The 72,089-nt window shown below is 37.1% G+C and overlaps 1 pseudogene; it reads right to left on the bottom strand.

The window, feature by feature from the left end:
* Positions 1-24,199: 24,199 nt before the first annotated feature.
* Positions 24,200-53,497, bottom strand: LOC122748563 (annotated as a pseudogene).
* Positions 53,498-72,089: the final 18,592 nt, after the last annotated feature.

Here is a 72,089-nt window from a genome sequence, read left to right as displayed (position 1 = left end):
TTTTGAGGCAATAAGGTACCTTCCTCATCTTAAGTAAGATGGGGTCAAGGCAAATAGGAAAATTCCCTCAACATAAAATTAGATTTGTGTTGATGATGATGCAGAATTCATGAAATTATAACAATCTTTGAAAATTAGATAGAAGCACTTGAAGGAACATTATAGACTGTTCCTATCCCCCAGTTACTGTTGCTGTTAGGTGTGTGATGATTGGGCAACACCACAGGGACATTAACCTCTGGAGCATTTTTTTTCTGTGCTCTATCTCAACACTGGGGGTGCAAGCACAAGAGAGAACGGCATTCTATGATATCCTACTGTCTAGCTAGCCCATGTAGATGTGACTAGGGAATAACTGGAGTTTCTGTGACTTTCTAAGCTACGTCTATATTAGATGCAAGTAGTCTCCTCCCTTAATCCCTTTGAAAAAGTGGTAGGAAATCTAACAAGAAAACATTTAACTTCAAGGTGAGGTGTAGAGACAGACAGACAGACAGATAGACAGACAGAGACACAGAGAGAGTAAGCGAAACTGAAAGAGATAGAGAGATAAACAGAGACAGAGTGAACAAGAGACAGAGACAGAGACATATAGAGACAGAGAAGAGGGAAGCAAACACACAGATACATAAACACATAAGCAGAGAAACACAGAGAGAGATGTGGAGGGAGATACACAGAGACAGTGAGAGAGGGTCTTTTCATTTGGAAGAAACCGTCTGAGGATTAAATGGAAAATATAGTTTATATTCTATGAAAATAGTGTTCCTGCTTTTATTGTCTTATATCTGTTCTGAATAAACTGATTGCTAAGATAATGAATCTGTTGTTGGGGCAACTGGTTGACAGCTATGGAGGGAAAGTAGTACAGTGGCAGGTGGACAAAAGCATATGTCATGTAGTTTGAATGGGAACACCTATTCTCTAACCTGTTCTCTGAATGCAGCATTACCTGCTCTAGGGGCAGAGCCAGTGAAAAACTAGCCATCTGAGGATCCTGATTGACAGAGACAGAAATCTTGGCTGATACAGTATTCTTGGTTACTACATCTACAATATGAAAAAGGTTTTATTTTATTTACATAAAAGGGAAGACCTGCCACCACTAGGGTCACCCTCCTCCCTTACCTTCTCTTTTCTCCTCTCTTCTAGTTCCTCACAATCCAGGCTACATCTAGGCCTTTTGACTCCTCATAATGCTTAGCTAATATGGGAGTCACCAACATTGGACTTTCCAATATGAAGGATTAATTTCTCCTACCTCTATGCCCTTCAGGCTTCTGGGCACTGTTATTGTATCTACTAGTATAGCATAAGATCCCCTGGGCCTAGCCATTAGCCCTACTATTAAACCTTTGGGACTTTTTGGCCTTTCCATTAACCCTCCGGCTGAACTTCCTTTTTATTTTCTATCTCTCTCAATTAGAGAATAATCTCTTAAAGGCAGTTATGTGGCAGAGGGATAGAGATTTGAGCCTGGGGTCAGGAAGACCTGAGTTCAAATATAACCTCAAACATTTACTAGCTATGTGACCCTGGGCAAGTCATTTAACTTCCATTTGCCTCAGTTTCCTCATCTGTAAAATGGGAATGATATTAGTACCTATCTCAGGATTGTTATGAGAATCAAGTGAGATAATAATGGGAAGGTGTGCCTATTACATATTAAGTGCTATATAAATATTAGGTATTATTATTATTGGAAGCAGGATCTGTCTTACTTTTCCTCTTAGCTTAGTACTTGGCACATAATAATTACTATATAAAAGTTTTTTCATTAGTTCATTCAGTATCAATTCAGTTCAAGCAACCGTTATTCAATGTGGCAACTGGAGCCCCTCCCTCTCACATATGGGGTCTGAGAGTATCTACCTCATATTCAAGCAGGCATATCTACATATACTCAAAACCATAGCTCAAAAGTCCTCATTAATGCATTTGCTTTTTATAACTGCTTACCCAGAAAACACAGAGTTCAAAGCTAAGATGTTTAATGAAATAGAATAGGCTGGGAAAAAAGTTGTAATAGAACATTTCCCCATAAGCCTTGGGGACATACTTTCCTAAAAAATACCCTTACTGTCACTGGGGAGAGTGGTCACACAAAGGGATCATGAATGAAGCAGACAAACATAGGAAATATATGACAAGCAATATTCATAGATGAGGAAACTAAGACTTAAATAAATTGAGTTGCCCAAGATAATGGCAAGTAAGTCCTTCAATTAATAAGATCATAGATTATTTTAAATATATATAAAATACATAGGGATCATGTAGTCAAATTCCTTATTTTAAAGCTAAGGAAACTGAGGCTTCAAGAGTGAGGCATTTGGGACTAGAATCCAGTTCTCATGATTTCTAATATAATACTTGTTACAATTCATTTTAATTCAGTCAATACAATCCAACATATACTTATAGCAAGCCAGTGTGTGGAGTAACATTTAGCTTATTTTCTTTTCTGTGATACTTTTCTTATTTTATTCACCTCAAGTCCTGAGCATTCTATTTATTTTTCTTGAAGTGATCCTGAAAAAAAGATCAGGGACTGTTTTTAGAGATCATAAATTCACCAACTATGGGCTAAAAGCAACACTAGTCTAATCTCCTCATTTTACAGATGAAGAAACCGAGTCCTAGAGATTAGGTGACTTTTTCAGATCCACACAAGTAGTAATCCAGGCAGAGTCAGCATTTGAATCATGGTCTTCTGACTCCAAATGCATCCTTTTTAGGTTAGACTTCCAAAGAGCCCTTGGAGGTTTGTATAGTAATTTGTCAGTGAAATATATTTTGTATATTGTCAGAGGCAGATGTTAGAACAGTAAGGCTTTCTTGATCTCAGTGGCCTACTATTTTAGGCGTTGCCCTGTCCACGTTGTGGAATCATCTTTTTTTTTTTTTTTTGTGGGGCAATGAGGGTTAAGTGACTTGTCCAGGGTCACACAGCTTAGTAAGTATCAAGTGTCTGAGGCCGCATTTGAACTCATGTCCTCCTGAATCCAGGGCCAGTGCTTTATGCACTATACCACCTAGCTGCCCCCAGAATCATCTCCTTTTAACTATTTCAGGTTAAGTAGATCCTTTGTAGTAAAGTTAGAGAACAGCAAAGTGGGTGGACCAAACAGAGTTGCTTCTCCCACAAACACACATCTCTTGCTACTTTAATGGGTTCAAAAAGTCAAGCAGGATTGTCATTTGCTTGTTTGTTCACAGACAGTGATGAAGATCTATATATGCATGGTATGGTAGAAAGAACACTGGGTATGGAGTCAGGAGACATGAGTTTGAGTGCTAGTTCTAATAATTGACAGCTGTATGACTCAGGAAAGTCAACTAAGCTTCACTATCCTCATTCTCTCATTGTCCTCACCTGTAAAGTGTGTGTGTGGGGCAGTAATATTTGCTATTCCTTCTGGGGGGGTGCGAAGTGGGGGTGTTGAATGCTGAACTGTTGAACTGAATTGAATTTAATTGAAATGGAACAGCATAGGTATAAAAATGCTTTACAAGCACAGTACACTAGACAAGACACAGGTAAGCTATTATTATTATTACCTATTATTCTTATCTCCTTTGTCATTTATATAACCTAGATTTGGCAGGAAGGCCTGAGTGTTCAAGGAAATAATATGAATAACAAATAAAAAGAGAAAGGGGAAAAATAACTAAAATATTTCCTTTTGAAATGTTGGTGTGTCTGGGGGTGGAGGAAACATGAGTGCAATGCCCAACAATGATTTCCCTGAGTCTATAATAATAATGGCAGGGTCCTTCGTCATTAGTTCAGCCATTCATCATCAAATTATAAATTGGAGAAAATACAAATATTTTTCTTGGGGCACATTTGACCATTACAGAGCTTCACTGAATCCCAAATAGCTATTCTTCATAATGGAACTAAACAGCGTGAAGGAATACTAGAGCTTGTCATTTTTAATTTTTGGACTTGTGCTTTTGTATCTTGGCAGAGTTTCTACTCACCAGCACACTGGAGTATGCAGTGGGTGTAATCCGTATCAAAGCACCATTGCAAAAATGTCAAACATAATGAAAAAGAGAAAAATCACTACAAAGGAAAACTCACCACAGTGACTCTTGGCAGTTCCTGTCTCAAAGGCCCGGCTGCTTCATCAAAGAGAGAAGCAATGGCAAAGGCCCATGAGGTCACCCTTCCAAGGAAAGAAAATGGATTCAAGCAAGCCTATCTGCTGGCTTCAAACCAAATTCTCTATAGAAGGACACTGCTGCTGTGCCCAGTCATGACACTAGGTTTTATTCAGACAAAAACCCAACAGGTATGTCTATTCACAGTACCTTGATATAAAGTTAGCACTAGAAGGGATTTGAGTCCACCTAGTTCAACCCCCTCATTTTTAAGAGGAGAAAACAGAGGTCTAGAGTGGTTCAGTGGCTGCCCAAAGTGACATAGTTAGGCTAGAACTAGAAATGAGATACCCTGGTTCTTAGTTGAGTGTTATTTCTTATAATAATATTTAAAAATAGAGATGGGTTCATGATATAATCTTTGGCCTAAAAGCATAGAGTCCTAAGGGATCTTGGGGCTCAAAGAATCAGAATCTCAGAAATGGAAAAATCTGTGAAGTAGGATCCAGATCTCTACAAGGTTCCTCACTACAGAAGTCCCAAGCAGTGCTCATCCAATCTTCATTGCAAGATTCCCCAATGATGGGGAACTTCCTTTGTCCTACACTAAGACATCCCACTTTTGGAAAGCTCTGATTTTAGGAGGGTTTTCTGGACATGAAGCTTAAATTTGCCTCTCATTTCTTCTTGCCTAAGAAAACAAGTCTGGTTATCCTTGCATGTAACAAATTTTTAAATATCTAAAATCAGTTGTGATTTCTCCACTAAGTATTTCCTTCTCCTGGCAAAAGCAGGCTTAGTTTCTTCAACCAATCACCAATGAATTGGCATTAAGAAGCAAATATGGAGTATACAATAGTTGTTAGAAAGCTGGGCTTTGGAGCCAGAGAGATCTGGGTTCAGGTCCTGCCTCGGATGTGGCCATACTGACTGTTTCTGGGTAAGTTGTTTAACCCCTCAGTGTTCTAGCCCCATGTTTAAGACTATACATTGCAGAGAAGGACCTAATCTGTATTGTTAGTGTTTCCTCTTCTGGGAGTTTCTTATACCATTGAAATCACAGATCTAGACCTGTACCTATATGATATTATCATGAAACCCTTTATTATTCTGGCTGAAATCCCATTCATACTTTCTGATTTATCAATATCTTTCCTAAAATGGGCATCAAGAATGGAACACAATGCTCCAAAGGAGGTGTCAGGAAGACAGGATATTTAGACTAATACGTCCCTTGTTTTGGACATTAGACCTCAATGCAAGCTCAGGTTATTTTGTTTTTGTTGCTATGCCTTATGGTTGACTCATAAAGACCTTATAGTCTGCCAACCCTCCAGATCTCTTATGGACCAATTTCTATCTAACTGTAAGTCTCTATATTGCACTGATGAAATTGATTTTTTTTTAAACTTAAGAAGGACTTCTCATTTATCCCTATTAACTTTCTCACTTAAATGAATATAGCTCAAGGTTTTTTTTTAATGGGGGGCACATTTGACTGTTTTCTAGTATATTAACTATTGTTCTAGATTTTATATCCCATGAAAATTTTAGCATGATAACCATGCCTTCTTCCAAGGCATTACTTAAAAACATTGAAAAAACACAGGACAGTGTTGTTAAATTAAAATAGAAACAGAATTACTAAACCATGAAGGAAGATCCCTGTGGGTGCATATTTACTTAGAAAATAACATATTAATATTATATATGTTTAATTGCATTTTAATTAATTAAAAAAAAAATTTCCCAATTATATCTTAATCTGGTTTGGGCTCACTCAGGAGTGTTTTGTTCCTTATATTTGATATCTCTGTTCTAGGATATTCTACAGAAGAACTCCCTCCAAATTGACTTTGACTTAATGAAAACTCTTTGAGTCAGAAAAATTCAACCAATTCTGAACCTACCTGACTATTGATTGATACTTAGCACACATCTCTTTATCATGCCCCTGAGGAAAACATGGTAGATTTTGTCCCACACTTTGCTGAACTCTTCACACAGTTCTATGGTTTACCAGCCTAGTAATACTGACAAATTACAATGTTAGTTTTGTATGGTATGACCTATTCTTGGTGAAGTCATGCTGCTTCTTTGTGATCCCAAATTCTTTTTTTTGGAAGTTTAATTGCTGTGGCTTTAAACATATATGCCAGTACTTCTAATTCAAAGATTTTGGTAAATTTGGCACATTTTAGTCTATAATTTTGTTATTTAGGTAGATATAGTTAACTATGGAAGTATCTCTCAGAGAATAATTATGTTTAAATGATTATAATAAATTATGATGAATCATATCTTTTTCAGCTATATTTATCTAGGCAATCTATATTTAACACTTTCCATTATATTGATACCAATCTTTATATTTATCAATATAACTTATATCTAGCCATAACTATGTCTATTATCTATCTATCTATCTATCTATCTATCTATCTATCTATCTATCTATCTATCATCCATCCATTCATCTGTCTATCTTTCTGTGAGGTAGTTATCACAATGGATAGAGTATTAGGCTTAGAGTCATGAAGAGTTGAATTCAAATGTTGCCTCAGATACATATTAACTGTGTGACTCTGGGGAAGTCACTTAGTTCCCTCATCTGTAAAATGGGGATAATAATGGCACCTACCTCCCATCATTGTTGTGAGGATTAAATGAGATATTGAATGTAAAGCATTATGTGAAACAAAGTACCAGAAAATGGTATTATTTCATAAAATATTATATAGATGCATATTTTCTCATGCAGATTTATAATTTACGCCAACAGGATATTTTGGTGGAAATCAAGATACACAAGTTTTTTGTTTGTTTTGTTTTGTTTTGTGTGGGGCAATGGGGGTTAAGTGACTTGCCCAGTGTCACACAGCCAGTAAGTGTCAAATATCTGAGGCCAGATTTGAACTCAGGTTCTCCTGAATCCAGAGCTGGTGCTTTACCCACTGTGCCACCTAGCTGTCCCCCAATACACAAGTTTTTGAAATGTCTATGTGTTTTCACCCTTCAATAGGACCTGGTCATTCTAATATGAGAGTAGACTTTCCATGCAAATTTTTAGGTATGAGTTTACTTCTAATTTCATCATTATCATAAGCATGGATACTCCCATCATTAATACAGATAGCAACCTCTCAATATTTTAGTAGAGAACTTCTATTATTTTCCATGCCTGAAAAAAAATTTCACCTGGTTGCTAACCTACTTATGATGACTTCTAAACTTTTTCAGACAAGAAATTTGTTGTTGTTTGGTCATTTTTCAGTAGCATCTGATTCTTTGTTTCCCCATTTGGGGTTTTCTTAGCAACAATACTGCTTTGCCATTTCCTTTTACAGCTCATTTTACAGAAGAGAAAACTGAGGCAAATAGGGTTAAGTGACTTGCCACGGGTCACACAGAGTCTGAGTCCAGATTTGAACTCAGGAAGATGAGTCTTACTGATTCCATGACAGGTGTTCTATCCACTGTGCTACTTGCCTGCCAAGACAAGAGATACTTTGAATCTAACCTGAAGCATCTTACCTTGTGGCTGTCAGACTTCAAAAGCCTAGGGTTACCTCCCTGTCACTAGGAGCACTGAAGTAGGCTCTGTAGTAACTAGCTCTGGAACTTTAGGCAATTCACATCTTTGGAGTTCAGTTTTCTCACCTAGAAAATAATGTTTTATTTTAATCTAGATGATCTTGAAAGTCCTTTCCAGTTCTGGAGTTGTAGTCAAAGGACTTGAGTTCAAATTCTATCTCAGCCACTTATTAACTCTATTATCACTAGCTTTCAACTAATCCTCTCTGGGCTTCAGTTTTCTCACATGCAAAATATGTCATACTTATGCTACCTTATTCACAGAGCTACTTTCCATTAATAATGATTTATGCTCATCTAAAAATCTGGGATTGAGAGGAAGAGAGAGGAAGCTAAACCTAGGGAAAAGATATTTCCCATAGTTTTGAATGGGTGGGGCTGAGACAATTAGAGAGAGAGTCTGCATATCAGATAAGTGAGAATATTTATGCATACTAGACTGCTATCAACTAAAAGAAAAAAAATAATTATAGCTGGAATTTAAATAGCATTTTAAAATGTGCAAAGTCCTTTCACTTTGCCAAAATATAAAAATTCTAATGAAACATGTGAAGCTGAAAGTGGCACTAGCTGTTGGTGAGAATGAATGAGGCAATCACAATTCTTCTTTAAATGTTAGCTCCTTTGAGCCTTACAAATACCCTAATATACACATATAAGCATTCATTGTTAAGTTTTATTGGTGTTATTAACACTTATTTAAATCTAGGAAATCAATAAAACAATAGCTCATACCCAGATTTGTAGTAATTTAGGATATCTGAGTTATCAGTTCTCACACTGAAAATTTAGCTCAAAATGAGCAGGTTAGAGCTGGCTCCAGCAGCACTCTAAGCCACCCTCCCTCCCTGAACCCCCCTGTACAAACAAGATAGGGCTACTGTGACAAATGAAATCTAAAGTCATACTTGCACATCCAACTTTCACCCCTAGATTCTCAAGTAACTTTAAAGTGATCCTAATTTTGTAGTTTCAAGAGCCCATAGGTTTCCAGACTTAAAAAAAGAAAATCATACCAGGAACTGCTCTTCTTCTTACCTGAAGCTCTATAATTTAACAGAGAATTTGGTGACAGTAGTCTTTAAAAAGTGGTGGTAGGTATGGCTATCTCTGAGTATCAGGTGAAATGCAAAAAGAACGTTGTATTTAAGAGTTAAAAGACCTTAGTTTAACTCTGACTGGTCTGTCAATTACTGCCTATAAGGCAACTAGTTGGTGCAATGGATAGAGCTCTGGGCCTGGAGTCAGGAAAACCTGAGTTCAAAGACACTTAAAATCTGTTTATTTGAGTTTCCTCAATTGCAAAATGCAAATAATATCATCTAGTCCCAGGGTTGTTGTGAGGACCAAATGAGATAATATTTGTAAATTTTGCTTTATAAGTGCCTGTTCCCTTCTTCTTCCTGTGTGACCTCAGGGCAAATCTATTTTCTTCCACCATATATTTTTATTTATTTCACCAAATATTTCTAAATTACATGTAAAAAAATAAAGTTAATTTTTTTAAATTGTGAGTTCCAAATCTTTTCCTTTCCTCTCTCCACTCATCCCTCCTTGAAAAAGCAAGCAATTTGATACAGATTATATATGTGAAATCATGCAAAACATATTTCTGTATTAGGCATGTTGCAAAAGAAAAGAAAAACCAATTAAAACAACAATAAAAGAAAAAAATGAAGTTCAAAGAGCATATTTTGATTTTCATTCAGATTTTATCAGTTATTCTCTGGAGGTGGATAGCATTTATCATCAATGAGTCCTTCTGAATTGTCTGAGGTAATTTAATTGATTGGAATAACTGGGTCATTCACAGTTGATCATTGTAAAATTTTGCTGGAACTGTGTACAATGGTCTACTGGTTCTGCTCATTTTACTTTACATCAGTTCATATAAATTTTCCTAGGCATTTCTGAAATCATTGTGTTCATCATTTCTTATAACACAATAGTATTCCATCACAATTATATTCCACAACTTATTTAGCCATTCACTAACTGATGATATGCCCTCAATTTCAAATTCTTTGGCACCACAAAAAGTTGCTGTAAATAACTTTGTACATATGGGTCCTTTTCCATTTACTTCGATCTCTTCAGGATGCACACACCTAGTAGTGTTATTGCTGGGTCAAAGGGTATGCATAGTTTTATAGCTCTTTGGGCATGGTTCTAAATTATTCTCCAGAATGGCTGGATCAATTGACCCCTCCACCAACAGTGTATTAATGTCCCAATTTTTTCACATCCCCTCTAACATTAATCATTTTCATTTTTAATCATATTAGTCAATTTGATAGGTAAAAGATGACATCTCAGAATTGTTTTAATTTGCATTTCTGTAAATAATATCAATTTAAAACTGTTTAATATGATTATAAATAGCTTTGATTTCATCTAAAAACTATTTATATTCTTTGACCATTTATCAATTGGGAAATGACTCATATTCTTATAAATTTGATTCAGTACTCTATACATTTGAGAAATGAAACCTTTATTAGGGAAATTTGCTGTAAAACTTTTTTCTAGTTTCCTGATTGCCTTCTAAGCCTGTCAGCATTGATTTTGTTTGTGCAAAAAAAAAGCCCTTTTTAATTGAATGCAATAAAAATTATCCATTTTACATCCTATGATGTTCTCTCTCTCTCGTTTGGTCATAAATTCTTCTCTTATCCATAGATCTGACAAGCTAAATTTTCTAAGCTCCTCTAATTTGCTTATGATATCACCTTCTTTGTCTAAATCATTTATCCATTTTGAATTTATCTTGGTAGATGGTATGAGATATTGGTCTATGCCTAATTTCTTTGATTTTTTCCATCTCTACAAAGTTTTTAATTTAAAAAATTTAAAATTTATTTTATTTTAAATTTATGGAATAAAACAAGCATTTCTATAACATAGTATGATAAAAACACAATTGCACATGAAACTGCAAATCTGTTATGTACTTGTTATTGTTTTAAAATATATAATAAAGTTATGTAAATTGCTTAATCCAAATCTCTTAATCCCTCTGAGCTTCAGATTCTTCATTAGGAAAATTAAGAGTTTGTAGTAGATGTCCTCCCTTCTGCCTGTAGCTCCATAATCCAATGAATGTCATGGGATGGCACTTTCCATCATATGACAATATTACAAGGGCCTTAGTGACCATTTTCCAGGTGAGGAATCAAGAGTTCAGAGAGCAGGTTACACAGGGAACAAGTAATAGAGTTGGAAATTAATAATAATCATCATAATAATAGCTATGAGACTCTTTTCTCATGGGTAAGGATGAAGGCCTTGCCCTGCAATTGTTGAGAAGTAAGCACTTCAGTTCTCTGTGGGTTCCTGTTGAATCTCCTTTGGGGGATTCTCCAAGTGAGAGTCTCTTTTGAGGGTGGAGTCTGTTTCTAGCTTCAAGAAAGGAGAAAGAAGAAGCCAACTAAACTTCATGTTGTTGAAAGAAAAAATTCTTGGAAGACAGGAGAGGAATGGGCAATTCCATCATGTCCCTATTCCCAGCTTGCTAGTCTAGAGACTTTGGAGAGTTTCCCCTTGGGAAAGATAGAGGACACTCTTTCTTGGTTGAGTTGAGTTATCTTGCTCCCAATGGGAGAGCTCTTTGACTCTGTATTGTATAGCAAATATTCTCCTGTGTATACCTTCCCTGATTTCTGTTTTGCTATGATTTTGATAAATAGGGTTCTTTAATATTTGTTATGTGTGTTTATTATGGAATTGGTATTAGGTGGGAAAGGAGTCAAGACTTGGATATAGAACTTGGGGTCCTTCTTCCCCCCTAAAATGTCAAAGTGATCAGAACTTAGTCCGAACCTGATCATATCCCCTAGAGGAACAATATTTAAGGGAGCATATAGTTAAATACTTAACCTGGTTCCCCTCGCTCTGAGGAAAACAGTTGCCTTGGCCCCAACTTTCTGCTTCCCCTCCTGTCAGTAACAAATGGCTCCCTTGGAGAAGGGTGGGGGAACAAGAGGATAGAGATATCTATTGCCTCCCTTCAACTCACTCAGGGACAAGTCTTGCCACCAAGTGTGGGCTTTTTCTACATATGGGGCTCAGCACTCTATTGCTATAATAATAATAATAGCGATTACAATTATAATTATAGCTAAATCTCATATAGCATTTTAAGGTTTTTAAAGCACTTTGCATATGGTAGCTCATTTTATTTAAACCCTACTCACCTGACTCTGATCTCGTATTTTTTTACTCCACTGGCATGAGGATGGTAGCATTTCTAGGGTTGGTTTTCATGAATTCTGTGCTTTCATTTTGCAAAAATATAAAAATTCTTGTGAAAACTTGGAGATGAAAGTGGTACTAGCTATTGGTGAGAGTGAATGAGGTAACCAAAATTGCCTGACTGGGGACTAGCTGCTAGAGAAGCTTTGGCAACGAATTGGATATGAGGAGTGAGGAATAAGGAAGAATCGAGTGTGATACCAAATTTGTTTACCCAAATGGCTGAAAAGGTGGGGAAGTTGACTCCTAACTAGTCTCTTGACCTTTACTCTCTTTCTGTTTTTAATATATACCATGCCCCCTGCCTTTGCACTGGATTAAAAAAAAAACAAACAATAATCTGTGTGGTCTTCCCCCATTAAAAATGTCTGCTCCTTTATGGTAGAGACTGCTTTTCTTTTTGCTTTCATTTATATTCTGAACAGTTAAAATAGTACCTGCAACATAGAAAGTACCTAATAAATGTTCTGGCAATATATCTATATGTCAATCAATTAATCAGATAATCTAGCCTGTGGTGATGGACGGTGGCACATCACACATATGTGTTGTGTTGTGTGTATGTGTGTGTGTCTTTGCTCTAAACACTGGGGAAATGGAGGTGGATTATAATTCTGGATCACTAAGGACCAACCTGAATTTCAAAATGGCACAAATTTAGTAGTTGTGTCTAAAAGTGGTATGAAGCACACAAACAATATCTCATGTGTGCAGTTATGTGTTTGCTCTATTACAAATTTCATGTCCAAGGTCCTGTTTGGGGCAGCAAGATGCTTTTGATTGAAGTCCCAATTTGTTTTGTTTTTTGATTATGTCTGAGTCCTGACCTTAGATTGACATCAGTTACAAGTGTTGTGTATAAGACCTTGGCTAGGTGACAAAGCATGATGTATAGTTTAATTAGCTGAAAAAAACAGTTAAATAAAATATAGCCCCTCCCCTCATGGAGCTTGTGGTCTGGTCGACAGGCTGCTTCTTTTTTGTAGCTTCCTTCATTTGTAGTTGTTTCTGTGCTTAGCATTCGACTATCACTTGAGTACTTTCAGTAGAATAAGAGGTGTGGGTAGCATGTACCCTTTACAACAAAGAAAAAGCCAAAGTACAAAGGCTGCCTGATCCGGTTCCCCATTTCTGACCAGAGTTGCTTTCTGTGACTGGAAAATAAGCCCAGTATGCTGTTCCAAGCAGCACAACCACAAAACAGCTTATTTAGGCAAAAAGAATTTTTGGAAAATAGGGTCTTTCACATTGATATTCCTCCTGGTAATCTTTCTTAAACAGCCATGTTACAGAATGTCACAGGATCCTTCCTTTAATTAAAGTTTTAGTGTTTTGTTTTGGGTTTCTAGACAATTTTGTAGGGTGTGTGTGTGTGTGTGTGTGTGTGTGTGTGTGTGTGTGTACACACACGTGCTTTTGAACATCTTATTCTCTGAGATTTTTGTAGCATCCTTACTGGAACACTGTGCTTGCCCCAGAATTTGGCAGCAAAGGCTGCTTCAGTCAATTAGTCTATTTATTCCGTCACATGATTGTTTTAGTGTTGTTTGAAGCACTATTTTGGAGCCAGACATAATCACATTATACAGTTCCTCACCTTATTAGCTGACAGAGCCCTGTTCCCCATTAGACAATTGATCCTGGGCAGATGAAGCCATTAAAAACAGCACTAATTAGCTGAAGAGAGGAGACAGTAATGCAGGCTGCATCGCTTCCTTTCATGCTTAGGGAAGTTCATGTTCCAGACAAATAATAATTGATATGTAGTCTTCCTTAATTGTGGTTGTTAACAGCCAGTATTATAATGACAGGCTGACAATTTCTGTCTAGCCTATTGTATGTTTATTTCTGAATCCAGGAACCACTGAGTAATATTTTTGGTTAACTTGAACTTCATAGAATGTATTTTATAATGTCACTGTAATCAAAACTGGACAGCTAAACTTAACTTATGAGTTATTTGTTACATGTCTCCAGGTGTCAGATGTTTATCTTGGAAGGATAGGGTGCCCATAATTATGTAGAATTATGACTTGATATGTTAGAATGAGAAAACAGATGGGTTGGAGATGAATCTCAAAAGCACTCGATTAAATTTTGAAACAGAACATTAGGCATATTATTAAATTTAATTCTTTTAATTGTGGACATTTTTACACTGACTCCTTCCCTTCACCATTAGAGTCAAAGCTGTGCACTTACATAAAACTTGTTTAGATCAGTGAAATATTTTGACCATATAATAATTATGATTATTGTTTTAACAGAATATAGTTGAGAGAAGAATAGCCTTGGAGTCAAGAAAACCTGGGTTCAAGTCCTGCCTTGAATATTTACTAGTTCTAGTGATTATAGGCAAGACATTTAACCCCATAGTGTACCCTAAGGCTCTTAGATTATAAATTATACATTAATTGTAGGTTGGTTCAGGGTGTTTCCCTATCAGTAATTTACCACAGCAAGGAAATCACAAGTCTATATTTTAAAAAAGGACTTTTTAAATGATTGCACATATATTTAGGGGGACAGTATGATGTTTCATTAACTCTCAAAATTCTGTATTGTCATACTTCTTGTGTGATTGTAGGTTAATGGTTTAACTTCTGAAGGCCTCAGTTTCCTCATCTGTAAAATGAGCTAGAGAAGGAAACGGCAAACCACTCTAATATCTTTGCCAAGAAAACACCAAATAGGGTCACAAAGAATAAGATAGGACTGAAATTACTAAACAACAAACAACAACATTTTAATCTGCATTACCGTACAGAGGCAAAATCCTTCTTCCCTCCTTCCTTCCTTCCTTCCTTCCTTCCTTCCTTCCTTCCTTCCTTCCTTCCTAACAATTGGAATTATGCCACCTGCTGGAGATTTACTGTAGGAAAGCTTCACCATGAGGAGAAGGTCTCTGAGGGCAAGGCCATGCAGCTTTTCTTTGGCATCAGGAAGTGATGTTTACTTCTGGGAGGAAGAGGGGGCGAGGCTGACACTGGCTCTCTTTCGTCAGGACTGTGGTGGAGAGTGGAGCTAGAAATGCACTATCCCTTTAATAGATAGATGAATCTAGGCCTTTCTTTTTCTCTTCAATAAATTCTTATTCTCCTTAATAAATGCTTAAAAGTCTAACTCTTGCTAAAGCTTATAATTTATTGGCGACAACTCATTAGATATTTTAGACAGTATAGCTAGAATTTTAGCCCCCTTATACTTCCTTCTTTCCTTCCTTCTTTCCTTCCTTCCTTCCTTCTTTCCTTCCTTCCTTCCTGTTTTCCTTTCTTCCATCAGGCATCTATGTATAAGACATAGGCAGATGCATTATAGCAATTTTATTACACATGTAATCATATATAATTTAGTTAATGTCATTCCATTCCACTTGTTCAAGTTCTGAGGGATTTTCCCCCCTTAGATCTGATAACTTTAATGATCTGGGCAGAAACTTAGTTTTCAAATTTATACATTTGCCTTATAAATGACCCCACGACTATTGGAAAAAATAGAAAATTAAGTAATTTTCATGCTCTATCTCCCCATCCCTCAATACACAAACAATATAGGAGCTAGTATTTTAAATGAAAAAAACAAAGACATCCTTTAGTTATTCGTTGTAATATTTCATGATCGATTTTATCCTGGATATATATGAAAAAAATGGAGGCAGTCATAACCAAGAAAATCTGAAAGGGCCAGAAGCACACAGAAAGTTTCTGAAGACAAGAATAAACTCCCCAAAGGCCAAAGGATAATGACCTCCTGATCCAAAGAAACTGGAGATAATTGGAATATGTCCTGTTGTAAGTTCAGACTAGGACATTTTACTGGCTATTAAGAAAAGCAGGAAATTTAGAGTCAAGTATCGGCATCCAGAAATCCTGTAGGACTAATGAGTGAAACTATTAAGACACAAAGGTCCTTATTTATAAAGAGAGAAAGATGTAATAGGCAAGGCAAGGAAAACGTTCTTCAAAGCAGGCTCATTCCTGGGAATAGCACTCACCTAGCCCACTGATAGCTTGCTAGAAAAGGCATTCTACTTAGCCTTTCCTTCTCTTCTCCCTCCCAACCCCATACTTCAATAACAAATAGTATGTGAAATGCTGAACTGCCCCACCACTTCTTATAGCTCTCTGTTGCTTTCCTCTGTCTCACAAAGCCTTCAGAACATAGTTCTTTCTCTTCAAGGCAACTCAGGATTACATAGCCCAGTTCAAAGGTGTGGTACAGGTGAAAGGTGACAAAGTATGCAGGGATGGTGACTGTTAGGCCTTTGTGCATCATTGTTGTTTACATGTAAAAAGGGATTTTTTTTCACTATTGCACAGATAGAAGGCAGGCCACCTCCAGGACTCTTAGAGCAGATTGAGAAGGAGACTCATTCTCAGCTTGCATATGACCGAACCTTTCTGAGCTGAAGGAAGAAATCACACTCATCATTAGTTTAATATAGCCTTATATAAAAAAAAGAACAAAATTTCAAGCAGCCCACACATACTTTTACCAGCTCTGCCTCCCCTGTGGAGATGCATTGGCAGTAAAATGAATGAAATCACTGTTCGTTTTTACTTCCCTGGCATGAATTCTCATTTTCCCTTGGCAAATGGCTATTTCTAAAGGGATTTTAACACCAACAATGTACCTCAATGCTTTACATAACTTAAAAGAAAACACTGTATTCTCCATGAACTAATATTCAGATTCTAAGTATTTAAGTTGAAGCTAATGATGATTATTTTGAGTGAAGGATATCATAGGTACAGCAGCAGCATATAAAAACCAGTGAAGTAGAATACTGATAGAAGTTGTGTTGAAGGATGGTAGCCCTTTCTCACTGATTTTCTCCACTCAGCATGCTATGATACATACAGCACAGTGAGAGAACAGAAACTAGCAAAAATGAAGCTGTGATAGTTCTGACATTTCCCATAAGCATCTGGGATGAAAATAAATTCCAAGGGAAATCGTTCAAATTGCAATCAAAATGTTTTGGTAGCTAAAAGGATTAGTTCACATGGTGTGGCATTGAAAATAACACACTAAAAGAAAAACAATGAAGTATTATTTTATGATCCCATTGGCTGAACAATTCTTTGCCTTACATTGCTATGGGTTGTTCATTAACTTGGCCTTGTTACCTATTGTGTCCTTCTCTCTCTTTACCAGTGTGGCTTTAGTGCCTATTCCTTTCCATTCCAGGAAGGCTGCCCCTTCTGTTTTTCTTTTCTTTTCTTTTCTTTTTTAAAGTTGTTCCACCAAGTTAGCAAAAATGTAAGTACCTTGAAAAACTTGTAGCATGAACTAATGAATGCACATTCTTTCAGTCCAAAAACAATTAAGTACCTGATATTGTTGAAACTAAGCTACTACTGTGTCTTTCTTCTTCTTCTTCTTTTTTCTTTTTTTAGTGAGGCAATTGGGGTTAAGTGACTTGCCCAGGGTCACACAGCTAGTAAGTGTTAAGTGTCTGAGGCCGGATTTGAACTCAGGTACTCCTGACTCCAGGGCCGGTGCTCTATCCACTGCGCCATCTAGCTGCCCCCTACTGTGTCTTTATTGAGAGAGAAACACAAATTATTAAATGAAATGTGAAGAAAAATCCTTTTCATTTTGGGCTGCTCCTAATTTAGTTTCCCTTGCCTACCCTATGATATTTAGTTGAGGTTAGAGAGCTTATGTGCAATGATCTGGGTTATTATGTGTGATTTTATGTATGTTGGAATAAAAAGAAGGGAAGTCTACAGTTTAATGAATACATGAAAATCATGTTTCCTTTTTTCTTGTAAAAGTAAAGGGGGGATGAAGTAGAGTAAGTAGGAAGTCAATTTTAGGAACACAAAGAGTTTAATTTCCTTCAGTAATTTTAAGTAGAAATTTAACAAGCTGTTGTTAGGACTAAAATATTTGAACATTTTCTACATATGTAGTAAATGTTTAACCCTATACAGGTTACGCACAAGAGAATTCATAGGATTTGGAACTGGAGAGGATACTAGAGATGACCGAACCATCACCATTATTTTATAGATGAAGACTGAGCACAACTGACAAGTTTTACCCCTGATTTTTTTGGAAAAAGGTTGGATTCTACTTCCAGTTTTGATGGGAGAAGGTTATATGGTAGAAAGATAAGGGAAAAGCCTTAAGTTAAAAAATGAGGAGAGAGGGGCGGCTAGGTGGCGCAGTGGATAAAGCACCGGCCCTGGATTCAGTAGTACCTGAGTTCAAATCCGGCCTCAGACACTTGACACTAGCTGTGTGACCTTGGGCAAGTCACTTAACCCCCATTGCCCCACCAAAAAAAAAATGAGGAGAGGGAATTGTGAAGGAAAAGGTTTTGGAAATTGGAAGAAGGGCATATAGTGAATTAGGGGAGGGAATATTTAGTAGAAATGGAAGAGAAGACAGAAAAGTGAAGTGAAGAGAGCTGAACTTGGAATTCAAATATTGGCTCTGGCAGGTGCTGCCTATGTAACCATGGGAGGGTCACTTTACCTATTTGGTCCTTAATTTTCTCATCTGTAAAATAATTGGCTTGGACTAGGTAATCTCTATGGTTTCTTTAAATTTAACATCAATGATCTTATCATTCTAAGTTGAATAAATAGAAGGATGTTATCTGAAGGACTTTAAGGGAAAAGAAAGTAGGATGAGCTGGGGATTTACCTCTGAAGAAGGAGAAGCATGTAAGGAGGAAGAGAAGAAAAAGGAGAAAGATTACAAGAAAACAGGAAGGAATTTTGTAGAGAGAAATGTCAGGCAAATGAGTTGGTACAGTAAGATACTATAAGGGATTCATAAGATAAGGGAAAGGAAGATGGGAATAACTATGAAAGTGGTAACAATAGCAACAATAATAGTTACCATATTGATATAGCATCTGTTCTGGAGCTCCTCTTCTTTCTTACACCAGTCCCAGTAGTCTGGGTCCCTAAAGCCTTATGGCTACTTATTTTCCTCTGGGTTCTAAGTGTAACCCTAAGGGGTTGAGGGTATTTTTTTTAGTAATGTTACTCATAAGCCCCGAGTAGTGTATTAGTTTTTGGTCACTAAATTCTCACCTGTGGCTTCAAGAAGCTTTAGTATGTACACACATGTCCACATCCAAGTGAAACCATCTCAGGAGACAGGCTGAACCAGTGAGACTGACAGGCCTCAAACTCATTGGTGAGGTAGGGGGATGTCCACCCTAAGCATGTGAAGATTTCCCCTGGTGGAATGGGCCGATGAGAACAATTTGCTCCAATGGGCATGAAAGTGGCTAAGGCAGGGGCTGTGGAGGGCTTAGAGCTGAGTCAAACATCAAAGACACCAAGGTCATCCACTGCATCCCAGGCCATCTCCAGTCCTCCTGACTTTTGTCTTGCCACTGGACTTTGATGACTCTGGAAGAAAGAATGAGGGTGATGACTTTGGGCAACTCTGCCTCCCTTAAACACAATTCATTTGAAAGTTCAAGATACCACCTTTGATGTTATTGGTCCTACTAGAAAATGAAGGATGAACAACATTAGTTTTTGGTTAAGAGTATTTACTGAGAGGATATATTAAGAACAGTTGGTACAAAATATCCCCCCTCAACAGTCTGGGATACATTAGTCCACAGGCAAATATAGAGTCCAGAGGAAAGGGACCTCAGGCTCAGTCAGAATATGTGGCAAAAGAGGTATTTACAGCTCATGGGAATCTTTTTTGCTAGAATTTTCAAGGTGTTCCCTTTAGGTATGTTGTAGTTTTCTACTGAGCTATTCGTAGCGTTCTGATGAGGTCCTTCCTCAATGTGTCTAATTTGTCCTTAATTCCTAAGAAAAGCACTGGCAGTCACTGATGTTCTGGGTACCTTGCTAAGTCAACACTAAGAAGTCTAAATCTTCTTACCTTCTAAAGTCCACATACCTATATTCTCTTAAAGGGGAAGGGGTGGAGGAGGGAGCAGATAGAAGTTCTCTCTCTACTTCTACTTCCACATATTTACATTTTAGGGTCTTAACTGAATTACTCTTTCTTTTTTGCTGCCACACACTCGAAATCTGGATTCTGAACTGTCTCAGTTTTATAAAAGACCTACAGGGAATATATTAGTTTAATGTTTTTTAATCTATTTATTGATTGAGTCAATGGACATGTTTGGGCCTAATTCACAATCTGATGGATTGGTTCAATAGAACTGTTCTTACCTTTTTAAGGTACCTGGGTATAAAATCTTCTTTTCTGTTTTAAGTTGTTATGGGATGATCAATTGATTGACTCAATTGCCTCCCTACCTTTGTGTAGAGCTAAAAGGTTTGTGAAGCCTGAAGTCTGATTTACAATTTGGTCATCATTACAACCCTGTATTAAGGTACTAAGGAGTTCTATTACCATAAATAGGAAAGTAATAACTCCTAATTTTAAGATGCATATAAGGAGTTGACCATAGTAGTTCTCAAGGGAGAGTAACTGACTAATAGAGGAGAAAAAAAGCACATGTATCTCACTTCTGGCAAGTATGGAGAACAGAGTGAATTTTATAGTAAAATAAATACACTATAAAATGTTTGTATTCTGGCACAGTGGAGTTTATATATGTTGAAAGTCAAGGATGTTCTCTTTCCTAGAAGAGAAGATAAATGGATTTGAGAAATGTCTCTTCACTCTTCAGATTATCTGGGAAAATGGTCTTCATTGAAAACTTGGATGAAAAACTCAATGTAACAATATGATCTGAAGAGGCAGAGGAAGATCTTGAGGATGAATGAATGACATACAAAGAATAAAGGAAAAAGAACAACTGAAGGACAACTTGCCTTGAGAGGCAAGGAGGTGACATGGTAGATCAAACCTTGTATTTGGGAGACAGGAAGACTCCCAAGTACAGAATGATCCTGCCTCAGATGTTCTTTGACTGATTCAGGACAAGGCAGCCCTTTGGCCTCAGTTTTTTCATCTGTAAAATGAGATAAAAAACAGCGCCTATATCACAGGATTGTGGTGAGCATTAAAGGAAATGATAGACAAATTACTTTGAAAACCTTAAAAATGCCATGTAAATATTGTTATTACTTATAAAATAAGTATAATAATGTTGGTTGCTGTCCTTCATTCTCAAGGATGACCAAAATGACATCAGTATGCTACAGTTACAGTGTGTCCAACTGTGGCTGATTAGACCAATATTAGTTTGGAAGGTTCTAACACAGTTTGGGAACAAATAATCCACATGAACATTTGGAGTGGGTATATCTCTAAATTTGTGCATCTTTCTGTTTCTTATGAGCTGCTGCAATTCTTTCTCACTCATAGAGCATAGTGCCTTTTATGATACAGGCATACCATGCTGGGTGGTCCTTTGCCTGTGTTTCTCATGTCATGAAGTTGATTCCAGAGTTCTTCAGAGAGACCTTGAAAGTATCCTTGTATCACTTCTTCTGACCACCATGTGAGTGCTTGCTTGTGTGAGTTCTCCATAAAATATGCTTTAGGCGAACATACTTTTGGCATTCAAGCAATGTGGCCAGCCCATTGGAGTTGGCTATCTGTATTAGAGTTTGAATGCTTGACAGTTCAACTCAAGAAAAGACCTCAGTGTCTGGTGCCTTATCCTGCCAGGTGATCTTCAGCATCTTCCTAAGACAATTAAAATGAAAGTGATTCAGTTTTCTGGCATGTCACTAGTATACACTTAGGTTTTACAGGCATACAACAATGAGGTCAGCAACGTGGCTCTGTAGACCTTCAGTTTGGTAGGCAGACTAATAGCTCTTGTCTCCCATACTTTCCTTTAGAGCCTCCTAAACACCAAGCTAGCTCTGGCAATGCATGTATCAACTTCATCATCTATGTTTTCCCTGGAAAGTATACTGCCAAAATAAGTGAACTTATACACTGTATTAAAACTCCATTTACTGTAACTGATGGTTTCACAAATGGATGATGTGGTGCTGGCTGATAGAGAACCTATCTTTTCTCAGTATTAATTGTTAGGTCAAAATTAATACAAGTAGCAGAGAATTGATTCATACTTTGTTGTACCTTGGCCTCAGAAGCTGCATTGAGTGCACAATCACCAGTGAACAAGAACAAAAAATCATGCATCAATTTTCCTTCTACTTTAGTCTTGGCTTATAGCCTTTTCAAGTTAAATAATTTACAGTGAAGGCAATACTTGACTTTGTTGTTGTTTTCATCCTTGTTGAAGGTGTCTGACAGCATTGCTGAAAACATCATGCTAAAAAGCATGGGAGCAAGAACACAACTCTGCTTCACTACATTGGTGACTTGGAAAGTGCAGGAACACAATTCATTATCCAGGAACCATGCAAGCATGCTATCATGAAATTGATATACAATACTGATGAATCTCTCTGGGCATCCAAATTTTGCCATAATTTTTCAAAAACTTTCACCGCTGACAGTATCAATGTCAGAACAATGAATTGTATACAGGGATAATAATAGAAAATATCTCACAGGATTTTTGTGGGAATTAAATTTGGTAATATATGTAAAATTACTTGCAAACATTAAATGCTATATAAATGTTAATCATTAATAAAAACAATAATGACAATAGCAATAATAATAAAGAAATTATATGAATCTCTCCTGAAGAGGGAGCTGAATCCTCTGGAGAAGAAACAGTTATTTGTCCTCATAGGAGTGAGGAGGTGCAAACATATATGTTTCCAAGCAAGATATCATTAGTAAATTTCAAAGGAAAAGAGAGAAATCATGTTATTTGACTATTATCTATCTGACAACAGACATGGAGGAAGCTTTCTGTTGTCCTAGTAAAAACAGGAGAGAGAGAGAGAGAGAGAGGCTTTGTTTGTTTTTTTACTTCTACATCTGCTTTATCAAACTGTTTACCTTTACTACTTTCCAAATCAACACATAACTAATAACTAATAACATAACAAATTGATAAGGTTTCTTATCAGGAAGGACAAATTAGAACAAAAAGAGAGGAGTGAACAGAATATTCAGTGTGGAGAGGAATTGATCATACCTGATAGTGGAAATTGGACAGTCCATGATTTTCTGACTTCACAGAGCAGGGGTGGATGCCACCTAGATACTAAAGAAGGAGCAGTTAATCAGTGCTTTCCTCCTCTGCTTGAAGCCACAAGAAAGAAAAACATCTCTCATGGAGGTCATCTCATCCAAGCTAGACTCAGTCCACAACACAGAAGCCATAATAACTACAGTGACCCTGTGTCTGCAACCAGAGCTTCTCATAGTCTTTCTGGATGCAGTCACAAGAGGGGAAGTAAATAGGTGGCATAGACTACTCTCCACCTCTCTTCTCTTCTCTTCTCTTCTCTTCTCTTCTCTTCTCTTCTCTTCTCTTCTCTTCTCTTCTCTTCTCTTCTCTTCTCTTCTCTTCTCTTCTCTTCTCTTCTCTTCTCTTCTCTTCTCTTCTCTTCTCTTCTCTTCTCTTCTCTTCTCTCTCCCTCTCCCTCTTCCTCTCTTCTCTCTTTTTGTCTGTCTGTCTCTGTCTCTTTCTCTTACACACCCACATACCCACACACTATTCCACTCCCCTTTTCCTCCTGAGCTCCATGTCTCCCTCCTGCCTTTCATGTTACTCTTCACAAAATTCTTTGTGAACCAAGTACACTCACCTAGACTCACCCTCCTAAACTTCCTAGAGTTTCTCTCTAAAGCATCTGGTGCTGTTCTTTCTAGAAACCTTTGTGCCTATAGAGTGCATAAGCATTTACTCAATGAGAAGAGAAAGAACAATAGCTACAAAATATTTACTCCCAAATCTTGGAATACACTTTCCCACAAATATACCTGGTACTCATGGGAAAAGTGGGCTCACACGTACAAGACATTAGTAGTGAAACATATGTGTAGGGGATACATGGGGCCCATGCAACTCATAACTGCAGTATTTCAGAGTTCCGAAGGCCTTTCCCTCTTGGTTGAGCTCTTTACAAAGCTCCACCATGCGACTGATCTCTCTCTTTTTTGGCTTGCTCAGCTAGAATTTGAGAGTCTGTTCATCCCCATAAAGCTACATCCCCAAGGCTCATTTCCTCTTGGGGCCTTTGCTAGCTTCTTTCTCTGCTTTCAGAGGTCTTGTTCCTGGAAGGTGTTTTGTCACTCAAGTGATTATCTCTCTATACCCTGTCACTCTGGACTATGTGTCTTTATTTCCTTCTGTCTCTTGTTGAGTAGCTCCTATAAGGTCAGTAGGGTTGGTGGGAAAAAGTAAGTCCCTCCTTTCTCTCAAGACTGCTTTCTTCTCAGAGTCTGGGTATCATCTCTACTTTTGACTTGTGTTGGGCAAATGACTCTTGAAGTCTCTTCGAAGATTCACCCAGAGATGTGGCATCGTGATAGAAGATGGAGTTGACTCTTCTGATTCATTTAGTGAAAGGTGTTCATACTTCATAGGAACACATTGTTAATAGATTAACATCTCATCAACTGTGATTATATCTATGAGCTAGGAAGAAATAAAATCCCTTATTACACAAAGAATAATATTCATGGTCTGAGATTTCTAACAAGCTGGACAAAGGGACCTAATTTGAGGAGGCAAATGAGACTTCAAATGTATAACTCATGACTCTAATATGGTTTTAGAATGGGGTAGTTTATACAGAAAAGTATAGATAAGGGGGGAAAAGGTCAGAATAGACTTATTCATTAAGAAAATATATTTATGTGAGGAACCATAGAGAAGAAAATGGTGGAGAATATTTAAAGAGAAATGGAAGCAGGAATAGAAGTTGTATTTTCAAAAGAATATGCCAGGGGCAGCTAGATGGTGCAGTGGATAGAGTACCAGCCCTAGAATCAGCAGGACCTGAGTTCAAGTCCAGCCTCAGACACATAACACTTTACTGTTAAGTGACCCTGGGCAGTCACTTAACCCCAATTGCCTCACACACACAAAAGAAGAATATGCTAGACTACCATGACAAGATGAGGAGATAGTTGAGGAATTTGAGAAATAGATCTAAAAGCCTGGCATGAGAGGAGGATATAAGGATAATGAGGGACTTCAGTTATCCAGATATCTTCCAGATGTTGTTTTTTTGATCCAAAGAGACATTAAAATTTCGTGTCTTACCTTTGTAATAATTTCATTTTTTAAATAGTGGGAGAGGCAATGAAGAAAACCATTATTTTAAATATGTTTTTCACTAACAAGGAGAAACTAGTTATTGGAGTTAAAATGATTAAAATTGTGTGTGTGTGTATGTGTGTGTGTGTGTGTGTGGTAGCTTCATCTTGAAACTTGTGATAGAAAAGGAAAAGAAAGCTGAGCACAGTCTAATATGAACCCTAGATATACTACAATAGATTTCAATGGGTTAAGATAAAGTATAGGTAGAATTCTATGGTCAGAGATGCTACAGGATGTTAGTTCATGAGAGATGGGAAACTATTATGAAATGCCAATGACACAGAAAAACAATTCTGATAAGGAGGAAAAGGAAGAATTGTTGCAAGAGGTTAATGGCATTTACAGGGAACTTACCAACCAAATTAAAGTTAAAAACATACATAAAAGTAAAGGAAGGTAATTCATAAGGAATGCAAAAATATGACACAGCTTTATGAAAACAATTTCAAGACTGCTAAAATTTAGATTGAACAATAAATAACTAAACAAGCATTATTTAAGTAAATGATGTTGTATTTTTAGGCACTGTTTTAGACCTGGAAGTACAAAAATAAAAATTTTTTAAAACAACAACTGCTTTCCTTTAAGGAAATTATATTCTTTGAGGAAGGTAATTACGCATATGTTTATATACTTAATAGGTACAACATACATTTCAGTTATTTTTTTTTTCATTGTGGTGGGGAGGGACACTAATAGTTATGGGTGGGTCAGTCAAGGTTTCATGAAGGAGGTAGCATTTGTGGTGACCTTTGAAGAAAACCAGGAATTCTTAGGGGGTACAGATGAATAAGTAGGGCATTTGAGGTTTGAGATACAGCTTGTGAAATGACATGGACATGAGGGGAGCCAAAATAGCAGAGGAAAGGCAGTAACCTCTCAGAGCTCCCCACACAATCATGGCAAAAACCTCCAAATAATGCCATAAGATAATTCCCGGAGCAGCAGAATCCACAAAAAAGATGGGGTGAGATAAATTTCCAGCCAAAGATAGCTTAGAAAGTCAGGAGGAAAGGTCTATGGTACTGGGGTGAGATAATTTTCCAGCCAAAGATGGCTTAGAAAGTCAGGAGGAAAAGTCTATGGTACTAGGGTGAGAGTGAAGCACAGTCCTACAGCTGTTCATGCAGATCTAGCCCCAGGCTGGCCACATCAGAGAAAGAGACCCTCCAGAGCCTCTGAATCAGCTACAGTGCTGAGTTCTTCTGAAATTAAGCTCACAGTCTGGTGAGAGGGCTAAGCAGTTGACTGAGGGGAGATTACAGGGCTCTCTGCTGGCACCAAGGCAGAACTTGGTTGTTTTACCTGTGCTGGGAACCAGGAAGCAGATTTAAGTGGCAGTGGCCCAGGTTGGGTAGGGGCTCAGGCTCACCAGGGCCAGCAACAGCACTGAAACAGGATTTTATTTCTGGGTTAAAGAGCAAGTAGGTATGGGGTTATTTATAGACCAGAGCACAACGCAGACAAGTAGAGAACCGGCCTCTCTTTAATCATACCACCTTGGACCCCCTGAAGCTTGGAACAGTGCACCCTGGAGGTAGTGCCTCACTTTAAGAAGGAGTTAAAATTCAAGAAATAGGCTAGCAAAATGAGCAGAGAAAAAAATGCAGACCATAGAAAGTTTCTTTGGTGACAAGGAAGATTAAGGTACAGCCTCAGAAGGGGATAGCAAGGTCAGAGCTCCTGCTTCCAAGAAAAATGTGAATTTGTCTCAGGCCATAGAAGCACTCAAAAGAACTTTGAAGATAAAGAGAGGTAGAGGAAAAATTGGAAATAAAAATGAGAGTGAGGCAAGAAAAACATGAAAAAAAGTCAGTACCTTGAAAAGCCAAATTAGCCCAATGGAAAAGGAGGTATTAAAACTCTAAGAAAAAAATAATTGTTTAAAAATCAGGACTGAATAAATGGAAGCTAATGACTTTATGAGAAATTAAGACACAATAAAGAAAATCCAAATGAGTAAAAAAATAGAGGGCAATGTCAAATATCTCCTTGTAAAAACAGCTGACGTGGAAAATGGATCCAGGAGAGATCATTTGAAGATTATTTGACTACCTGAAAACCATGATTTAAAAAAAACAAAAAAAGCTTAGACATCATCTTCCAAGAGATTGTCAGGGAAAATTGCCCTGATATTCTAGAAGCAAAAGGTAAAATAGAAATTGAAAGAATCCACTGATCACCTCCTGAAAGAGATCCCAAAATGAAAACTTCCAGGAGTATTATTACCAAATTTCAGAGCTGCCAGGTCAAGGAAAAAATATTGCAAGCAAGCAGAAAGAAAATAATTCAAGTACTGTGGAATCACAGTCAGGATAACACAAGATCCAGCAGCTTCTACATTGAAGGATCAGAGGACATGGAATAGGATATTTTGGAGAGCAAAAGAATTGAAATTATAACCCCAAATCACCTACCCAGCAAAACTGGGTATATAATATTTCAGGGGAAAATGGGACTTCAATGAAAAAGAGGACTTTTCGGCAGTCATGATGAAAAGACCTGAACTGAATAGAAAATTTGACTTTCTTTTATTTTTTTCTTGCAGGGCAATGAGGGTTAATGACTTGCTCAGGGTCACACAGCTAGTAAGTGTCAAGTGTCTGAGGCTGGATTTGAACTCAGGTCCTCTTGAATCCAGGGCCAGTGCTTTATCCACTGTGCCACCTAGCTGCCCAGAAAATTTGACTTTCAAATACAAGACCCTAGAGAAGCATGGAGTAAACAGGAAAAAGAAATTACGAGGCACATTAAAAGGCTAAATTGTTTACATTCCTACATGGGAAGATGATACTTCTAACTCATAAGAACTTTCTCAGTATTAGGGTGGCTGAAAGGAATAAATTTACACAGAGGACACAGGCAGGAATTGATTATGAAGGGATCAGTGAAGCATTTTTTGTTTGTTTATCTTTTTTTTTTTTTGTGGGGCAGTCAGGGTTAGGTGGCAAGACCAGGGTCACACAACTGGTGAGTATCTTATGTCTGAGGCCAGATATGGGCTCAGTTCTTCCTGGGTAAAAGGCAGGTGCTTTGTCCACTGTGTCACATAGCTACCCCATGATGACATCTTAAAAATAAAATTAAGGGTTGAGAGCATTGCAGTGGGAGAAATAGAAAGGGAGAAATGAAATGGCATAAAATATCTCACATAAAAGAAGCAAGAAAAAGCTTATGGAGTGGATAGTAAGATGGGGGAGGAGTGTGGGAGTGAATGAGCCTTACACTCATCAAAATTGGATCAAAGAAGGAATAACATATACACTCAAGTGTTTATAGTAATATATTTTGTCCTGCAGGAAAGTGGGAGGGGAAGAAGATAAGGGAGGCAGGGTGAAGGAAGGGAGAGCAGATTGGGGGAGGGGCAGTCCAAAGCAAAACACTTTTGAGGAGGGAAAGGGTAAAAGAAGATAGAAAATAGAATAAATATCATAGGAAGAAAATAGGATGGAGGGAAATACAGTTAGGAGTAGTAACTGGGGAAAAATTTGAAGTAGAGGCAAGAGCAATGTAAGATGGGCATGATGATGGTGGTGATGGTGGTGGTGGAGGTGGTGCTACTTAACTTTGTTGGGCTATTGTGAAGAAAATTCTCTGTCAGGTATAAGGTATTATATAAATGTTAGCTATTATTGTTGCAATAATCAACCTCATCGGTGTTTTATAATAAAATCTCAATTTAAAGTACTATATAAATGTAGTTTACTATTAAAAAAAAGATGAGGAGAATGCTATCAGAAAAACCTGGAAAGGTTTACATGAGCTGATATAAAGTGAAATGTACTGTATACAAAATAACAGTAATATTGTTAGATGATCTGCTGTGAATGACTTAGTTATTTACAGCAATGCAATGATACAAGACAACTCTGAAGGACTTATGAAAAATGCAATCCATCTACAGAGAAAGAACTTATGTTATCTGAATACAGATGGAAGTATATATTTTTGTTGTTGTTAGTTCCTTTTTCTAAAGTTTTTTTTTTGCCTGATATGTTTTGCATGACTGCACATTTATAACATATTGAATTGCTAGAGTTCTTGAGGAGGGGGTAGGGAGGGAAGAAGATAATTTGGAACACAAAACTTTAAAAATTGATGTTACAATTTGTTTTTACGTGTAAGGTGGGGGAAAACTAAATATAAATAAATTAACAATAATAAAAAAGAAATAACATGGACAGTAGAAATAGAATGATGTGGAAGAAATAGTAAGAAGTACCATTTAGCTGGACTATAGAATGCATGAATAGAACTTAGATATAATATTACTCAAAAGATAAGTTGGAACCAAGTCTTGAAGTACTTAAGTGCTAAAGACAGGATTTTGTATTTGAACCTAAAACAGAGAACTCTTAGAATCTATTGAGTAGTGAAGTAACATATTTGCATGTTCACTTCAGTAATATTACTTTGAAATTTGTGAAGGAAGATGAATTGGAAAGTGAATAGAGTTCAGGCAGTAAGAATAATTAGGAGGCTAATACAATAATCTAGACACTAAGTTTTGAAGGGCTGAAGTGGAGGGGTGTGTTCACTTCTTGAGTGAAGAGAAGGGATGGAATAGGAGACATCGTGTAGTGGTAGAATTACCAAAATATGGCAAGCGATTAGATCGATGGTGAGAGTCAGGAATAGACAATGATTTTGAAGTTGCCAATCCAAGTGACTAGAAGGATTTGATGCCATGGAAAGGAATAGGGAAGTTCAAGAAGAGGGATAATTTGGGGAGAATGGTAATGACTTTTGTTTTGAACATATTGAGTTTGAAATGTCTATTGGAAATTTTGAATTGGATGTGTGATGGGCATCTCAATTCCATCAAAATTAAAAGCTTAGAAAAGAAATTAGTGATAATATATAGATATGGCTGTGATATGCATAGGGATAATAACTAGGAACTGATGAGTTCACTAAGAGAGAAAATAGAGAGAGAAGAGAAAAGCTAGTCTAGGATATAATTCTGTTATAATTCCCATAGTTAGGGAACAGAATGGATGGTTTTTCTAGCAAATGAGAAAGGTAAGGAGTAATCAAAAACTTATAGGAGAATAGAGTAATGCTATGAAAACCTAGAAAGCACAGAGTACTTAAAGAAGGTAGGAATGGGGGAATTATATTAATGGTTTTGTGATGTATGTTAGGTAAAAGAGGGTCACAGCTCACATTGAATGACCATAATTTTACCAAGAAATTATAAATTGAAGCCCTCTCCTGACATGATAGGGGCAGGGAAGTGTAATTGTAGGCTTCAAGTGAAAAGAGGTTTGGAACAATTTGCGGGGGGAGCACAGTAGATAATAAATTAAAGAGGAGTAAAAAACCAAAACAAAACAAAAACAAACTACCTGATGAGGTGAGTGCCAAGGTTAGGTAAAATTTAACTTCCTGGATACAGAGAAGCATGTTGTAGTTAACATGTTTGAAGAATTTTCTCCAGACAGTTCAGGAGTACATGAATAGGAGCAGAGGAGAGAAATTGTGAGGATAGTCAAGGGTTGGGGTTTGGTAGGGCATGAAAAGAGATAAGACAAAAAGGCAAAAGATTCAGAAGTAGAAGTTAATTTAATGTAGAACTGATTAACCATAGGGTAAAGATGAGGAGGGAAGCAATATAAACCCAGAGCAGGTGTGGTGGCCTGGGAGAGTACTGAGGGTAGGAGGGACTAGATGTTACAATGAGGAAAAAAGATTAGATTTAGGGGAAAAAAAGTGGAGTATAGCAGGAGATGGAATGATAAATTATGGTGAGATAAAGGAATTTAAGAATCTTTGATTACGGAAGAGGAACACTTTTGTTTCGTGGTGATATGAATATTATCCCTGCGTGACTGAAATAGAGTGATATTTTAGGAGGTTGATGAACTTGGAGTTCAGAATGAGTTTTTATGGTAGCAGGGACACTTATGCAGAAGAGAATGAATCCAAAATTTGTAGAAATAGTGCCTCCAGTGGTATGAGGGGAGGAGAACACATTTTGGACCCAAACTAATTAGAATGACCTCACTTTGTATCTGTTCCCCTGCCTGGTTTCAAATCTATCAAAAAAAGATGCCCTCATTCTGGGTACCAAATGTTCCATTCCTCTCTTTCTTGACTCTTCGTATGTGTTGTTTGTCCCTTTAGATTGTAAGTTTGTTGAGGGTAGGGACTGTTTTTCTTTTTTATTAAGCATATCCCCAGTACTTAGCACAGTATTTGGCACATTGTGGGTGCTTAATAAGTTTTTGTTGGATTGGATTAGATTTTCTGGAAGATTTGAAGCAAAAGTTAAATAAAAAAGTCTTTATTTGGTTTTTTTGTTTGCTTATCTATCTATCTATATCTATCTATCTATCTATCTATCTATCTATCTATCTATCTATCTATCTATCTATCTGTCTGTCTGTCTGTCTGTCTGTCTATCTGTCTATCTGTCTGCCTCTCTATTTTATAAATGAAATGAGACCCCTTGAGCAAAAAATGGAAAAGAAATGAGAGATGGTAGATTATGGACAACCACCCAGTTGAACTCTCCCAACATTCCTTTACAAACAACTTTAAAATAATACCTCAAATTAAATTTTGGACTAGTAGAGCCAACAAAAAGTCAGGATGAGATGCTTTTCTGGACTAAGAATCAAAAGATTGACAGAAGTCTGAGCACCAAGGTGTAAGTCTGGTGGAGATCTGTCCAGAACCCAAACACATGCCATTAGCAGGGGTTGGGGTGAGAAGAAAAAAAGAAATTTACACAATAACTATTGCAATTTCAAGGAAATAGCAATTTGTAAATGGTAGATTTGCAGTTTTAAGTACAATAATCTTTTTTTCTTGTACTGTTATGGAAAAGATTGTTTTGTTCCCTGAGTTGTAAATACAATAATAAAAAAAGATTACTTAGAAAATGTTATAAGATATTGGTCTATGCCCAATTTTCTACCAGACTGCTTTCCAGTTTTCCCAATAAATTTTATCAAATAATGAATTCTTATCTCCCAAATTTGTCTTTATATTTGTCAAATACCAGGCTATACTATATTAATTTGCTGCTATAAATTGTATGTCTATTCTGTTCTACTGATCTGCCTTTTTATTTGTTAGCCAGTGCCAGGTAGTTTTCATAATTATGACCTTACAATATAGTTTAAGACCTGGTACTACTAAATCTCCTTCCTTTACATTTAAAAAAAAAAACTAGTTCCTTTGATATTCTTGACTTTTTGCTTTTCCAAATGAGTTTTGTTATTTTTTCTAATACAGTAAAATCAATTTTGGGTAATTTAATTGGAATGGCATTTAATATATAAATTAGCTTAGGTAAAATTATCATTTTTATCATATTGGTCCTGCCTACCCACGAACAATGAATATTTCTCCAATTATTTAATTCTGATTTAATTTGTATAAAAAGTTGCTGTGTTTTTTTTAAAGAATCTTGTCATATAGTTCCTGGGTTTGTATATTCTGAGGCATTGTATACTGTCTAGAATTATTTTAAATAGGGTATCTCTTACTATCTATTATTGTGTGGTGTTTTTTTTAATATATAGAATGCTGTTGATTTATATGGCTCTACTTTATATCCTGTTACTTTGCTAAAACTTATTTATTTCAATTAACTTTTTAGTTGTCATTGGGATTTTCCAAGTATTTCATCATATTGTCTGCAAAAAGATATAATTTTATTATCTCATTCTTTATTGTGATTCCTTCTATTTCTTTTTTTTCTCTTATTGCTACTGCTAGGATTCCCAATACAATGTTGAATAATACTCATGACAGTAGACATATTTGTTTCTAGCTTATAAATAATGCTTACTGATGGTTTTAAGTAAAGGCTTTTTTAAAAAATCAATTTAATGGAAAAAATCAATTTCGCCTATACTTTCAAGTGTTTTTTTAAATAGATATGTGTTGTACTTATTAAAAGCTTTTTCTGAATCTATTGAAAAAATCATATGTAATTTAAAAACTTTTATTATTAATATAACCAATTCTGTTAATAGTTTTCCTGATGTTACCCTCTCCCCATTCCTATCAGGTACTTAGCTTTGTCTCTTTGCAGCTTCTACTTTGCAGTCCTCAATTCTGCCCTTTCATTTGAGGTCCTCTGACTTCAAATACAGTGTTCATTGCATTATATCCATCTAATTACTGTGAATGCCTTCATCTTTTATTCAATGTTACCCATGTTTTCAGCGCTGGGGAACTATAGGTAGACCCTCTCAGCATCATAAAGCTTGTTTACCTAGGTCAGTAGTCCCAGCCCATGGGTCCTGCCTAGACAAAATGGTGAAGTAGATAAAGATTATCTTTGGTGTTTTTAAAACTTCTCTTTCCATTTTTCACTGCTCCTTTCTAGCACGCCGCCCCTATAGGGTGTATGTTTTCTGTACCATTCCTGTGCTACCTCATTTAGTTTTTTGTTTGTTTGTTTTGTTTTTGCTCAGATCCATTGGGGCAGAATATTTCTGGTGAGGAAATTTCCTTAGCTAATGCAGCTCAGATGTGACTTACAGTTTGCTGCTCTGAGAAAATCAGTGATTCAAAGACAGGACTGGAGCCTAGTTCTTCTAAATTCTAAGGCCAGATCTCTCTCCATTTTGTAATGATGAGTTTGGACTTAGCTCACCGTCCACTCTTTCAAAGGTGTTAGTTGATCACCTTAAGGTTCAAAGAGAAGGAGGAAAAGGAGGAGGGAGGTGAGATTTATACAATACTTTACCATTTATAAAGCACATTACTTGGGATTCTTTGAGGTAAGTGCTATAATATTAATACTCCCATTTTACAAATGAGGGAACTGAGACTAATGAGAAATTAAGCCACTTGCTTCCCTCTAATCACATGGCTAATAAATGTTGAATCCTGGACCCTAGGCCATGTCTTCTGATTCCAAGTTCAGAGCACTTTCCATAATGACTATCAGGTATTTGCATTTTAATGAAGTCCTCTTGAAGGCCTTCACATTTTTTTTTAAATACCAAAAGAAAATGATCTCTAGTGAAGGAATTATAATATGCTCAATATGTGATGGAGGATTATACTGGAGGTTGGGAGGGGGGGCAAATTGGAAGCCCTAAAATCACATTATGTTGACTGTATGTCCACCTGTTTTATATATGATGACTATGATTTTTCTAATGCTATTGAAAACTACCAGCTTTTTTGTTAAGCCAAAATTTATTTCTTCCTTCGCCCTGAATTTCTCACTTATCTTTTTTAGCCATCAAAGTTCAATTTGAGGAATTGGATAAATCGTAAACATATTCATGAATTAAAAGTTTGTATTAAGCATATATTTAGTGCCAATCAGTGTGCTAAGTGTTAGGAATACCTAACTTGGGTGGATCCCAAGAAGATGGCTGGGATGGATGACTATGGATGTTATGTGTATGTATGCATGTATATATGCATATGTATATATTGTTGAATATTAAAATATAGTTTTTGTATCTGCCTGTCTCCTACAAACAGATCAGAGAAATGATGTTTAATCTCTCCTACAAAATTAATAAACAGATCAGAGAAATTATAATATCTTAAATTATCACCTACTAACTAGATCAGAGAACATGATATCCATACCTTTCCTCATATGAAACAGATCAGAGACAGACAGAAAAAACATCATATCAATGTAATATTTTGTCCCAAGAAGAGATATAACACATGATCATGTGGAGACACCCTCCTAAGAGAGAAGCTCAGGGGACTCCCCATTTCTGAGGCTATATATGGTTTTAGTCCACTGATTACAGGGTGTTGTTAGTTTTGATAGTATGTTACAGAAATCAACCCAGAAACAAAAAGCAGTTTAACAATTTTAGTTATAGCAAGTATGGAGGAAATACAGAAATATCATGATATGGTTACAGAATTCAAAAAAAGGGTTTGGCAAGGATGAAGACACCCAGATGTTACCATAAGATAGGGACTTACTATTCTGAGGGAAAAGAAGTCACTAAGTAGGGTCTTTTATCTGTTAGCTATCTTGGTTCAGGTTTGGAGTTCAGTTGAAGGACATTTTGTTCCTATTAACCCAGGGTTTCACAAAAAATACTTTTGGATAATAAGGTACCTCCATCAAATCCAGGTGATTCATATATTCATATTATCAATATACATATGTGTATATATACATACATATATGTGTATCTATGAGCATGACTATATCTACAAATATGTATGCATATAAATGTATATATGCATGTGTACATGTCTATATATGTCTGTGGGTAGATGATAAATAGATAGCCAGAAGGTATCTATATCTCTACCTATTGCCCTAGGTATACTTGATTCAAACTGTTAATGACACAAAACATTTGGGTGGAAATAAGCCTGGCTTACAACAGAACTTTCCCTGCAACTCTTCCCACCCCCAACCCCAACTGCAAGTAAGTACACACAAAAGGAGAATCCAAGATTTTGGGGGGGAGGGGATAATGTACTTTGAATTTGTGAAATAATCACTCTTTCCTTATTGTATTTATACATGTGAATTTGAATGGAAATAGTCTGAAGTTTCTCCAATTGTTATATTCCATATTGGTTCTTGCTTATTTTCTTATTTGGTACTAGTATCTTGCCTCTTCACCGTATAGTTTACTCTTTAAGGATCTTAAATGGCCATTATGTAAGATTTCAGGTTTTTGAGTTTTTCTGAAGACATACACTACATATATATAAGAAAGAATGCTTGAAGAATTAGAGCTGAACTATATTCCTAAGACGAGTCTACAACTTATTTGTGGAAAATGTGGAGCCCCCCCCTCAAAAGTTGAAAATGCTAATAACCACAAATGGGCTTGGCTCCTCCCAGTCTAAAAAGAGGCTGCCTTCCCTCCCCCTCCCCAGTGAACTGAATCACATGATGAGGGAGACCCAAGGCTGGTCACATGTGGGAGGAGTTTAGGGGGCTGTCTCTGGGTCGCCTCCTCCTATTGCTTATGCTGCATTCTGATTGGCTAGTTTTTGCCACCAGTGTCTTGGAGGGTACTTTGTAACTGGGAAAGAAGGGAGGGGCCAGCCATGTTAAAGGATAAAAGGGCTCAGAGGCCCATGTTTTGCCCACCATTCCATTAGGGAATGTTCCCATTCTCTTGAGAATGTAAATAAAGACCTTTGATACTTCTCTAACCCTGAGTCCCAGAAATTTTTAAATGGGATTTCTCACATTATTTATGTAAAGGAGGTGGGGAGGGGGGCAAATTGGAAGACCTAAAATCACATTATGTTGACTATATGTCTACCTGTTTTATATATGATGACTATGATTTTTCTAATGCTATTGAAAACTACCAGCTTTTAGTTAAGCCAAAATTTATTTCTTCCTTGGTCCTGAATTTTTCACTTATCTTTTTTTTCCATCAAAGTTCAATCTGGGGGCAGCTAGGTGGCGCAGTGGATAAAGCACCAGCCCTGGAGTCAGGAGTACCTGAGTATCCGGCCTCAGACACATGACACTTACTAGCTGTGTGACCCTGGGCAAGTCACTTAACCCCAATTGCCTCACACACACAAAAAAAGTTCAATCTGAGGAATTGTATAAATCATAAACATATTTATGAATTAAAAGTTTTTATTAAGCATATATTTAGTGCCAATCAGTGTGCTAAGTGTTAGGAATACCTTACTTGGATGGATCTCAAGAAGATGGCTGGGGTGGGAAAATGAAACTTTTAGACCAAAGCACTGATATTTTTATGTGTTGTTTGAAATTTTATGGGGGATTCCACTGTTTAATTTCTTTAGAGTCATTCTTTAAAAGTGAATACTGTGACATTTAAAAAGATTGAGAGACAAAGTTTCTGGGTAATTAGTAATTTTATTAATAATGCTAGCATTTTAATAAAAGAGCTCAGTGACACTCTCCAAAGCCAAAGACCATCATGCCTGCAGGCTCACAGCTTAGATGTCTTTGAAAAAGTGGGTGTTCCATAGGGTGGCAATCAACTCTGATTGATTAACAATGAGAGAGAATGAATATTACAATGAAGGGCTAGACCTATTTTGACTAGGGCTTGGCTTGGGGGGGGGTGTAACTTTGATTAAGTCATTTACTTCTAAATTACCCCCAGCCTTGGACAATCTCATCAGACTTTTTCCTCACAGAAATTTGAATATATCACAATGGGCTTTCACACTTTAGATTAAATTCCTTATAGGGTTGGGTGGGGTCTGACCAGGATTGAGGAGAAAGTTAATTTAACTTTCAGTGACTAAGTTTTATAATGAGGACTTTAGAAAAAAGGGGAACTCTGGAGCTTCCCAAATCATTGGTTAGTAATAATTGTTTCTCTCAGTCCATCTACAAAGATTCTTATTCTTGGAGTTTTCTCAGAGTTTTAATTCACATCTGAATAGTCCATTCAGCTGTGAGATTCATTTATCTGAACTAAAAGTTCAATTGTTAAGACAGAGAATACAAATTACACCAGAGTGATTCATCTCCAAATACTGTGGGCAAGAAAGAAAAACATCTATAAGAAATATTAACAGTATTCTGTTTGCCATGCCCAGTATTTGTTCAAATGTGATTAATTATGAATATAAATTATAAATAAAGTATAGAAATAAAATGTTCAATAATTTAGGGATTAAGAGTGAACAAAAATAATTTGGTTGGTCTGATAATGCCGAATTTAATTATAGAATGCTTAAAGAAGTGTACACAACTCACAATAAATATTTATTATGTGACAAATAATGAATCAAAGAACATCTAAGAATGTAACAGTTTATCAAGTATAATTAGATTAAAAGCTTTTAATATTTGTGTAGCTGAGGAGTGAAACCAGGGGAAAATAATTAAAAGAGTGAAAACTTCTTCTGCACTTGAGGAGCTTATGTGTCCACCACGCATTTTTATCATAGGAATAGCATAATTCATAGCCATTTCTACCAGCTAGGTATTAGACATGCAGCCCATTTCCTTTTTTTTAATTCTTTCATAAAAGTCCTTGCATCTTGAGCGGTTCAAAGTTGTTTTCTTCACTTAGTAAAGCCAGATGTTACATAAAAGGAGGTGTGTCATTGCTTAAATGAACCTTTTTATAATTAGTTTATTAGCTCAAGGTTTTTATTTATTAATTTATTTTACTCACATTTAATCCCTATTTACCAAGCTCATAGAATAAGGAAGTGCTCAGAAGAGGCATTTTAGGCCTTTAAACTTTGTTCTTCAGTCCCCTCTAAGACACTTGGCCTTTGGCTTGCATACTTCCTAGTAAAATACCATTTAAATATGTAGGTCTAGTCATACTGTTCTTCATCTCTTTCTAGATTTCAGACATTTTGATATTAAGTATTTCGAGATAGTCTTCCAGTATCGAAATGATGCAGAGGACATTTTTGGATCATCCTTAATGAGGCAGGCACTCAATCCTTCAAGGTCATTTCTCTGGTTTTAAACTACTTATTAGATCTCTTTGTATGCTAGGAGTACTGATCCTTTCCTACCTCTGTTTAAAGATTAGAGAGGATGTACTTTTTCTCTATTTTATGCAAATAAGGTGTAGCCCTTAGGCTTTTGGCAAATCTCCAACATAGCCTGCACTTGGGCAAAGCGGTCTCTTTGTATTTAATTCTTCTTTATATGTGCTAACAAGTTTTACAAGTTATTGTACTTATATAATTAATGAGCAGTTCATTGGTAGAAAGTGAAACACAATTGATTTCTTATTCTTCCTTTTCTAAAGATCAAAGAGTGTATTTTTCATCTCCCATTATGTAGGCAAAGTGAAAGGAGAATAGCCCTCTGGGAGTATTATAATATCCTGTACAGGGCAATCTACCAGTTTCTTATTAGAAATGCCTTCTTGCTCAGTCAAAACATGAAAATTATCTTGTTGAGGCCCCTGATACTTATCTTTTTTTCTATTCCCCCATATTACCCAATATTAACCTAGTAACTATTAATTAACAGCATTAACTAATTGCTATTGCTTCTTCTTTCTACTAAAACCCCATTTCAGAGTAGATACATTTGCCCTTTTATTACTTTTCTTTTCCTTGGATATTAGAAGAATTATTTACTTAGTAGCTATGTGACCCTGGGCAAGTGACAACTTCCCTGAGACTGTTTCATCATTTCAAATAAGGATAAAAATATTTGCCTTCTCTACTATGTAGGGTTGTTGTGAGGAGAATGCTTTGTAAAACATAAAACACTATGTAAATGTGAACTATTTTTAATAATCTTTGCCTATCTTCTTTCTTCTGGATGTCTCTGATCTATACATTTCATTATAGAGTTACATATATTGTGAAGGGCAAAAGGAGGGAAAATACCCTCAATACAAATACAAGGACCTACTTATTCATTTGAAAGAAAAAAGTCAGTCTTAATGACACTTCTGTTCCTTGATAAGCTTTACTTACTGTTACCTTGATTTAGAAAGCTCAATTTTCAGGTTTAGCAGCCCATCAGAAAACAGGTCAATGTTAAGAATCTCAAACTATTAAGAGATGGTAATAAAACCAAAGGAATTAGTAGAAAAGCAATTTAACAATGTTTAGTTCCCATATCTGTGCCACAATGTCATGGTTCACCCTCCCAACTCCTATTCACAGAGGAATGGGACAGGAAGTATGTCCCAGTAGGCAATTGACTACTTATTTCATCAAAGCCCTAAGGAGTTAGGGTGTTTTTCTAATATACCCCTCATACACCCCTAAACAGTATGCTGTGATCAGTATCAATTAACCAGCTAACTGGCAAAGTGAATAGAATGCTGGACTTGAAGTCAGGAAGACCTGAGTTCAAATCCTGACTCAGACTTTTATTAGGCTATGTGACCCTGGACTAGTCACTTAACCTCTATTTGCCTTGGTATCCTTATTTGTGAAACAGGAACAATACTAGTATAATAGATAATAGATAACTTATGTAACAGGCTTGTTATAAAGATATAATGAGGTAATATTTGTAAAGTACTTTGCAAACCCCCAAAACACTATATTAGTGCTGCTAAAAAATCTTATTTAGTATTGCCAAAATGCCAATTAACAAATTAAAATCAATTAGCTTTTACTATATACTATATAGGCTATATACTACAGTGGTAGTGGGAGTATAGTTACTACCCCCAATACACCTTCCCTAAAGTCTGGGTTGCACTCTCCTACAAGTACATATAAATTCCAGGGGAAAATAGGTTCTAGTTAGGAAAGAATACGTGACAATGAAATAATTCACAGCTCTTGGTTTTCCCGAATTATATTTCTTGAACGATCATAAAGTTCCCTTGAGTTACGCACCATTCCATGTTGGGTCTGAAGGAAAGAGCTTCTGAAGGATTGTAAAGGTATCTTTCCACAGTGTATCTGCTCCAAGTGTGAATGTTACCATTATCTACAGCTGTTCTGGGGAAAGTCTCACTGTGACTGATAGGAAATCTAAATCTTTCAGACTTATTACAGTTTGAAAGCTATTTTTTATTATTATTAAAAAAAATTTAAAAATATGATCTCGGTCCCTTCACTACCCCCAGATTTCTGGCTGTATCTTTAAAAAAAAAAAAGGCAGGACCATTAAGTACCTGTGACATTTAAAATCTAATGTGTTGTGGCCTTTTTCTGCTTCCAGTGTGTGGGGAGGAAACTAGCTAGGATTTACTTATAAATTAGAAGCTTCAACATTAGTTTAGGCATTAAACATTTATTAAAGTATATTAGAGATTAGTAAAGAGAGAATATGTGATGTTCAGAAAATTAAAAAAGAAACCTATTTTCCTTGGACTCCTTCTCCTTCCCTCAGCCACCAACCCGAGGTCCCACAAAGAAGAGGCAGAACCAGGGAGCCAGCTTCACTTCTTACTTCTTGTGTCTTGCCCCAAAAGGGGATGTCCTTCAAGCAGATTGGCTAGATTGATTCACTGGACTTCTGGGTGGTCTCATTGCTGAGTTCAAAGTCCTCAGCTTATGAGAACAACACCCCACCTAGGGCCACCCCGGCCAGGTGTGGTCTCAATTTAATCAACATTAAGTAGGTTCTCAGTCAGTCTCACCCAATTCAATCAATTCCAAATCAATCTTCAGGTGGAGTCCCTGGGAGTCTGCCAAATCCCATTATTTTCTCATTCTTCTCTGTGCTTCTTAAGAAACATCCATTTCCTTAATGAAGAAGTAAGATTACAGATACTTATGACTAACAATGTAAAGGGAATTAAAAGAGAGAAAAGAAATTGAGTGAAGCATTGACATTTATTTATTTTTTCTTGAAAGTTTCTAGTATTATTTCCTGGGGTCAGATGTTCCATTCTTACCCTTTGTTCAAATCAGGGCTCCTTAATTATTTTTACTTTACCACTTTGTAAATCTCTTACCATTTTAAAATTTCCACTTTCCACTTCTCTAGATCTGCCCCCCTTGCCCCCATCAGTGCATGCAACTCCCCACCCATCCCCAACCTTCCCACCCCATTTTAAAGGGGTTGTCCAAAATTGTTCTCTTAATAAAATGCAAGACATTTATTTATTTGTTTATTTGTGGGACAATGAGGGTTAAGTGACTTGCCCAGGGTAATACAGCTAGTTAAGTGTCAAGTGTCTGAGGCAGGATCTGAACTCAGGTCCTCCTGAATCCAGGGCTGGTGCTTTATCTATCCACTGTGCCACCTTGCTGCCCCAAAAGGCAAGATTTTTCAAGGAAAAGTGCCTCTTTCCAGCATGTGAGCATTAATTTATCACTTGATTTTCATTAATTAGTATTTCAAATTCTTGCTCATCAGGTTTTTTAAGTAAAAATTATTCAAATTCCTCCATCTTACTGAAAATTCTCTATAGGAAAGAAAATATAGAAGATTATGTTCAATTTTGTGATACTTTTTTGGGATGCAAACTGAGATGTTTAGATTCCAAGACTTTCACATTCCAGGCACTTTCTTTTAATTCTTGTCTTTGAGGAGCATTTTTGCATGATTTAACCAGGTTTCCTTACTATCTGAAGGGTTTTCTCCTGGATGCCCACAAAGTTCTTTAATGCTGAAGCTCCAAACTTGGTGACATTCTTGGTGAGTAATGACTTGGAGTCTTCTCCAATTCTAGGAATTATGTTTTGATGGGACAATAATAATTCTCTAATTAGCTGATGAAGCTGTACAAAGTACATTCACTTAGTATAAAGTGATCTTCCAATTTTGCTATTGTGTCTTCTTCTGATAGTTTTTGTTCCTTTTCTGAAAGTGAATTATGAATCTGTTCTCAGTGTTTTCTTCTTTACTGAGATTTCCCACTTTTATGCCATATAGTCAATTCTCATGTCCTCGAATTCTTTGAGAACACTTATTTTCTTCCTTGGTTCTTCTTTAAAAAGAATCCTTAAAAAAAAAAAGTGGAGGCTTCTAAAAGACTTCTGGATTTTTTGTCAGGATTTCCCCATTCCTTTTTTGTTTTAAAGGGAACAGGTTTGTTCTTTTGTTTCACTGGGAATACTTCTGGCTGTTTTGAGGTGATGAAGGGGAGCTGGGCTCAGATATTATCACTCTTTTTTTTTTTTTTACCAGAAATCCATCGTAGAGCTTGCACAGTATTATAAATCCCAAATCATTTTTTCAGATGAAATGGCTTTGCCCATCCTAGGTCATTAAGAAAATCTCATTTTGTGGGTGGTGACACTAAGACACAGAGTGAAGTGACTTGCCCAAGGTCATGTTGCAAGTCAGCTGAAGAGCTAAAATTAGGATACAAAAATCCCGACTCAGTTCTTTGCTCTTTTCAATGAATGTAACACTCTTTCTTATAGATTACTGCTTCTTAGTAGCAACAAAACTAAATCATAAAAAGGGAATGGTCTCTACTAGCCAGTTTTTTACCTTGCCATCTCTAGTGATCTTGACCTACCATTTCTACATCTACATTTCCTTGCCATGAGTGATCTTTGTGGTCATCTAGCCTTCAACCATGGTCTCCCTAGTCTCGTCCCCTGGGTGAAGGAGGCAGTCCTCTTCCTTTACTCATTCTCTTCTTAGATCCATAAATGCTCTAGTCATCTAAGGATTCCTATCCATTGTGTAATTTAAGATTCTAAATGTGGATTCTAATGTGTTTCCCCAGTTTGGGGGAAACTGACTAAAAATCACTGATAAAACGAGTTTAGGTTTTTAAGGGTTTATTGGAAAATAGAAAGAAAAAGATTGAGAACAGAATTCTAACAGTCTGGCATTCCTATCTTTCCTCAAATCTCCTGTGAAGTCCTCTGCCGCCACCACCATCAAGTCCGGAAGCCAAAAGGCCAGCACTCTCTGCGCAGGCTCCCTTTCCTCCTTCCTGTCTCCTCCCAGACCATAGGAGGCTCCTCCAGTTGATTGGCTGGTAGACTTGATAGACAGCACCCATGAGCAAGCGTCATTTCCTGACGCCAAGGAAAAGCCACAATGTCTCTGAGGCATTTTCCTCATGGTGGAGCTCTCCACAGCAAGTCTCCAGTAGGTGGCGTCATTCCAATCATTACAGTCCCCCCTGTTGTTCCTCAAGAAACAAAATGTTTCCTTGACGGAACAGTAAAAAGAATATAATAACTATTGCTAACTAATAATATGTGAACAATAATATAGAAAAGGAAGAGAGGAAAGTTTTGTCCAGAGGGGCGATTTTTTTTTGTCCTCATGAACCGACGCTTTGACATTAGTCTTGCAAAGGGAGGGCCTCTGCAGAGGGTACATGTTACAGATGATGTATATTATAACAGAAAGGAGATAGTAAAAACTAACAAAGCAAAACAGTTCATATAAAGTCTCTGAGTTCTCTTGTCTTCTTGAAGTGGTAAGATGTCATCAGGAGGAAACTGGATTCTGGACTCTGGTCTGGAAAGCTGGATTCTCTTCTTTAACTGTTTGAATTGCTGTATTTTTAAAACCTTAGCATAGCATTGTCAATGGTCAAATTAATAAATTCCATTACATTCCTTCCTTTATATGGTTAGACTTGTAATAGAGGGTTGAGGTAGTTATGCAATGTGTAACACTTTTTACCACCATGTGTCTGGATCAAAGCCAAATTTAGTATGTGTTCATGACACCTGAAAATGTTATGGAAAGGTTATCATACCATCTCTCATGGTTCTGAGACAGCCAGTGATTGTGCTAGGCCACAGGTGAGTTCAACTGAGTGAGATAAAAAGATAATTAAGTTCAGTTAAATTAGGTTAAATTAGGAGGGAGAGAGGATGAATACTGGACTGTGCCTAGTAATTGTGCTCTACATAGTCACCATCATAAGCAAACCATGGACTTACGTATACCTGTCTCTCCTTTTGTTGCACATATATTCTCTACAGGGCCTGCATCAGAGTTCAAAGCAAGTTAGTCTCTGAAATGATAAGTTTCCATACTTCCAAAATCTCATTAATTTCACCAAAGACAGTATGATGGTAAAAATGCATGCTATGCTGCATAACTGAGAATATATTAGTGATATATACAATAATTCCAAACCATACCCAGAGTATAATGACATATAAATAATAAACGAATGTAAATAGCTGATTACATTAGACATTATCACATAATCTTCTTTTAGCTAGTAAACCACATCATCTTATACATGAATTCTCTAGTATAACAGTAGCAGATACTTAAAGTGGTGATTAATTTTTCAAAAAGAAATAAGATTTCAATATTCAATGTTTTCAGTGAGGTATCAAGCAATAGGGTTCAATAACCCTTTCTGGTCTTTTTTAGTTAAACAGAACAACATAAAAGAGAAAGGAAAAAAAATAAATAAATAAAACAAAACTCATTAGAACTCATGGTTCTCTCAAAAAGAAAGAGTAAAAAAAAAGAATTCTGGTAGCTTCTGAGGCCCGATAGCCTCACCCACAGCATATACTTAAAATGTCTTTGAATAATCACTTAGTTTATAAAATTTAGTTTTAAAGAAAAGCAAAAGAAACAAAAGTCAAGAAACAAAGCAAAACCAAAAATAAAAATAAAAAACAAAAGATTCGCTAAGCACCCTTGTGTGCTCTTAAAGAACTTAAAGGTGTGGTGAATTCCAGGTTTTTTTTTTAGTGCCTTTCAAAAGTCAAAACAAAAGAATTTTTAAAAAATAGTTGAGGTGGGCCAGAAAACTAGGCCATGTGCTTCAGTGCTTTTGCCTGTAGAAGGAAATGCTTGTTAAATTATAAGGTATTTAAGCTGCTAGAGTTTGGGGTATGCCACATTGTTTTAACTGGTTCCCCAATTCTCTGCAAGCCAAAGTGGCAGGGGTTTCTGAATTGTCATTGATCTTTCTAATGCTGTCATAATGTTCTTTATGGTAGAAAATGTGGAGTTCTCTAGCATCAGGTTTGTCTGTGCCACTGATTTTCAATAAAGGCTGATTTAATTGATGAACCACAACATTCAGCTGATGCTGCTTAGCAAATGCTACAATTGTATCATTTCCTCCCCACTTTCCAAATTTCTTTAATTCATCAACATATTCTTCAAAAGGGGAGTCATTTACTATAAAAGACTCAAACTCTTGTCTATGGTTAATCATATAAGAAGCAGCTTCTTGTCTGTGTCTGAGATGATTTCTACAGTGACCTTCTAGCTGGTCTGCTAAAGCCCTAAAAAGGCAATTTCCATCTCCTGATACTTTACGAAGACTGAGTCCCAAAGCATTTAACTGATCAGTGGGATTATCAAATGGGAACTGCCTATTTCCTCTGAACTCTCTTTGCTCTTTAACAGTTGCTATCGTTAGGGTTTTTAGCTTTTTAGCATCTACCTCAGGTCTATCTGAAATCTCTTCACCTATGAATGGTGCAGGCTTTATATGAGAGCAATGAATCCATGAGTCTTTTTCACCAATTTTAATGGCAGTAGGAGTTGTCAATAATACCTGAAAAGGTCCTTCCCAGGCAGGTTGGGTTCCACTGGTTCTCTGAAAATTCTTTACATATATTTTATCTCCTGGGTTGAAGTTATGCAATGAAAAGTCTAATGGGCCTGCCTGGACCACAGCTCCTGCCTCATGGAGTTCACGTAGCCTGGTCTGTAATTCCTGTATATAGGAGGCAACAGAAGTATCACCTCCCACCAGTGATGTATAAACTGGGGAAAAAGTTTTAGCTTGGATAGGAGGGTGACCAAAAAGCATTTCATAAGGAGATATATGAAGTTCTCCCCTTGGTCTACTTCATAGATAGAATAATGCCAATGGTAGAACATCAGGCCATTTCAAATGGGTTTCAGTACATAATTTGCCAATCATGCTCTTAAGCTCTTTATTCATACGTTCAACTTGGCCTGAACTTTGTGGATGGTAGGGCGTGTGGAATTTTGGAGTCACTCCCAAGAAAGAGTAGATTTGGGATAAAATCGAATCAGTGAAATGTGTGCCTTTGTCAGAATCGATGCGGGCTGGTGGGCCAAAACGAGGTACTATCTCTTTAAGAAGAATTTTGGCAACAAAGGCAGCTGTGGCTCGGGGGCTGGGAAAGGCCTCCACCCACCGAGTGAGCTGATCAACTATAACAAGGCAAAATTTATAATGTCCTGCTTTTGGCATAGTAATATAATCAATTTGTAAGTGCTCAAAAGGTGTATATGCTAGAGGACGCCCTCCATAAGCTTTGGCCTTAAAAGCATACTGATTATAAGACTGACATGTGGAACAGCCCGAGCAGATTCGAGATGCTGTATTAGTCACACCTGGTGCTATCCAGGTTCTCTTAATAGAGTCTACAATGCCTTGTGTACCAAAATGGCCTTTTCTGTGAACAGAGAGGCATACCTGGTGGTAGAATTTCCGGGGAAGAAATGGCTTACCTTCCGGAGACACCCAGATGCCATTGATCTGTTTTGCCTTAAATTTCTTTTTCCACTTTTCTACTTCAGAATCGTCATAGGTTAGGTTGGAAGGAATATCCTCAGAAGGTGAAAGGTTAAATACATGTTCAGGAGCTTCTAATGCAGCAAGCTTGGCTGCAGAATCGGCTCGTGCATTTCCCTTTGAAACAGGATCACTATTCCCTGTGTGGGCAGGGCAATGTACAACAGCTAGGGAAGAAGGCAGTTTCATGGCATCTAAGAGGTCCTTGATAAGGTCCCCATTGGCAATAGCCTTGCCCGAGGATGTTAGAAAGCCTCGTTGACGCCAAATCATACCAATAAAGTGGCATATGCCAAAGCCATATTTCGAGTCAGTAAAAATAGTGGCACTCTTACCTTTGGCTATATTACAGGCCTGTGTAAGAGCCACAAGTTCAGCAGCCTGTGCACTAAAATGGCAAGGCAGAGAAGCTGCCCAGAGGGTGTCATAATCAGAAACTACAGCAGCTCCAGTAAAACGGGTTCCCTCTCTCATAAATGAGGAACCATCTGTATAGAGGACAAGATCAGGATTTTCTAAAGGTGTATCAAAAAGATCATCACGGGGTTTTTCAGCCATATCAACTAAAGAAGCACAGTCAAGCAACGGTTCCCCCGAGAATGGTAAATTAGGGAGTAGTGTTGCTGGATTAAGAACTGTGCAGCGTTTTAAAGTGATATTCTCATTACCTAACAGGGTTATTTCATACTTAGCCAGCCTTTGATCTGAAAAGGCTTGTGTCCTGTGACGTAGCAAGAGAGCCTCCACTTCATGAGGGCATTGCACAGTTAGAGGGTTACCTAGGACCAAATCAGAGGCTTTTTCTACCAAAAGGGCTGTGGCCGCCACTGCTCTAAGGCAAGGTGGCACTCCAGCCGCTACAGGGTCCAGCTGAATTGAATAGTAGGCTATAGGGCGTTGGTTAGGCCCCAGTGACTGAGTCAGGACTCCAGAAGCCACCCCCCTTTGTTCATGCACAAAGAGAGTGAAAGGCTTACTATAATCTGGTAGTCCCAGGGCAGGTGCTGATAACAAGGCCCGTTTTAATTCTTTTATGGCTGAGAGATGCTGGGGATCCAACTGTAAAATGTCTGGAACAGAACTTTTTGTAAGAGCTATGAGAGGTTTAGTAATTTCACCAAAAGAGGGTATCCATTGTCTACAGTACCCAGCTGCTCCCAGAATGGCTCTTAATTGCTTCTTAGTAGAGGGGGCAGAAAGTTGTTGAATGGCCTGGACTCTCTTAGAAGAGACAGAGCGAGTTCCAGCAGCCAAAATAAATCCTAAATATTCTACCTGGGGCAAACACCATTGTACCTTTGTCTTGGAAACCTTGTGTCCTCTCTTGTGCAGCTCCAGCAGTAAGTGACGGCTATCTTCCTGACAAATTTCAGCATTAGGAGAGGCCAAAAGTAAGTCATCAACATATTGTACTAGTGTGGAGGCTTTAAAGGTAATAGAGGCCAGATCCTGCTGTAAAATTTGGGAAAATAATGTGGGACTGTCTACAAATCCCTGTGGGAGTCTAGTCCAGGTCCACTGTCTATTTTTCCAGGTAAAAGCAAATAAATATTGGAAGTCCTCATGTACTGGTATGGAGAAAAAGGCAGAGCAGAGGTCTACCACTGTGAAACATGTAGATTCATAGGGAATGGAAGAAAGTATGGTAGAAGGGGAAGCCAATATAGCATGTCTAGGGATAACATAATTATTAATTGCTCTAAGATCTTGCACAAAACGATAAACAGGTTTACCATCTGGCCCAGGCTTGGGTTTTTTAACTGGCAAAATGGGAGTATTGCATGGAGAGTGATGACATGGAATAATAATACCCTGGCTTTTCAAAGCCTCAATTATAGGTGTGATCCCTTCTATTGCTTCCCTAGACAATGGATACTGTGGAATGGAGGGGGGTGGTCCCCCCTTAACTTTAAAGGTAACAGGTATGGCAGACTTAAGGAGCCCCACCTCATTAGGGGATGAGGCCCATAAAGACTCAGGAATGTCAGAGGGGATTTTGGATACCTCCCCTGCTGTTCCTTGAGCTTCTGTAAGTAAAATTGGTAATAAATGAACAGTATCCTCTGGCAATTGTAGGGAGACAGCCCCATCTGGAGCACAAGATATGGTTGCTCTAAGCTTACAAAGGAGATCACGACCTAATAAATTTACAGGGGCATCAGGCATGAGTAAAAATGAATGTTCTACTGTTAAGGGCCCCATAGATACCATGCGAGGATTCAATTTTGCCACTCTCTGGCTCTTTCCTGAGACTCCTACTACATTTAAAAATCCTACAGGTCTACACCCAGCATCTGGTTTGCTTATTAATACTGATTTAGAAGCTCCTGTGTCTAGTAAACAGTCATAATACGTGTCCCCTACTTTGAGGGTCACATGAGGTTCATTACTCTGGGGAGGTGAATGAACTGGCACAAGCGCATTCAAAAAATCCAGATCTGGGAATATGTTGCTTTCATTATCTTTGTTCCATTCCTCCCCTTCCTCTTGTCAATCCTGTGCCCCCCTTTGAGGGAGTCCATGGTTACCCTGATTCTGGTTCTGTCCTTCTGTTCCTCCCTGATAGGGTGTACGGTTATCCTGATACTGTCTCTTTGTATCCCCCTGAAAAGATTTATATCCATTTTGATTCTGCCTGTAATAAGGGTTATAATTACTCCGGTTGTTTCCTTTCTGATAAAAGTTTCCAAAATTATTTCGATTTCCCCCAAAGAATTCCTCAAGGCTCTCGGTCATTGTCCTCTTAAGGTCTTGTTTTCTAGTTCTACATTCCCTCAAGAAGTGTCCTTGTTTTTTGCAGTACTCACAAAATTTAGGGGGTTGATAACGATTTTCAATTTTCCAGTTTCTCTGCCCTGTTGTTTCCTGTACTGGAGCTAAAATGTCCTGTCTGTTCCTTTCTTCTCTCTCATTTCCTTCGTAAATATATGTTGCTATTTCTTTAAGTCTGTCAGGACTCAAACTATTCCACCCAGGACATTGCTTTTTAAAATATTTCCGAATTTCTGGTAATGACTGGTTTACAAAATGAGAGCAGATAATATGGGCGTCTCTACTGTCTAATGGGTCTAGTCTAGCATATTGCCTGGCATACTTACACAGCCTGTCATAAAATCTATTAGGTCTCTCATCAGGTCCCTGAACTATATCTATAAATTTTTGCCAGTTATCAGTCTTTCTAATACAGGATTCCATTGCCTTCAGCAATGTTTCCCTTGCATCTTTCAACATATCAAAATGCTCAGGGTTATTGGGGTCCCAGTCAGGGTCTTGAATAGGCCACCCAATATCAACCTTTCCCGTGGCTTCCAGGCTGTTTGCTGCAGCTACTATATCTGCTCTTTCTCCTGGGGACAATATTATTTCAATAAGGTCAGTAACATCATTCCAAGTGGGCTGATATGCTCTAAAAATTGCTCTAAACTGCCTGATAACTGCTGTGGGATCTTCATCAAATTTAGGAGTGCTTTGTCCCCATAAAGCCAAATCCTTGGGTGTAAAAGGTGTGTATTGTCTGAGCTTACGTATAGTACCTTTTTGACCATGGGCGAGGATCTCTTGAAGGGGAAAAATTTTTACTTTCTCTGTCTCCTCTACAGGGAAATCATTTCTTTCTTTCTTTATTTGTTTGTTTGGCATGGAGGAAGTAGAGGGTGAGGGAATAAGAGTTGGGTCATTTGGAATTTCAGTCTGAATGGCCTTGGATTTAGTTGTTCTGTTGGGCATTTCGGTTAGGCAGGCCATGTCTGTCTGCCAGTCTATCGTTTCAGTTTGGGTAGCAGACTCAGATGTAAACTGGGGCCTGGATTTTCCTCGTTTTATATTTTTAGTATGATAATTTTCACTTGCTCTGGCCCAGATTTTCCAATAACGTAAATGTTCAGGTGGACATCTACTTAGGGTTCTTTGCAAATGCCTCAATGTTTGGGGATCAAATGACCCATATTTGGGCCATTCTTCCTGTAATTCCTCATGCCACATAAAACACAGTCTGATAAGCTCTCCTCTGGTCATGGTTGTATTTAGTCTAAGTTTTCCCTCATTCCAATCCATAAGTAGCTTTCCTAATGGGGAATCCCAGGGAATCATCTTTATTCTAACATTATCTAGGACATGCCAAATTCTCCATACCACACCAAAAAGCCCCACAAAACCACAAAGAGTAATAAAAATATATTCAAGTTCAAGCTGGCCAACATCTTTGATTAGTGAAGGTAAAGCTAGAAAAGGGGTACTTAGGGTGTTTAAAAGATCCATTTGAAATTTAAAATAGCCTATACTTGGTAGTTCTTTCCAATTTAAGGGGACAAGGGAGGGGAAATCTTACCCAATCAGAAGATCAGAAGATGAACGTTCGGTTTTCCTCTTCGTGGTCAGCCAAACTGTGTAATTTAAGATTCTAAATGTGGATTCTAATGTGTTTCCCCAGTTTGGGGGAAACTGACTAAAAATCACTGATAAAACGAGTTTAGGTTTTTAAGGGTTTATTGGAAAATAGAAAGAAAAAGATTGAGAACAGAATTCTAACAGTCTGGCATTCCTATCTTTCCTCAAATCTCCTGTGAAGTCCTCTGCTGCCACCACCATCAAGTCCGGAAGCCAAAAGGCCAGCACTCTCTGCGCAGGCTCCCTTTCCTCCTTCCTGTCTCCTCCCAGACCATAGGAGGCTCCTCCAGTTGATTGGCTGGTAGACTTGATAGACAGCACCCATGAGCAAGCGTCATTTCCTGACGCCAAGGAAAAGCCACAATGTCTCTGAGGCATTTTCCTCATGGTGGAGCTCTCCACAGCAAGTCTCCAGTAGGTGGCGTCATTCCAATCATTACACCATGGAGATCTGGTCCTCCATGATGTTCTGCATAGTGCTGTCTATCTCTATCTCCCATCATTGACCTTGAACGTTCTCTCCTGTCCACTGAATGATCCTGGTACCAGCCATGATCTCTATAGTCAAAATCATGGAAGCCATCTTGGCAGCTAAATTCAGAATGGTATCGGTCATCCAGTGCCGCCCTCTTTCCTTCTGGCCAATAGAAATCATCCTTCCTGCCATCCACATCATAAGGATGTCTGATTGCAGGTCGTCTTCCTTGTTCATAAGGGAGGGTTTGCTGTTGGCAGAGTTCTTCCCTCTCCCTATGAATTTGCTCTTTTTCTCTATGCCTCTTATAATCTATACGCATCCTCTCTCTCTCCAGTTGCTTTCTTTCCATTCTTTCTCTTTCTAGTGTTGTCTTTGAACAACATGTCTCTCATGAGCTATTTCCAGGCGCTCTCTTTCTTCTCGCTGCTGTAAGGCTTGAATTTGCTCCTCTCTTTCCCTCCACTCACATGCCCTTTGGGCCTCTGAATCTCTCATCTTCCACTGGTCTCTGAACTTAGACTTATCAAATGACACAACAGATTGTTTTTCTCTACTGGCAGATTTGCAATCTTGGCTCATTGAGACTCCCTCTTTTCCTTTACTTGTTTTTATATTAACAGGCTCTCCTTTAGATTTGTTCATTACTACAGTCTTCTCTGTACCTGTACTTCCTGATTTAGTAGCTCTAGCTTGAACAGATCCAGGTTTCTGCTCATCTTTATCCTCTCATCACTTCCATCTTCTTCTCTAGTGTCATCTTTTTTATCCATTTTATCATCTTTTTTTATGTTGGTAGATCTGTCACTTTTACTTGGTTTCTCTCTCTTTCCAACACTTTCTCTCTTGTCTGAAGTTTTCTTCTCAGCAGGTTCATTTTTTGCTTTTTTCTACTGAGATAATTTTCCTATGAAGCTCTGTCTTGTGAAGGTGGTTAATATATTTTGTTGCTTCCTCAGATATGGACATTGTGACAGAACCATAACACTGAGTCCCAGGACTTCTATATAGCATTGGTGTCCACCTTGGCACCAACAACCTTTTCATATTTGCTAAAAAGATTCTTCAAATCTCTAGCTCTGGTAGTAGAAGAAAGTCCACTAACCCCAAAGTTTCTACCACAGCTGCTAGCGGTATGACCTTTTTCATCTTTGGAGACTCTTTTGGTCTCTGAGTCCTCTTCAATGGAGCTCATTTTCTGATCACTGCCCTCACTGGTAGAAGACTCTTTAGTAGTACATGAATCTTCATTATTAGCTTCATCTTCACTTTTCTTTGCTATCTTTGGTTTCCAGGCTTGAGGCTTTCTCTGGCATTTCCTGGGCTTCCTCACTAGAAGCTTCTGCATTTTCTGATGCTTTGTTACTCTGATCATTTAGGTTCTCTACCACTATAGTGTCAGAGATCATTTTCTCTTCATCTACTCTCTGCTCTCTTTTCTCCCTTTTCACCATATCTAAGTGCTTTTCTGCCTCCCTGGAAATTGCTTGTGTTGACTTGCTCTCCAAATCTATTGCATCCTCCTCTAGATGAGCAGTGACAAAATTGTCCTCTTCCTCTGCAAGCTTTTTGTTTGGCCCTAAGCTACTTGCATCCTGTGAAAATGGTTGCTCCAGGTCGGAACCTTCTTCTTTTAGTGGGTCTGACTTACAAGTTTCCTCAAAAAATGTCAAGTATTTTCTCATTTTCTGGCTCCAAGGATGGATCTTCAATCTCCTACACCACAGTGAAATCAGATGACGAAGTATCCTTGTCCGCCATCTCTTCATCTCCAGAGTTTTCCTCCAGTCCATTATCTTCAGCACCCTCTTCTGTTTTTCAACCTTTGCTGGGACTCTTTGCAGTTGTTTTCTTGCTTCCTTCGAATGTAGTTTCAATTTCATCAGGATTACCTCCATCTTCAATTGCCTTCTTGCATCAGTCCATCAAGATGCTCCTGTTGCAGCTGCCATCCAGATTGTGCTTCTTCAGCTCAGCCCAGAGGTCAATCACCAGTAGGTAGCTTAGCTGCTGAGTCTGAGTCTCTGAGGAGGCAGAGCTGAGCCCTGCCATGACATAATTGGAATCGCCTGCGCCTAACAGTATCTACGCTCTCCTGAAGAATACTACCTCCACTGCCCAACTCGCACGATCCCGGGCGACTGCAAGGTCTGCGAGGAAGTGGCACCAGCCTCCCCAACCTGTGGTGTCACTGCGCTCGAGAGCAGAGAAGGTGGTTCTTTTTTGAAGGCTCCCCCCTCCTCCTCGCTCATGCGCCAGAACCCTGAAACCAGGAAGGAGGGAAGGAGCTTCACTCTCTAGGTGCACGGGCGCTCAAAGCCCAAGCAAACTCAGAAAAGTATTCTTCTAAAAAAGGGTAGGAAAGCAGAAAAAGATTTTACTTGTCATCTCCAACCCAAGCAAATTCCTTCTTAAGGGCTTGGCTATAACTACTCCTCCACTAGGCTGGCCTGCTTTTAGAATCACAAGTTCCAACCTGCTGCTCTTTTTATCTAAGCAGGGTGTGAATGAGGCTTTTCAATCAAATGCTAATACGTTTCCTGTATTGTATCACACCTTTTTATCCAGTGACATTAAGCATTTCACTCCTTCCCAACTTGATTAGGTTGTTTGAAACTAGTTTATATCTTTGATTAATTCAATAGGCATGTCCAGGAATTTTTCACATCTGCTTTGCACGTTTGATTGATTTGTTGATTCAATGAGAAGTCTGGGCCTTCTGTGGTTATTGAAATAAAGTAAGAGACACCCCTCCCCCCCACCCCCACCTTGTGTAGTTAAAATAAATTGCTTATTTTATGTTTCATTCATTCATTCTTTTTTTTTTTGAGATTGAAAGTTTACAACTGTATTTTGTTGGAATTGTGAGTCAAAGGCAATGTGTTACAAGCTAGAAGGTATAATGCTCAATACTTATATTTTGTTCCCTGCTTTAATAAATAGGTATGCGTATATTAGGTGAACTAAAATGCCTATTTTAGCACTTATTCTAAACACAATTAATGTTGATGAGATCTCTTGGATAGTAACATTTCTTCTTTTCCCTGTTTGGAAAATTCAGTAGGCTGGACTTTATGTTTGCATCAGACAGAGGTTATCTACCATTTTCATGCTTCAGTCATAATAAGAAAAGATGAATGATAAAAGTCATCAAAGGTAGCATCATAGATTTAGAGCTGGTAAGGACTTTCAAGATCATCTACCTCAGTGGTTCCCATTTAGTAGTTCCTGGACTCCTAAGAGATTTGCCACAATAGTTCAAAGGATTCATGCTAAAAGAATATTCTTTAATGTAATTTTAAACAGCAAATAATTGTCTAATTATTTTAATAATATAATCTTTCTCTGTGACAATAAGCATGTGCATATTTGAAGCATTTTAGGTTTGTTCTGCAGAGATTTATAATCATACACACAATGATTTAGACGTCTATGCATTGTTTATATCAAATTCTGATGGCAATGTGTTCTTACAGATTTTCAACCTGTCATCAAATTGTTTCCATATCATCACAGGAAAGCTACATTCTGGCACAAAGGAATTCCTAGTGGAAGATCAGTTCTTATTTGCATTCTGTACACTTCACCAGAGTAGTTTCTCTCTGTTACTCTGTAGTCATAGAAAATCACTTATATAATCATGTGATTGAGATGTTATAACTACATTTTTGTAGCACAAATGTCAGGCTGTTTGAAAACCATGATCTCTGGGAATGTACATTACAGGCCATCTTGAGCCCGTCATGGACTATGACAAACATTCTGCAGAACAAACTTTATGTTGCTTTCCATTGCAGTATTAAGGCTGTTTTCCAATTTAAACTTATCTTCCACTTATGTTACTATTTTTTGATCTGGTGGATTTTTGAAGGGGGCATCTTGTTCCATGGAGCTGAAACCAGGGAGGGCAGCAGATGCAAGTCAGATTCTCAGCCATAGATTACTCACACAATCTACTTCCTTTGTTGCTAATCATATATTGATGAATGAAGCTGGAGAAAATAAAGAAACTGTGTTGACTCAGTCCCCGGAAAATTAATGGTACATAATCTCAACTCTGCTGTTACTGCTGCAATGACATTCTTTTTTGCCTCCCTAATTGACTCCCTATTCTACTTACCACACTGATCGCTTCTAATATTCATCAGATTGCCCCCTTTATCATTTCCACTCCTTTGATTATCTTCAAAACTCTTCCTGTCTATTGGCTTCTTCTCTACCATCTACAAACATGACTATGCCTCTCCCATCCTCAAAGAACCCATACTTGATCGACACGTTTGCAAAAGAGGAGACATTTTCTCCCCTGAGGTTCATTGAACCTTATTAAGCCATCATTTCTCCCATTCCCTCAAGAAAAAGAAAGAAAATCAAAGCTAGAAAACCACAGAATAGCACAGTAGAAAGAAAAGTGGATTTGGAATTACTAGGTATTGGTTGGAATTCAGGCTCTGCTTTATACCACCTGTGGTATATTTGGCAAGTTTTCTCATCTGTAGAATTAGAGGGTTGAATTAGTTGACTTCTAAGGTTCTTTCTAGTCCTAAAATCAATTATCTCAAAGAATAACATTTTCTCATTCCTAAAGGAATAATACACCACTTATATCAAATGAATAATATATTTAATATAACCATAATTCTTCATCCTTAGAAGATGGGATCTCAAATAATTAGTCTTCTGTATTAATACTATAGTTGAGACTGGTTAGTATTAATGTTTCAAAAGACTAACCTTCAGTATTTCACAATTCTTTTCATCTGCTTAGTATCTTGTAGCCAAGGATAGGAGAATAGTTGTGAACAAAATTAGACATGGACCTGAGTGGTGCTTTAAGTATGTATCTATTTAATATTTTTCAACCTTTGAAAGGATTTGTTAGCTCTCTTTTTGATTTGCATTTTCTTGATTCAATACAACTGAATTCAACAAACATTTATTATGTACCTACTATGTGTTAGGCATTGGGAATGGGAAGCACAAATGAAACCATTCCTAACTTAAAGGAGCTCACATTCCAATGGGGGAATGCAAGAAGTGTGTGTGTGTGTGTGTGTGTGTGTGTGTGTGTGTGTGTATAAACACACACATATATATGCATGCATGTATATGCATATACTTGTGCATGTATATACAAACACATATACATGTATATATACATGTATACAAACATGTATATACAGACATACATGTCTGTATAATAAATATATACACACATATATATGCATATGTGTGTATGTATATATGTGTGTGTGTGTGTGTGTGTGTGTGTGTGTGAAGGGTGCATAGTTTTCAATAGTGAGGTACTCAGAGTTATTTCTGTTTAGGTAAACCTCTGGCCTTAAAACTAGTGAGAACTACAGGTTATATACATATATAAGTTTATCCAGACTTGTTTATGGTCCAGGTTGACTGGGTTTGAGTTATAATGTGGTATCCCCTCATAGATTCATGCAATGTTCACTGCACTTATGGTTTTAATAGCAGCATGGTATAGTGGATAAAGTACATTTGGAATCAAGAAGAATTGGACCTGAATCCCATCTCAGACATTAGCTATACAAGTTTGGGTAAGTCATTTTATCTCCCTGTGCCTCAGTTTCCTCATCTATGATATTAAGAGCTTTCACTAGGTCCTGAGGTCAGAGATGTGCTACTGCTTGTGAATTTCTACATTTCCTCTTTATTCTCATACTCCAAAACACAGCAGTCAACAAATGTGGCTTTTATATAAACATTAATTGATGAATTTTAAAGCCTGTAGTATCATTTCTGGCAGCATTGCATGCATGCACCAGAACTGACATATGTTGACTCTAGGAAAGAGTTCCCAGCATGTTTATTAGTGTACAAATTAATTTCTCAGGCAGAAGACCATTTGCAAAGAGCCCTGTCTTCTCCATTCCTTCTCATCTAACATTACTTAGACATCGTCACCTACTATTTCTTCCTTCTCTTTCCTTTAGATAAAGAGATGACCCTTATCTTTTCCAGAAGCAAATCCCTCTCCCCGCATGCTGAACCCATTCCTTGTCTACTTCAGAAGATTGCCTTATTAGTCCTATTCTTTTTAATTTTAATCTCTCTGTTTACTAGATTCCTACCTATTAACTACAAGTTTATCCATGTCTCTGCCATCTTAAAAAACTCTAACAACCATGCCCAAATCCCTTGCTTGATTCTACCATCCCTGCTAGTTATTTTCAGCTATTTTCCTTTCTCAGATAAATTCCTTGAGAATGCCAGTGACATGTGATACATCTCTCAGTAACTTCTAAACACTCTACAATCTGGTTTCCAACTTTTTGATTCAACCGAAACTTTTATTTCTCCAAAGTTACCAATCATGTATAAATTGAGAAGCCTAAAGGCATTTTCTCAATCTTCATCTCTCTTGATTTCTCTGAAGCATTTGATGATACTACTCTCTCCTGGTTTCATTCTCAGTCTCCTTTGCTGGATCTTCATCCAGGTTATCCTTATTAACTGTAGGTGTCTATTTCTCTTGATAAACCTATGAGCTACAATGGGTTGAGTGATCGTCTCTATGCTTAATATTTCCAGTTTCATGCATTCAGCCTAGTTTTTCTTCTGAGTTTCAGTCCTATATGAAATACTTTTTTGGTCTCTCAAAATAGAAGTCCTGTAGACATCTCAAACTCATAATGTCCAAAACACAATTCACCATTTCTCTCCCCCTTCCATCTTCCCTTCTTCCTAACTTTCCTACTACTCTTGAAGGCATCCTCCTCCTTCTGCTGCTTGGTCTTATATTCTCAGTATCATCCTTGACTTTTCAGTTGTACTCATAAAACACATCCAGTTTGTTGTTGACCCTTGTTATTTCTACCTTCAAAATATCCCTCATATTCACTTCCTTCCACTCACGTAACTGGACATCTCAAACTGGATATTCCATAGACATGTAAACTAAACATGTCTGAAACTGAAATCATTCCTATAAGATAAAATTTTGGTATTGAGGATCCATTCTAAACTAGGGCCAGTCTGTTCTTACAGACTTATTTCATGATTTTCTCAGTTCACACATACTACATTTTTCTATAATTGGTCTGCTTACTATAGGTCAATCTGGTCCTATTCTATCCTTCTTTATGAATTCAGGCAGACCATTCCCACTTGTTTCTCATGTGTTCTCTATTCATTTCTACTCTTTGGAATTCTTTTCTTCTTTCAAGGCCCACACAAGTTTCTATCTCCCTCTTGAAACCTTTCCTTATATTATTATTTGAGAATCTGAGAGTTGCCTTACACGGAATCTTTTTTTTTTTCTTTTCTGACTCCCTGGTTTTGCTTTTATCATATTCTGTCATATATTGTTTCTGTTTTTATATCTTACTTCCATTAGATTACATATTGACCAATATATTGACAATAATGATGATAATGAACTAAGAAGATTAGTGATTCTTGACACACATGAGTATAAATGAGAAAAAATGCTCAAGGAGATGAAAAAGAACTTCAAGAGAAAAAGTAGGGACATATGGTACTTTCCAGATTGCTGTTAAATGTTCTCATACATGATCTGTACTTTTTTTTTCCACTTTCCTTTTTCTTTTTTCAAAAAAGCTGATCTTCTCCAAGACAAGACTGTTGATTCCTGAATGTGATTACTGATAAGGAGAAATGACTACAATTACTTTAATGTTTCTCCAAGTGATCATGAGTTTCTTAAGTAAGCATAAATATATATGGAAATGATCCACTTTAATAGATTCTATTTATCCAGCCCAGGTCTGACTGTATTCTGGATTGAAGTCTGTCCAATAGCATTAGAGAAGGGACAAATCTTTAATCTGGATGAAAATATGTTATAACGAAACCACACAAGTGCCCCCAAAAGTTAGCAAAAAGTATGTATTTATTTAATTTCTCAAAATATGACAAAACTATGTATCATCTAAACCTCACTAAGGCCTGTTTTATATGAAATAGAAGGGATTATGAACTTTATTCTTTTAAATCTCTTCACAAATATTCTTTTTTTTTAAAGGGCAGGAATATTTTTCTCTCCTTTCCATGGAAATATATATGTACATATACACAAAGTTATATGTGTATGTATATGTGTTCATATATATGTATGTGTACACACACACACACACACACACACACAAACACACATATATATTTCAAGGATAATTTTCTCTCTTTTTTGTTGGACTCTAATTCTAAGTTCCCCAGCTCTAATTGTTGAAGTTTCACTTTATCTTGCAGAGTTCAGGCCGCTATGCCACTATCTTGTCTACTTCTTCCTGTCTTTTTTTCCCCCTCTTGTCTTCCTTCTTTAGAATGTAAGTTCCTCAAGGGCAGGACTTTTTTGCTTTTATTTGTATCCCCAACTCTTAAGACAGAACCTGTCACATAATACCTATCCTGTTTGTCTGTGTCTCTCTCATGACAGAGAGAGAGAGAGAGAGAGAGAGAGAGAAGAAAGAGGAGAGAGAAAGAAAGAGAATGCTTACACATTCTATGAGATCTCTTCCCTACCCCCACAGGGATTGGTAGAGTGGGAACAATACTGCTCTATGATGCAGGAGACCTCAGCTAATCTTCTAAGTGTGCCATATGCCTACTTTATGACCCTAAGCAAGTCACTTAACCTCTCTGTGCCTCCATTTCCTCCTCTGTAAAATGTGAATGGTAATACTTGCTCTATTTAAAGCAAGTGTTATTGTCTCAATTTTACAGAGGAAAAGACATCCTAAAAAAGGTCAAGGAACTTGACTGAGGTCACACAGTTATTAAATATTAAAGTGATGCTCAAACCCCAAGTCCATTGCTCTTTTCAATCTAATGCTTACTTCCCTTGGTGAACACATCAGCTCTCCTGTATTTAGTTACCATCTCTATTCTGACAATTCTTAAATCTACCCATCATGTCCAACCTCATCTTAAACTCAATAGGTCCAAAAGGAACTCATGATCTTTCCCCCTAAACCCTGCCCCCTTTCCCTATTATTATAGAATAATACTATCCTTCTAATTCCTCAGGCTCATATTTAACTCCTTACTATCTCTTATTCCTCATATCCAATGTGAGCCAAGGTCTGTCAATTTCACCTTTGCAACATCTCTCCAATACACCTCCTTCTCTTCTCTGACACTGCCAGCACTCTGATACAGAAACCTTTATCACCTCATGCCTGTTAATGGGTCTGCCTATCACCTCAATAGCCTGTTAATGGGTCTGCTTACCTCAAATCTCTGCCCCCTCCAATCCATTTACCGTTCAGCTATTAAAGTGGTTTTCCTCAAGTGCAGGTCAGACCACTTCATACCCCTGCCTCCCCACACAATAAACTCCAGTGTTTCCCTATTGCTTCCAGAATCAAATACAAAATCCCTTGCCTGGCATTTAAAACCCTTCATAACATAGCTCCATCCTCCCTTTCCAGCATTCTTACACTGTACTCCCTACCACATACTTCTCAGTCTAGTGACACCGACCTCATTGCTGTTCCATGAACAAAATACTCCATTCCTCAACTGAGGTATTTTCTCTGCCTGTCCCTCCCTGAGGTCCTTTTCCTTCTCATCTTTGTCTCCTGGCTTCCTTTGCTTCCTTTAAGTCCCTACTAAAATTCCATTTTTTAAAAGGAGGCATTTCCTAACTTTTCTTATGTTTCGTGCCTTCTCTTCCTTTAATTATCTTCTATTTATCCTGTACATCACTTGTTTGCACTTGTTTTCCCTTTTAGACTGTGAGTTCCTTGAGGATAAGAACTGCCTCTTTTTGTATCCTCATCACTTAGCATTGTGTCTGGCACAGAATAGGGGCTTAATAAATATTTATTGAAAAAAAAATTAATGTTTATTGATTGATTGATAATGCTTATCCATAGAACACAGCTTACATTTTCTGATTTCTGATCAATAGCCTTATGAAGTTGGAATAGAAAATGTTATTATACTCATTTTAGAGTTGGGAAGACTGAGGTTCATAGAAATTAAAACAATTGCCTGAGGTTACACATCTAGTGAGTGGTTCAGGTAACATGTAGACTATATTCTGCTTTCAAATTCAGTACACTTTCTTCTGCTTGGCATTGGATCAATGATGGTGCAGTCACTCTCAGAAAGGAAAAAAAAAGATAGTTAATAGTGATAAAATACAGAAAGGACTCAGTGATTTTCTTTCAACATTATGCATGAGCACTATAATAGAGTTTGCCAATATGAAACACCAAGGAATTGGTTCCAGCATTTTAAATACTAATATCTGGGAGTGGTTCTTGCTGACCTAATGCCAGATAATCTGATATTTTGACATCTGAATGTCTTGACTTGTACAACACTTTCATCTTCTTGAAGATGAAAGCAATAAAAGCTGACTGTGGTAATTACTGAGGTACCCCTGTACTATCTATGGCAGGAAATTCAGTGAAGAGAGCTTTTAGATCCACTACTGCATAACCTTGTCAACTGTTTGCTCCCATAATTATAATAGCATTTTAAGCTGTGATGTGTTATACTAGACCTGATCTTTTCAGTGTTTCTGTCATAAAAGAAGAGCAGGGAACAATGCCAAAGTTTCTATTCAAGATCTTAGAAAACCCATGGAGAACAGGAAAGATGCTAAAGAATTGGAAATTGTAAATGACTCATTTTTTTTCTAAACAAAGGGCTAGGGAGAAGATGTTTGACTTCAATTCCTGCCAAAATTCTAACGTGTCTTATTTAAGGGGCAATTTGTGAGCACTTAAAAAGGGAAATGGTGAATGATAAGAGGCAACATGGGATGATCAAGAAGAGGTCATTACAGTTTAACCTTGTTTCTTATGTGGACAAGAGTACAAGATTGGTTATTAAGAAGGATTCAATTCATTTCAGCACACAATTAAATTATCAAGTGTCAACTAAATGCAAGATATTGTGCTAGATGTATAGAATTACTATGCCTGGATTTCAGGAAGCTATTTTAACAAAGTCTCACGATATGTTTGTGGACAAAATGACAAGATGTGAACTGGATGTCAGTTTAGTATAGTAACATAGATGCAATATTGACTGAATGACTAAAACTTCAAAATGGTAATTAACGAATTACCTATAAAAAGTCTCTAGTCGGGAAGACCTGAGTTCAAATCTAACATCTACTATTTACTAGCTGTGTGACACTGGGCAAAGTGTTTTAAATACTATCTGCCTCAACACCTAGCAACTTAGAAATTCTCTATAAATGTTTGTGATGATAATGCTGATTATTTCATCCAAAGTACAATATAACCTTTTACATTGTATTTGACACTTGCATGTACAAAATTTTTAGTGACTCTATATCTTTTATATTTATTAAAATAAAAATACAACATTTACATATAAATTGAAAATATTAAACACAAATTTAAATACATACATACACATATACATACACACATATTATATATGCATACACACACACACACACACACACACATATATATATATATATATATATATATATATATATAAACTTTTTACCCTGGCATTGAAGATCCTCTACAAACTAGGTCCATCCTATTCTCACAGCCTTATTTCATAATTTTCTCCTTTTTTCCATTCTTTATTCTTGTATAATACTTTTGAATTAGTCTAATCCTACCCTGTCTTTCCTCCATGCATTCAGGCAGCCCATGCTCACTAGCTTCTAATCTGCTTGCTCCTTATTCATTTCTGCCCTTCGGAATTCTTTTCTTAAGGCTCAGGTAAGTTTCTATCTCCTTCATGAAATCTTTTCTTATACTGTTATTTGAGAGTTTGATAGTAGCCTTGTATTCAATATATATTTTTTTCTTTTCTGAGGCCTTTTCTTGTCCTTATCATGTTGTGTCATATATCATTCTCTGTTTTCATATCTTACTCCTATTAAATTATATACTAGCCAGTATGTTGACAATAATGATGATAATGAACTAACAACATGATTGATATTTCTTGACACACATGAGCATAAATGAGAAAATAATGCTCAGGGAGATGAAAAAGAATTTCATGAGAAAAAGTAGGGACATGTGGTACTCTCCAGATTACTATTAAATGTTCACATACATGATCTGTGTTTCTTTACATTTTCTTTTCTCTTAAAAAAAGAAGCTGATTTTCTCCAAGCCAAGACTGATCACTCCTGGACATGATTACTGATACAGAGAAATGACTATAATAACTTTAATCTTTCTCCAAGTGATCATAAGTTCCATAAGCAAGCTTAAATGTATATGGAAATGATCCACTTTAATAGATTCTATTTATCTAGCCCAGATTTGACTGCATTTTGGGTCTGAAGTTGGCAGTAGCATTAGAGAAGGGATAAAACTTTAAGCTGGATAAAGCTGTCATAATGAAATTCTATGAGTGCTGTCTAAAAGATATCAACAAGTGTGTATTAATTCAATTTCTCAAAACATGATACAACTATGGACAGTCTATGCATCATTAATACTCTGTTTTACATGATATAGAAAGGAAGATTAATTGTCCTTGGCCTTTAGCTATGTAATATTTTTTTCTTTTCTTTCCTTTCATTCTTTCTTTCTTTTTCTTGGGGGGGGGGCAGGGCAATGGGAGTTAAGTGACTTGCCCATGGTCACACAGCTAGTAAGTGTCAAGTGTCCTCTGCACCACCTACCTGCCCCCAGCTGTATAATATTTTGACCCCAAGTCCAGTTCTTTTTCTACTGTATCATTTAAAATGATAGGCTAAATTCAATAACATGATATTTAAGAAGCATAAATGTATAGTCCTTGCATGACTAAATTTTCCCATGAAAAATACTCCCTAATAATTAGAGAAATAAAAATTAAAGCAACTTTGAGGTTCCACCTCACCCCTATCAGACTGGCAAAGATGACAGAAGAAGAAAATTAGAAATGTTGTGGGGGTTGTGAGAAAATATACATTAGTATACCTTTGCTGGAGCTTTGGATTGGTTAAAAAACAAACTACATGTATATGTGTGTGAGAGACAGGGCTAAATAATAGTTTCTGTGATAAATGTGTATTTCTGAATGCATTGAAAGGTCAAAAATCTTATTCTGAATGTGAAGATCCTGTTGTATAGATTGAAAGAGGTAATAATAGTGCTGTATATGGACTTTTTCAGCCTCTATCTGAAACATTTTGTTTAGTTCTCATCATTTCTGAAAAAAATAAATAAAGTCATTGAGGAACAATGCCAGGCAAAGATCATGGAAGTTAATAGGGATGTTTAGCCTGTAGAAGAGAGGACTATTTGGAATCTGGTTAGCTGTCTTCAAGTTTTTGAAAGGCTTTCATGAAGAAGAGATATCATACATGATTTGTATGTCCTCAGAGGGCAATACTAATCAAAGTTGTACAGAGACAGATTTTGGTTTAATGTAAAGAAAAAAATACTAATAATTAGAGCTGTCTAAAAATAAAAGTTGAGACAGTTACATGGTTAATGGATAGAGCATTGGGCTTTGGGTCAGGGAGACCTGAGTTCAAATCTGTCCTTAGACACTTACTAGCTGTGTGGCCCTGTTTGCTCTAATCCTTTGAAGGAGGAAATGGCAAACCACCCTAATATCTTTGCCAACAAATCCTCTTGCACAGTATTGATTAGGTATGACCCATGAGGTCACAAAGAGTCAGTCACATTGGAAGAATTGAACAATAACAAAGGTGTAATTTGTTGTCCAAAAATATACTGGTAGTCAATATTGTGGAGTGGAAAAAGTGCTTGATTTTGGCATCTGATCTGCTCTGTTCCTAACTTTATGACCTTGGCCTAGTCCTTTAAATTCTTTGCATATCAGTTTTCTCATCTGTAAAATGTCAGAGTTAGATTAGATGAAGCTTCTGTAATTCCTCCTAGTGTTAAGTCTACATGATAAAATCTATAGGGGTATCGAGTTCAAATCCATAACTGCAGGTTTGTAAGAGTAGTTTGGATGTCAATTTTTCAGAGATATTTTAAAGGATTTTTTAAACTATGGGTAGGATTAGATGATCTCTAAGATTGACTAATCTCTCAGGGTCCATGACTAATTAATCACAGAAATATTTGATATTATCAATGCATATGAATTCTGGCATATAACATATATACCTGATTCTCCTGAGTATTCTAAAATTTGAAGCACATGTAATGATAGAGCCACAGGCACTAGACTTGATTTTGTCCTAGCAATAATTTCTTTACTGTTGATGTTGTAAAAAGAGGTTCTAGAGTAGGGGTGCTTAAACTGGGGTCCTTGAATTTGTGGTTTTTAAATTAATAATTTTATTTCAATATATTTTATCTTTTGTAATCCCACATATTATTTTATTCATTTAAAAACAATATTTTGAGAAATAGTTCATAGCCTTCACCACAATGCCAACAAAGTCCATGATACAAAAATAGTTAAAATCCCTTGTTCTAGAGGAAACAAATTCATTCAATCTCTTTTACTCAAGCTGGCTTGAAAAGGAAGAAATAAGTCAATAAATGACAACGGCAACAACAATAAAATAACTCATCAACATCACCCTAAGGACCAGATGTTCTATCTTACACTTTCAGCTAAAATCTTCCTTATGTGTTGTCTTCCTCATTACAATGTGAGCTCCTTGAGAATGGAGATTACTGCCTTACTTTTCCATGTGTAAACTGTAAGAGTCAAATTTAATATGGGGGAGAGTTAGTTGGGTGGCTCGCCATAATACTGGGGTTCATAAAATAATGAGGGACCTCTAGGTCCAAAGTTTCCTCTCTTCCAAACTGCCTTTCTTAGTTATTTCTCCCAGGCCAATAAGAAATGAGATTAACAACTTCTTTTCACAAACAAATCAGGTTTATTAATGGGAATAAAATATATAACAAAGGTGAAGTTAATAAACCCAGTTACAAGGGAATAGGGGAAGAGAAAATGGATAAGCTCCCTCGTTCTAGCAAAGACTGACTCAATTCCCAAACTTGCTTCCACCTCAGCTAATTTGAAGAGCTGGCCTTGTTTCTATTAACTCACTGCCTTGGGTCCTTAGTTTCTATGGGAGTCATCTGTGCAACCCCTCCCCAGTCTGCTCTCAGAAGCTCACCAACAGGAAAGAAAGAGAGTCCCCAGCCTCAGCATTCTCTTTTCTATCTTTTATCTCTCTCCCCCCAAAAGGGAGGTTCTTCAAGTTTCTTGGCCAAGAGTGGTCCCCCTGGTTATGTCAGTAGTATGCATCACTCAGGGCAGGCCAGGTGTGGCCTATATCTAATCATCCCAAGTAGGTACTTAGTTGGTTTCTCAAACAATACTAAATCAATCAGGTGGGACCCTTGGGTGTCTGCCAAATTCCATTATTTTATCACAATACTCAATGTTTAGCACAGTGCTGTGTACATAGTACTTTTTAAAAAATCTGCTTAAGTGTTTTATTTATTCATTCATTTAAGTTAGAGATATGGGAATTGAGCTCAGGTGAGAATTGAAGGCTGGAATTGTAAAAAATTTAGTATCATCTGCATAGAAATTAGATTTGAATACTTTCAAGTTGAGAATATAACACAAAGAGAATGTAAATGCAGAAAAGAAGCAGACATATGACAGGGCCATGGAGAATACACTTATATCAAGGGCCTAGTGTATTATAATTTTGTCAAGGAAACTCATAGGTGTTAGTTTCGAATAGAACTATGACAAAGCAATGTCACAAAAACTAAGGCCAGATAGAATATCCAGTAGGAAGGTGGAGTGAATAGCATCAAATGTTGTAAAGAAGTATGGGGATGGAGAAAAGATGATTGAGGTTAGTAATAAGAAGAGAAATGAGAAATTGTGGTCAAGTGATGGTGATAGAAGCCAGATTGCAAGAGATTGGGAAGTGACTGGAGACTAGAAAATGAAGACAAGAATTAAACACAGCTTAACTTTCCCTAAGAGTTTGTCTATGAAAAGGAGGAGCCACATAGGAGTGTAGCTTTATAGAGAGAAAGGGTCCAGTAAAGGTTGTTTTTTAAGAATGGGGGAGCTCTATGTACATTTGTAGGTAGGATGGCACCAGCAAGTGAATAAAAGAGGTTGAAAATAAGGAAGATAGAGAAGATGATCAAGGGATCAAGCTTTGTCAGGGTACAATATAAAGGGTACAGAGGACCTTTTTTTTTTTTTTACGAGGCAATGAGGGTTAAGTGACTTTCCCAGGGTCACACAGCTAGTAAGTATCAAATGTCTGAGGCTGGATTTGTACTCAGATCCTCCTGAATCTAGGGCTGGTGCTTTATCTACTGTGCCACCTAGCTGCCCCCTAGAGGGCCCTTTTAAGGAGAAAGGATTACTCATTCTCTGAGACTGGAGTAAATGAGAAAGAAATTGATTTGGATGTGATATTGACATGATTAAAAGTGTATGATTATCCTCAATAGATGAGTTCTTTTCACTGAATTATGAGAAAAGTTCTTTAGCTGACAGTTGAGGGTGAAAGAAGGTGGTGACACTGGTTTCATGAGAGAACATATTTGGGAGAGACACTGTGGCAAGTTAGATAGAGTCAATTAGAGAAGAGTAAAAGATCACAGAAAAGTAGGGGAGGCTCAATTGAGAATGTATGACTTAAATTTGTATTGGATGCAGTCAGCATTGTTCTATGTCTTCATCATGTAGTGTTCAACAGCACACAAACAAGAGCAGGTGGTAGGAAAGTCATACAGGGTTAGAGGATGGAAAAATATAAGTGTTGGGAAAATAATGTGGCAAGGGATTTAAGAGTCTAGCCTGTGCATCTGTGGAAATATTTTTAATCCTTTTTTGATGAGAAGAGATTGAACCAACTATTATAGAGAGTGAAAACTGTACAAGGGCTTCCTTAGATCCAAGGATGGGAAGAAGAGATCTCTTCAGTTTGTTATGTTACATTTATTTTAAGATCATATAATCACAAGCATACTGTTTCAGAGATACAGGGACATGATTGATATATTCAGTGGAAATCCTTGTGAATGACACAGCTGACTCAATAGATGATTGAAGGAATGCAGAATCAGCAGGAATATGATCAAGATAAACAGGAAATGAGAGAAGTTGCTAATGTTTAAGTTCTGTAGAATCATTACCCATACAATAGAAGACCTCTTCCCTCTCCCAACCCCTAGCTGGAGATTGAACTGGGCATATATAAGGGCATGTGAATCACAGTAAATATCAATAGAGGCAGACATCTAAGATTGATATATTCAATATATCAATATATAATGACTTGTAAGGAGGAATACAAGAGGAACAATATCTATATGTGGCAGGGGAGAGGACGACAGTGGAATGAGATTTACTCAATGTGAGATGTTATGTATCTAGAAGGGAATGTGACTTTGGATATGTATTTGCAAAGGAAACAAAGTCCCTATTGGTCTTAACCAGGGCTACAAAGGCTCAAACGAATAGTTGGGTCCAAGTTTCTTTTACATAACTTTTTGATCTCAGTAACTATGATGGAATAGTGGGTCTGGGAGTAATGAACACTAATTCTTTCATACAGGATTTTAGGTACTGCCCTCAGCTTTGTGTAATCTGCAAAATTTGACCAACATCCCATGTGCCTTCTCAAAGTCAGTAATAAGACACTGAAACAGTAGAACTAGGGTGGATCCTGATGGCCCTTGGATTCTGATGTCCTTTTAGCTTATAGGCTTTTGATTCTATTTTGAGAGTTCAGTAATTCACCCAATTCGGAATCCATCTAACTCTGTTATCATTTCATTCACATCTGTATGTCCACAAAATAGCATGGGAATCACCATAAAATACACTCCTGAAACCTAGGTAAACAAAATCAACATATTTGTTCCATGCATATAATAATACTATTTACTTAGTATTAGAGTTTCTTTTCAGTAAAGAGAAGCTGAGTAGAAAACTGCCCCTGAATTTTCTAAATCTGTAGGTTACAGACTTACTTGCCTGATGCCAAACCATCTGCTTGACATCTGGGGAATGACTGATTTTGTTTTGAATTAGCTGAATTGATTAGCTGTTTTGGCATTGGTAGACACAATTGCTGTCAGATCTAGTAAGTGAAAACCAATATGAGGATGGCCTTCATCTCCTTAGAAACACTCCTAATCATTGTCTGTAACTCCAAATTTTAGAACAAAATGAACACTGAGTGTCTAAATATCTTAATATCAGAGGATCTTGGATTTGCCACAGATGTTATGTTCAGTTTCTTGAACAGATTAATTTCTAGCACCTACTTAACAGTTCACCACAAGCCTCAAACTACCATTCTACATTCCTTAACCAGGGACTCAAAAGGCCTTATTTGAAGGTGGAGGTAGAGACTGGGCTGATGCCTATCATTTTGTCCATGTGAGAATCTTCCAGTATGACCACTCCCTCCACCAATCCACAGGAGCAACTTTCATATAACTTACAGCATTATAGACTTCCATTCCATAGAACTCTGAGTCTTATGGTCCTTAGATCAGAAGTCTTGGGCCAAGTCCTAAGGAACTTGGTCATGGTTAAACAGTTAACATACATCAGAGACATGATTTGTATAATCTTCTTAATTCCAAGGCAGTTGTTTATCTATTATTTCATGCTGCCTCACTAAATAGAGAATGTGTGCATGTGTGTGTGTGTGTGTGTGTGTGTGTGTGTGTGTGTGTATGTGTGTTTATATGTATAGGGAGAACAAGAAAGCTTGGAGTAGGTATAATTCAGCACACAAAAGATGTGATTTTGAAGATGAGCAAATTTCCCACATTGATTGCAATGATATTGCTTGTGTATGTTTATTTCTAAAAAATTAGATCAGGTGTAACCAGTTCCAATAAAGCATTTTACTTGGAAATGGTTTGATTTCTTAGGTTTATGATAGACTGAAAATCTACTTTTGTATTGGTCCTTTAAATCTCTAATCAGCTCTAAAATCCTTCTACCTACAGTCTAGGAATTTGGGAAAATAGTGCAGAGTTGGATCAAAATTATTGGAATTAGTTCAGAGGATATGGGCTCATAACCCATCAGATCTACTACTTCCTTTCTGTGTGAAATTAGTTAAGTTACTTAACTACTTTTAATTTCCATTTCCTCATTTCTATGAAAGTATGAGCTCTGAGAACCTTCATAGCACTATATCTGTGATATAGCCATGGAATGACACCTGGGTAAAAATTCCTACTGTATCACTTAATTAACTATATGTCTTTAAAAAAGTAATTTCATCTTAATGGGTATCATTGAGGTGTTACCTCGATTCTTTATCAATTCATACAAGTCTTCCCAGTATTTTCTGAATTCTTTATAGTCAACATTTTTTACAACAAAATAATATCCCATTATATTCATAAGGGTAAGGTTCTATACCCACATTATTTAATCACAGATGTCCAGATACATTGATTCTGTCATTTTCTTTACTCTGCATTATGTTATAGCCAACAGTTTAGAAGTATATTAAATGGTAGCAAAAATTGGAAGTATTGATCCTATTGCAAAGGATTCTAGTGATTCTTCATTAAAAGGCATACTGGACTCTTTAAACAAAAAGTTACTTTTTATGATACTAAAAAAGTTAAATTTAATCATCTGTTTTTTTTAAAACAAACTTAACCAATATTGATAATTGATAGTTGGAACTTTTTAATCTCAATCATCTCCCCTTATTTCCTCCTCTTCATCCAACCCATGTCATTGAGTTTTTCTCTTTATACTTCACTTTTTCTTAGTTTGTTTGGTATGTAACTCTTCCTTTTCCAGGTATACCTTCTCTGTTAAATCCCCTTTTACTTCAGTCTTGACATCTTCACTCCCTTTCCCAACTTTGTTTGCCTTGAATAGGTGAGAATGAAGTTCAGGATAAATTTCCTTCTTCTACTCCCACTGCCATATTTGATTTTTTGTGTGTGCAATAACTTACCATTCTGTGTAGTTAAAATGAACTTTTCTACCTTTTGAAATCTTCTTTCTCTGTTTCTATATGTCTGTATATCTAGATTATCCTTCTACCTCCACTTGGTATGATTGTGAAAGGTACTTGATTTCATTCTTTTCTGTTTTTTTTTTTTAATGATGTGACTTTATTCTGGTAGCATATCTATTTTCAGATTATTGTGTTATATAGTATAAATGTTGGTCTGAGCTTAATTTATTCCAAACTGCTTTCCATTTTTCCTAGCAGGTCAACTCAGATAGGATGTTGTGGGAATTTTTGATTCTTCTTTTATTATTTGGCACTTATGGCTATTATTCTTACAATTTTTGGTTAACTGAAAGTCTTTTTTAATATTAACCTCACCTGATCAAAACCTGTCTCACAGGATGTAAAAAATTACTTATGAGCCTTAAATATTCCTTGGATAGGAAGACAGAGGAAGAATCTTAACTGTCTCTGACTCCTTGATGACATGTAAACCATCCT

The sequence above is a fragment of the Dromiciops gliroides genome, chromosome 1 (genome assembly GCF_019393635.1).
Source record: "Dromiciops gliroides isolate mDroGli1 chromosome 1, mDroGli1.pri, whole genome shotgun sequence".
Classification (NCBI taxonomy): Eukaryota; Metazoa; Chordata; class Mammalia; order Microbiotheria; family Microbiotheriidae; genus Dromiciops; species Dromiciops gliroides.
The sequence above is the reverse complement of the archived record's forward strand: the minus strand, read 5'-3'. Positions and strand labels throughout refer to the sequence as shown.